We start from the raw sequence: 58,119 nt of genomic DNA, 5'->3' as shown, positions 1-58,119 counted from the left end.
ACCAAACCTCAGCACCACCATGCAAACTACCATCCTTAAGCCAAAGACCCACCCTCATGAGCAGAATATCCTTCTGAATAACATGTCAATAAATTTCATCAATAAGCTAGTACCCACACAAATATTAATCCGAATTTACAGCCAAAAGTGCTACGTATCAAAGCTAAAACTTATAATATAATCAAGTTTAATTTTTTTGAGAACAGACTAGTTTTTAATACACAATTTAAAGGCACTCTAAAACAAAATTGTTTAATTATGCAAAAATATATATATATATATATATAATTGAACTCATCCCCAAATTAAAACTTGGGCATAAACCAAAAAGGAGAGCTTAATTTAGAATAATTTTCATGACTTTTATAAACGGTTTCAAACGCCTGATTTGTTATGTCGAAAAGTACATTGTCGAATAATATTAGCGTGCTAGATTATGGAGCCGTTGGCGATGGCCTAAAAGACGATAGTCTCGTAACTTCTTTATTCCAATCTTCTATTCATTTTGACATTTACATTATAAATCCGGAATCAAATTTATTTGAAAATATACGATTATATTATTTTTGGTTGATTTCTAATTTTCACTTTATTTTTTAATATTATTTCCTCAATTTTACGTAAGTTCTCCATAATTATAACACTTTTTTTATAACACTTGACTAATGAAATTGGTCTAACATGATCTTGAGTATCGTTGTACTTTTTTTATTTTTACTTTGATCACATGAATAATAAAAAAGTAAAAATGAAAAATAGGTAATAATCAAGATACATGAGTTATTAATAAGGTGTATGTTCGAATTTTGAAGGCATTTTCAAAAGCATGGGAAGCTGTATGTGCTATTACAGGGGAAACTCCAACCCTTACAATACCGGATGGACCATTCTTATTAACTCCAGTTTCTTTCCAAGGTCCTTGCAATGCAAGCAGCATTCATGTTCAGGTCTTATTATATGTTGTTCATATTAAATCACTCTAAGTTCATACATGTTATAGCTAATTAAGTACTTATCATCCTTAATTAATGACAGATCCAAGGAAAACTCGTGGCACCCGAAAATCCTAAAACTTGGAAGAATTGTACAGATAACACTTGGATAAGATTTTCAGGCATTGACAACCTCATTTTAGATGGATCAGGAGAGATCAATGGCAAAGGCGCGAATTGGTGGCACAGTGCTAACCTTTCCTTTGGTGATAATAATTTTGACACCAATTCTACTGTATGTTCAATATGACTAGTACTACTATTTAATGTCATAGTTCATGTACAATTCGTTAATCCCATACGTACATTCACTAACTAAAATTATCACTATACAGAGCAATGCGTGTACACGTCCCAAGGTAATTCGATTTAATAAAATGTACTACAGAGTAGTATATATATATAAGTTTATATGTGTGTATGCACGCGCGCATTTAGCCTAGCTTTGATTTTTAAAGTCTTTATGTTAACAAAATTTACAGGCTCTACAATTGTTAAGTTGCAATGGTCTTCAATTAAAAGACCTATCACATGTAGACAGTCCCAATGGACATATATCAATTGTTAGTTGCAACAATGCAACTATCTCAAATCTTCATATAGTAGCTCCGGAAAACAGCCCCAACACAGATGGAATCGATATTAGTTCCTCGACTCAAGTTCAGATAAGCGATTCCATTATCGAAACAGGTGTGTTTAGTCTTTATAAGTCATGATTTTCATGTATTACAAACTCATTATCGATTTTAATGTTACTAACACGTCGAATTCATTTGAATCATATGAGTAGGTGATGATTGTATAGCAATCGGATCAGGAACATCACAGCTTAACATAACAGGAATAACTTGTGGACCAGGCCACGGTATAAGGTTCGTTGTCAATCTTAGTACATTTTTAATTTGCTCGAATTCTAAGTCTGGATTATATATATATATATATATATATATATATATATATATATATATATATATATAAGCTAAGAGGCACACGTACATATATTGCCGTGTCTTTTTGTACATGTAGTGTTGGAAGCTTGGGAAGAGATGGAGAAACGGCTCAAGTAGAACAAATTCATGTAAGAAATTGCACTTTTAATGGAAGCACAAACGACGCTAGGATCAAAACATGGCAGGTTAATTAACAGGACAATCTACACAAGAAAATTCGATTAATTCATTTCCAATTGAATGCCACTTTCTTAAGATGTTCTTATACTGTAACTAATGCAGTTTTATTTTAATTTTTTGTTACATAGGGTGGATCAGGTTATGCAAGAAACATCACTTTTGAAGATATTCCTCTGATAAACGTAGAAAATCCAATTATTATTGACCAATATTACTGCAATCCTGGTCAAACTTGTGCAGCTCAGGTAAATATAGTTTAAGTTGATAAAAAAAAACTCGAGGTTGATCGAATAAGCCTCTTATATATACACCTAAGAAAGTTGTACAATTGAGTAACTTCTTTGTTGTCTTTCTTCATGTCTTATGCTCATAACACCGCGACATGACCATACTAAAGAAGTCAGCGGTGGCGATTGAAGGCATTACCTATAAAGGCTTCCAAGGAACATCAGCAAGCGCGGCAGCAACTAGTCTAAATTGTAGCAGCACGGTTGCTTGTACCGGCATCACCATGGAGTCCATCAATATTACTGCTTCGAATCCTTCGGATAAGGCCTTTGGCGTTTGCATAAACGCTGAAGGGACAGAAGATCTAGTTGTACCTCAAGTACCTTGTTTTGTTGTCTAGATCAATTAATTGTACCCCATGAAAATTTTCAATTAAACACTGTTTTCAATTGTAACAATCACACTGTTTTCAAATTTTTGTGACTAACAATTTTATGATTATTTTTAACAAAAACTAGTAAAACTATATTATATACTTAAATTGATACATTAAATACTCTATGAATTATTATACAAATGCTTAGAAGTTAGAATAACAAAATTATCTATGAAATTGAGGCTTATAACATAGAGATTTACAACTATACGGATGTTTGGAACAATAAATTTAATTTTAATGTTTAATTTTGTAAAAAAACAAGTAAAAAGTAGGGTTTATACCTTTTTTCACTCCAAAATATGAACTGAAACACTTATAATTTCAATTTTCGGAGATCTTTTGGTAATTATAAGATTATTCCAAGGATTGAGCAATTTCGTTTGTAGTATCGGACATTTTTGTTGATAATTAATATTCTCGATATCGATTATACTGTATATACTTTCCACGGTTCCACCTATTTATTTAAAATTTTGTATACGTTAAATTAAAGTTTCTTATGAATTTAAATGGAAAACTTAATTTGGTGTAAATTTTTTTCTTGAGCACGTATGCTAATGTAAAACTTTGACTCAAAATATCTTTAATAGTATAAATTATAACAATTGAATATTATTAAATTTTCTTTGAGACGATTATAACAAGTGAATTAGATAAATTTTGCAAAGAGTCAAAACATTTCATTTACTTAAAAAAAATGCTAAGGGGTCTCGAACCCATGACTTCTCATCCCAACACAATTCACCTGACAGCTCCTCACCACTAAAGCAACGCTGAAGGCAATAGTACTCAATACGGATTATATTCTTTATATAAACACCAAAAAACAAATAAAAGCTTCTTCTGTTTATAGTACTTAAACCATCGCTAATTTAGTCTTCATTACTTCGTATATTGATCATTGAATCATACGAGTTTCCTCTGTTCTACAACTTCTATAAATAAAAGCTTTCATTACATCAGCACATCTCCTTCACTTCGCATCAAAAACACATCTCCTTCACTTCGCATCAAAAACACATCTCCTTCACTTCGCATCAAAAACACATCTCCTTCACTTGCATTGACTTCTTCCAACAAAAAAAATGGAGCACATTCTCATTTCTTTTGTGAACTCAACTTTCAGTTACGAAAGAAGCAGAAGTGACAAGAACCACTTTTGCTTTACATGCCGATAACGGAAACAGAGGCTAAAGGATTCCACGAAGATCACAAGGTACTGAGGGTCCATCAAATCAGAAAGAACTGGGGGTTTACGTACAAAACAATTGAGATGAGAAATTTAGATGATGTATTCGATGATGCCGGTATACAAGTACATGAGTACGGCAATTCTTTCAGTGTCTGTTATATCAGACCGAGGTCCCTGCATTCCTCCATCAATCATGGCGAATGTCATAAATGTGGTAATTACATCAACCCGGATTATTTTTACTGTTCTATGATGTGTAAGCTTAAAGCATTAATTGATAATGGCGGAATTGATGCTGCGGCGAAGGAGACGAAGATGGTTTTGGCGGAGAAGACGTACAAGAACCCCTCGGTGGTAGCGGCGGAGATGGAGGCCAAGAAAGTGACAGCGACAGCGGAGATGCCGAAGGCCAACAAAGTGGTACAGAGGAGAAGGCGGTGACGAGCTTAAACTAGCTGGTTGAATTTCTGGGTTTTAAGTCAGCATAAACATCATCTTTTTTCTTCGAAGTTCTGTTTTTACCCTGTTTTTCATGGTAAAATTTTGTTGACATTTGCAGTTAGTATTGAAATTTAATTGACTAGTGTTCTGAGCTAGTTTGTGTTGTTAGAGTTAAGAGACAGCGTTGATTTAGTCCAGTATATATTTGATCATCTTTGTTTAGGAGTGTTAAATTTCAGTATATATTAAGACTGATGTAGTAGTTAAATGTTGGATTCACAATTAATGAAATAATATAGATTTTATATCTTATTTTAGATTTCTTCATGTTACTGCAGTACTACATCAATCAATTTCTTCCAATTTTCTTGCGTAGTTTGTGTTTTTTTCTGAATCGATTCATTAAGCATTTTATTGTACGTGATAGTGTTAGTGTTGAATTATAATTTACGTTTATGAATAATGTTGATGATTTTGCCCAAAAGTTATTGAGTAATTTGGGTAATTCATCAATTGGAAAATCTGGGTTTGATCATTTGAATACCCTGTTTTATGTTTCGGCAACAAGTATCATATATATTAAGATGGAATAGACTCAAACAAGTAATAAGAAATCACTACATTTTTGAAACAAAGATAGATAAAAGTTAGATTTGGAGGAGCATGAACGAGATCTTTTTTCTTGACAAGTTCTGTTTTTATCCCTGTTTTTCATGGTAAAATTTTATTGACATTTGCAGTTAGTATTGAAATTTAATTGACTTGTGTTCTTAACTAGTTTGTGTTGTTAGAGTTAAGAGACAGCGTTGATTTAGTCCAGTGAGGATAGATTAATTCCTTCTTATGAATAAATGTAGGTTGTTTTGGTGTAAGACTCATTTAGTTGTGTGTTTTTCTGACTCACAATTATTAGTTTCTTGTAAATCAGAGATTCTTATATAGTAGTGCAATCATTTCTTATTATTGAATTCAATTTCTTTGTGTAATTTTGTCTAAGTTGTTCGATTAACTACCATTTCTATAAAATAGTCACATTAGTGTATGTTACAGTATAGATGTACTTGTATAATGAAAGTTTATTCAGTAATCTTGATTAATTTCTTGAGCAAATCTATAGGTTATATATATTATTATAGGTTATATTATATTATTATAGTTTATATATATTGTATGAATGCTTTGCGTGAAGCAAAATTTGATATTGCTAAACTGCTATATGATTCAATTGATTCATAGTCGGTGCATATCATTATACGAAGTGAACAAATTAAACGAAATCGATCAATCGTCTTTCTCTGTTCTTGATTGGAAAATGATTACTTTCTTTCATTGGGAAATCGAAATCTCATGACTTGTAGTATTTGAGAAATATCATGTTTGATGAATAATCAGATGAATTTTGATGAAAGAATTAGATGAAAACATGTACACAAGTTCAAGACAATCAAAACATAGTATATATATAAACAATGTAAAAGTCAAAACATGTTAACTAAGCTCGAAAAAATAAATAAATAAATAAATAAAATAGAGGTGTATTACATGCGTTCACCTGATAATCGTGGACCCTTATTGGTAAAGCTTAGACTGGTGATGCATATCTGGAAGATTCGTTGAAGTGCTATTTAAATTTTATCTTTTCGGTGGTCATTATAGATAATATTTAAATGTTAATTATCTTTTATTTTCATAGATTTCGTTATGAGATTAGTTAATCTTTTGTTTTTACAATATTTCAAAGTTAATTTTGTCTATACAAATTAAAGAGCTTTAGGTTGTAAGAGAGAATTAAATCTTGTTACAATTTGATCTTGCTTAGATTTAATTTTTTTTTTTTTTTCAAATATTAATAGGAATAATGGCACATATGTTACCTCTCATATTGGTCTGATTTTTTCATTAATTTAATATAATCCGATCTTTAACACTTACTCATGTTATCTTGTCATTTTGATCGATGACCTATTAAGACCTAATGGTAACCCAAAGAACAAGTTAAATGCACACATGACTACTCTTGGCCACCACTATCCCTAACCCCCAGGCCACCATCAACCTTGAGCACCAAACCTCAGCACCACCATGCAAACTACCATCCTTATTAACCCAAAGACCCACCCTTATGAGCAGAATATATATCCTTCTGAATAACATGTCAATAAATTTCAGCAATAAGCTAGTACCCACACAAATATTGTGAGAAACTACCTAATAAAAAATATGTTGTAAGAAATTAAACTACCTTATAAAAGCTAAAATGTTGTAAGATACTACCTTTGACCGAAATTCTAATGCTGACCTAATATTTTTGGGATTATTGGAGGACATTCCAGGTTGGTGAGTTTAGTTTCGTGTTTTGGGATGATAGTTGTTGGGATTAATTGGAAAAATCAGAGTAATTTAAACATAAAATGCAGCCAACACAAGAGCTTTAAAACTTATAATACAATCAAGTTTAGTTTTTGATACACAATATAAAGGCACTCTAAAACAAAATTGTTTAATTATGCAAAAAAAAAAAAAAAAAAAAAAAAAAAAAAAAAAAAAAAAAGATAATTGAACTCGTCCCCAAATTAAAACTTGGGCATAAACCAGAAAGAAGAGCTCAATTTAGAATAATTTGCTTGACTTCTATAAACGGTTTCAAACGCCTGATTTGTTATGTCGAAAAGTCCATTGTCAGCTTTGTCACCTCCAAAGGTATAAGGGATTCCATTCCGAAATAGCCACTCATCATTGCTGAAATAAATACAGTTCCTTCTGCAGTTATGAATACGCGATGCACGAATCGACATCGAAGTATTACTCCCTAGGATCATTGCAACATCACCCAAGTCATTGACTTGCACCCAAATTTTGGTCTCAAAGTTGAACTTGTATACCTTAAAATTAATCGTCTGATACTCCCAAGTAGGATCGTCGTAAAGCTCCATTTTGTATCTGAATACCATAACAAGTTCACCAAATGATTCCAACAAGTATACTTGATCTAACGCTTTGCCTTTAACCGACAATGGTGTTATGTAATTAGACAAAAATGAGGGTTGAGGTATATACTCCGTCAAAGTAACAGGCTGTGAACTTAAGAATGTAGTTATTTCACAATATCCAACTGTTCCATACTCGTTTATGAATAGCAATTTTGAACCCCAACGCGTAACATCTGTCACATTCCCTTCAAAAGTATCGGGTAAATAAACCCAAGTCCATTCTTGGTCACCAGGCGTTGCATAATTTGAGCCGCGAAAAAAGACACCAGGTGTTGTTATCACAATGTATTTTTCATCAGCTTCTATTACGATGGCCTTTTCTAAGATAAGTGTTTGAAACCACTTAGGGTCATCTTCATCAACACATACGTTGGGCATGGTTGATAAATGAGGTAGGCAAATACGAGACTTAGTTATCGGGTTCAACATGTACATCTCTAGGTTATGATCGAGTACGACAATCCAACCACACGACGAACCCCAACATCTAGCACCATAAGTTTGAGGGAGATGTAATTGGTAACACCTTTGTTTATTAGGACAGTATATTATCCTAGGGTAATTAGGGCTATTTTGTGCGTTTTCGGGTACCATCAACCATGGCATTGTCCTAGTCCAATTATTTTTGGCCGTAGAATACGCATACTGCCATGATTGACATACAGCCGAGAAAAAGACCAAGTCTTGGGCAGAATCTAGTTTCAACACTATTTCTCTAAGGACATCAATGGGTAAATCACTCCAATTACCCATTGTCGGATTAATCTCAACCTCTCAATCTTCTCCTTATTCACACAACGTGTATTTATATATACAAAGTATTAAATCCTAATTCTAGTTGTACTCTAATTACCTAAGATATAAAAGGAAATACATATAAAGATAAATTTAGGCTTTTTTTTTTTTTTTTTTTTTTTTTTAAATAAAAAGCATTCAATCCTATTTCTAATAGTACTCTATTACCTAAGATAATTAGGAAACTTATTTTACAAAAAAAAGTTTTTTTTTTTTTTTCTTCTTCTTAAGGGAAAGTATAACATATAACATACTATTCATGATATATGTTACAATTTGCAAATCAAGTATAAAACTTACATTAGGATTTAGGAATTCACTTCATGGGGAGGACTAAAAACAAGAAATAAGAAAAAGGTGTTTTTACTTTTCTGTTGTTGGTTTTCAAAATTATTATGGTTTTAATAAGCTTAAATAATTTTTGATTCATTATTTGACATATATAATATACTATTAAAAAACAAAAAACAGAAAACCACAGTGATCCCAAACGAACCCTACGTGTTCAGTATTAATTTTTAAAGGATAACGTGATCCGTTTTGAAGGATATATTTAAATAAAATTAAAAAAAAAAAAAAAAAGTTTTTTTGGTTGTTTATTTGGAATCATGAGTGCGAAACAAACACGTGCAAGAATAATAGTAGTGAATATATATGTGACTGAATTCCACAAGGAAATTTTTTAGTACAAGCAATTTGCTGCTATGCAATCCCAAATCGCTTAAACTCAACCCAAGATATGTGATTGCCTAAAACCTGGTTACAAGATTGCAATTTGGATGCGAAGATCATCCTACACGAGTTAAAGTGTACGAAATTGTGTTACGGTAGAGGACTAACTTACTAATCATCTGTTATGCATATATATGTAGTGATAAAAACAACTAATAAGATATTTCATTCGTAGATTAATAGATTTCATCATCTTTTAGTGATTTCATGAAGCTCAATTTTTTCAACGTATTATGCGTGATATTCTCTATCTCTTAGCCTTTCTATTTTGTTCTTTCTTTCCTCTATATATTATTAAATCATATTGCTTGATTAGAGTTTTTAAGTTTCTTGAGCGATCTTGCTAATTTTGCCCAAAAGATTATTTAAATTTCTTGACTAATTTTGGTAGGATTAAAATTGGAGAAAGTGGTTTGATTATTTGATAACAATATCCCGTTAGTTTACAAGCGAGCTAAGGAATTTATGTTCAAGAAACTATTAAAATAACATAATATAATGTTCAAGTAACTTCTACTAGTCTACTAAGATGGAATGGAGAAGATAGTAGTATAGTACATACTTAATTGTCAAAATGTGCCTTTTCGATTAAAACTACAAAAACTTTTGTATACATCCGGTTTACACTAATATTAGTGTACATCGAGCAATATAAGGGTAACTTTTAGCTAATTTTAGGGTAACTTTTTGTTTTTTTTGGTAACTTTAAACATAATATAATATAATATATATATAAAGGGGAGTTTTTTCCCGAGTTTTTAGAGAGCCACGTAGGATCTAATTTTCTCAGCGCGCCATGTAGGATTATAAATCTTAGTACTAGCCAATTAAATAAGAGATTATTAATTTATTTTAGAATTAAATAATTTAAATGTCATGTAAGCAAAATTGGCGAATGAGATTTTTAAGTTTAAATTAATTAAATATTATATATTATCTTTTAATATTAGGAATTTTATATAAATACAAAACAAATTTTAGGCTCATAAAAACAAAAAAAAAACATTATTTAAAAAAAATCAAACAAACCGTGCATCGCACGGGCTTCATCTAGTTTTTATATAAATCTACAAGAAAAGTTGTATAAAGGTAACTTAATTACATTCAATCATTGATAATTGATTTTTGAATTGGGTTACTTTAACGCAGGGTAACTTTTAATCACTTTAGGTTATCTTTATAATGGATGTACAATAATTATTGTTCGCCCGATTTTTTTAAAAGTTTGTGTTAACACTATGAGAGACTCGAACAAGTTACTACATTTTGGAGAGAAATTTAGATATTACGTAAACAAAGTATGGATGTTCCGTGCTCGATCATCAATTGCAATATCGTTTGATAAGTTTTTTTAAATGAGTATGGGGAATTAGTCCAAAGAATTTAAAAAAAAAAAAAAAAAAAAAAAAAAAAAAAAAAAAAGATGAGTTTTGCTTTGGTCAAGCCGCATACTTTAAGGAGAGTGGAGACCCTGCTTTTCTGTAGAACTAGGTAGTGAAAGATGAGTTTTTGTTGTTTTGAATTGCCATGAGAATTTGAGGAGCATAACTTTGGTGGAAAGAGAATAGGGATACGATTCGTGAGACAATTGACTTTCGTTGGGAGAATTTGAAAACCAAGTTGGAGAGAAGAAAATTTTGAGGAGCCCATGGATTCATAAATATGGAAATATAAATCAGGCCTTTTGGGTTAATTAATGTATTAACAATCATTATGGATTTAGTGAATCGAGTATTTCCATGAGTACAGTAATTCGATAAATATATGGCTTTATTAATGATATCTTACTATACTTGAAGAGTGAGGAGAATTATAATAGACAGTTAAGGATTCTGTGACATTTTAGGGACGACTTGTAATATACTCAGTTTTCGAAGTGTGAATTTTTATTAATGAGAGTAAGTTTCATTTTGGGACAAAAAAATTCAAGTAGTGAGTAAGTGGTCTACACCTAACAATGTGACCGATATAAGGAGTTTATTGGGATTAGATGTTTAAAGAGGGTTGTGAAGGACTTTTGAAGATTGTTGTATATACCTTGATGAAAGAGAGTTAGTTTGAATGGGATGAGAAGTGTAAACAAGCCTTTTAACTCTTAAAGAACATTTAATCGTTGCACTTGTTTTAGTCTTGTCTAATGGGAGTGGTGGACTTGAAGTTTTTACTTAATGGATGTGTCTTGCAACAAAATGGAAAAATGATAATGCTTCTTGCCAAGACAAATCTTATGAGACCAATTACCCTACCATGATCTTGAGATTGCGTATATATTGTTTACATTGGAGATTCATTCGAAATACAGTGTCACCTGTAAGATTTTTACAGATCTTAATAGCCTTCGGTTGTTAGCTAAGGAGAGCTAAAGGGATTATTGAGTGCCTATGAATTGAACTATTCAAATTTGAGGAAATTATAGAATAGCAAGTTATGGATAAATTATTGCAGAAAGAAGAAATGAAAAAGAAATGCCTAATGATGTTATTGAGGTGAGTTACGGGGGCGTAACTCTTTTCTTTAAGAGGGGTAGAATGCGATGTAATTTCGCGCTTTTTACCTCAATTATGCTATTTATTGCTTGAGTTTGCATTATTTGATTATTAATATGCACTATTGTTGTATTTACATGCAATTAAAGTATGTAAACTTTGGCCAAGTACGAGTCTATTAAGCATAAAGTTCAGTTTGTTGAGTGTGCATGTTGAGAATCAATCAATTTGCAGCAATATAAAACACAAAAGTTTGAATGGTTTTGTAAAATTTATGGCTTTTGGGTTAAGTTTCGAGGGCGAAACTTCTTTTAAGAGGGGTAGATTGTAATCCCCCGTATTTTTAAATATTTTATAAATGAAAATTTATTTTATTTATAATATTTATTTGTTATTTTTCATAATTTAATTTCAAAAGTTTCAAATTATTAATCTGGGTCGAAAATTATTTGAACAAATTATTTTATGCACCTTTATTCTACAATTTATGTCCAATCACACAAGACTAACCCATTTGTTTACTTAATCGACCCATTATTTTTATGAGGCCCAATCTTTCTTTTTACCCTACAATAATTCTCTCCTATAAATACCCCATGAATCTCCAAAAATTTCCCACACAAAAAGGTTAGTCTTATTTTCATCCTCCTTTGTTTCATTATTTTGCTTAATGTTAATTTAATTGTTTTGGGTTTTGATTTTAGTATAAAGATTATATTTTTAGTATCAAATAATATTTTAATGGTATAAAGATTATAAATTTCAGATTATATTTATGTTATAAATTTCATATTTTATGAATTATAAACCTAGGGTTTCAATTTATTGAAAATCATGATTTTAGGGTTTTTATGAACAATTGATTTAGGGCTTTTATAGTAATGATGTTTTGAAATTTTGGTGATTATAACTACTGATTAGTTTAACTTAATTCCAGATTATTTTGAACACATAGATTCGTGTTTTAATTTTTAGATTTTCGTTCGTTAATATTAATCCCGTTTTAATCCCGATCAGGTTATGAAATCATCCGATTTTGATGAAAAAGTAGTGTTTTAAGGGCCAAATTCAGCCTCTAAATATGATTTTCGGGCATTTTTTGATTTTAACGAAGTTTTTTTTTATACTTAAAATATTATCCTTGAGTTTGATTAATAAAATTAATTATGTTTAAAGTTAATTAAGCATAAATATATGTTTTTATTGAAGTTTTAAGTGTTGGAAATAGTTTCTAAGTACTACTTTTGATGTTTTATAAAGAGGGTTTAATCACCCATTAAAAAGGGAGATTTTTAGGGGTTTTTATATAATTTTCAGATTTTTATTAAACTTTGAACTTGCTGTAATTTCATGTATAAAAGTGTATTTTAAGGTTTTTATGAAGAAAATTTAAAGAACTATATATAAGCCTTTAATTTTAACTAAAGGGAAGGTTTTAAAGTGTTGTTTGATTTGGATTTTGAAGGTTTTAAAGTAAGTTAGTATTGCTGTAAATTTGATTGATTGGGTATTGATTGAGATGTTATTATTTGGCTTAGGAGAGGAGTTTATTGAAGGTGATTTCTAGTTAGTAAAGTGGCATACCAATTCGTTTGCTCAAGGTACGTACAAGTTACGAAACCTTTCTTTTAGGTGCATGTTTAAGGACGACGGATCGAGAACTTAGTATCATGTATAGGGATGACTGAGTTAAATTGTTTGGTTATACATTGTGAATTTCGTATGACGTGCACTATTTTATATTGCAAGTATTATTTGTGCTCTAATTATGCAAGGTGCGCTTAGAGGCAAAGGTATATGATTGGTGTAATGATTAATTTATTACTCATTCATGATTATGCAAGCAGGATGAGTAAAGGAAGAATTTAAGTCTTCTAAGACGAGGTTAAGGTTTTGGGGTGCCTTATGCACTCAAGGTGTTTATACACCGAGGTAGTAAAGGAATAAATAATAAATGTTGCTTGCCACTAATAAATCAAGAATTGAAATTGAAAAGTTGTTTTACTTGATTGCATTGATATTGGATTGATTGTATTATTATGCATATGAGTCATCACCAAGTCTAAACCTGTAAATCACGTAAAGTGCAAGATGGATGAGCAATAAAACTCTAGATTGGTGCACTTCTGGAGTAATGACAATCAGGGGTTAAGGTACATGGGGTATTAGCCGTGTACTTTTCTCGAGGCCGTCTGATCTACGAGTCTCTTATTTCAAATATTTTTCAAAACTAGGAGTTAGGTGAGATCTCTTACTAACTACGGTCACGGAGTCGCGCCCGTGGTCGTTGGATGTTTATTGATGTTTCCGAAAGGAGGCATGGGGTTTTTCTTTTATTGATGTTCCAAATGGAGCATGGGTTGGACAACCTTGTCTATTGCGTAATCCAATGAATAAAAATAATGATTTACCTATTATTAATTAATGGAGTCTTAGTAATATAAATAGTTGAGTCGTGTGTTGAGTCTATAATTTAATGATGCATGATGATTGATTATTAGTAGCATGTTATGGATTTCTTAATTTATTTCGCAGCTTGTATGTACTCAGCTTTGTTGATTGCGTGCTTTGTGTGTCTTTCTTTGGTCATGGCCTTCGCCTTTCAATGACCCTGTGACGATCCAATTTTTACACTTGTAATATTGGGGAGCAGAATTACCACAGGTTCTTACACATGCAGCATTCATCAGGGGTGTGGGATCTTGAGTAGAGAGTTGGTTGTTTGCATTTTATTTCTTTTGCAAGTTTGAATTTATTTTAATTCGATTTTATTCGACACTATTTCTTTTGGGTTTGAATTTATTTGAACACTGAATTTAATCACTTACTACTTTTATTGGGTTTTGAATAAGGTCCGTAATGGTTCCAAGTTGTATGACTTAATTTGGTTTCATTCGTTGGTTTTGAAACTTATTTATAACTGATTTAGTTTTTCCGCTGCTATTTTCTGATAAAGCCTTAACGTTTGAACACGTGGCGGTAGCACGCCAGTAATTCTCTTGAATATTGTTCAGGGTCCTCACAGTTTTAAAGAGAGATTTATTGGGGTGTTACATCCAATTTCATCGGAGTCATCAGAGTGTGAATTTCCTTCTCGAATGGGATCATGTGCGAGTGTCGAGCTTGAAGTTGCACCCTTACCACTTCTCTTTGGATACTGAAGATCTTCATACGGTTTGCTAGAGCTCCCATATCTACAGAGATGAAGAAGTTACTGGTTTTCGACGACTCGGGAATCCAGGTTCATCACTTTGGTTACAAATATGACGTGTGTTACATTCATCGAAAACAAGGTAAAAAGTCAGTAATGTACGATGAGTGTTTGAATTGTAAAATTCACATTGACAAGAATGTATTGTACTGTTCAATGTCTTGCAAACGGGAATGTATGAAGAAGGGAAGTCGTGGACTGGAGGCGAAAAACAAGAGGAAGAAGATAGAACTCGGTGAAAGTTCTGGTCTATCCGTGATGGAAAAGGCCAAGAAGAATGTTGGAGCATCGAAGGCTAAGATAGTCGTGGACTTGGGGGCGATGAAGAAGAATAAGGCGATACAACTCGGTGGAGGTTCTGGTCAATCTGTGATGAACAAGGCCAAGAAGATTGTTGGAGAATCCAAGGGCAAGAAAGCCATGGACTCGGGAGCGATGAACAAGAGGAAGGAGATACAACTCGGTGGAGGTTCTGATCAATCAGTGATGAAAAGGGCCAAGAAGAATACTGGAGAATTGAAGGCCAAGAACATGGCAGCGGAGGAGAAGGAGAAGGGCAAGAAAGTCGTGGACTCGGGGGCAAAGAACAAGAGGAAGGAGATAGAGCTCGGTTCTGATCAGTCAGTGATGAACAAGGCCAAGAAGATTGTTGTAGAATCGAAGGGCAAGAAAGCCGTGGACTCGGGGGCGATGATCAAGAGGAAGGAGATACAACTCGGTGGAGGTTCTGGTCAATCAGTTGTGAACAAGACCAAGAATATTGTTGGAGAATCGAAAAGCAAGAAAGTGGGGGCCATGAACAAGAGGAAGGAGATACAACTCGGTGGAGTTTCTAGTCAATTAGTGATGAACAAGGCCAAGAAGATTGTTGGAGAATCTAAGGGCAAGAAAGTCGTGGACTCGGGAGCGATGAACAAGAGGAAGGAGTTACAACTCGGTGGAGTTTCTAGTCAATCAGTGATGAACAAAGCCAAGAAGATTGTCGGAGAATCCAAGGGCAAGAAAGTCGTGGACTCGGGGGTGATGAACAAGAGGAAGGAGATACAACTCGGTGGAGGTTCTGATCAATCAGTGATGAAAAAGGCCAAGAAGAATGCTGGAGAATTGAAGGCCAAGAACATGGCAGCGGAGGAGAAGGAGAAGGGCAAGAAAGTCGAGGACTCGGGGCAAAGAACAAGAGGAAGGAGATAGAGCTCGGTTCTGATCAGTCAGTGATGAACAAGGACAAGAAGAATGATGGAGAATCAAAGGCTAAGAAAGTCGTGGACTTGGGGGCGAAGGACAAGAGGAAGGAGATACAACTTGATGGAGGTTCTGAACATTCAATGATAAAAAAGGCCAAGAAAATGGCGGTCAAGAAGACGACAAGGCTGAACTAGCTCTGTCCTTTGTTGAGGTAGTTAGTTAGTATGACAGTTGAAATTTTACAATTGAGTTAGTTGATTAGTGTGACAATTACAGTCCAATTAGTATATTTGATCATCTTTGTTACAAGTTTAGGAGTGTTAAATTTCAGTATATATTAAGACTGATGTAGTAGTTAAATGTTGGATTCACAATAAATGAAATAATATAGATTTTATCATCTTATTTTAGATTTCTTCATGTTCAATTATGGCTTTATTGTTACTGCAGTACTGCATCAATCAATTTCTTCCAATTTTCTTGCGTAGTCTGTGTATTTTTCTAAATCGATTCATTAAGCATTTTATTGTACGTAATAATGTTAGTGTTGAATTATAATTTACGTTTATGAAAAATCTTGATGATTTTGCCCAAAAGTTATTGAGTAATTTGGGTAATTCATCAATTGGAAAATCTGGATTTGGTCATTTGAATACCCTGTTTTATGTTTCGGCAACAAGTATAATATATATTAAGATGGAATAGAGACTCAAACAAGTAATAAGAAGTCACTACATTTTTGAAACAAAGCTAGATAAAAGTTAGATTTGGAGGAGCAGGAACGAGATCTTTTTTCTTGACAAGTTATGTTTTTCTGGGTACAAACATCTACAGTTAAGTATTGTTGTTGAGTAGTTCAATTAGTTAGTTAGGCAGTTGAGTCGGTTAGTATTGTTGTTGAGTTAGTTAGTGTGACGTGTTAATTTAGTTAACTTGTTCCCCTTCATTCATGTTAGATGTGGCCCAAAATTTCATATGGACCAAGTTTTAAAGAAGCCCAATACAATTCTTCTTACTTCTAGAGTATGTCAAATATTCTACAATTATGTTGATTATTCTAGAAAAATGGTCAACTCTCTAGAAGCAATATTATCATGCAAGCAAATCTAGAGAATTCTTCATACATCTTGAGGCATCCATTTCCACCAACCTAACCAACTATAAATAGTTGGAGTTTGGCTCATATTGAAGCATCCAACCAATATACATTCAACCTCCATACAAATTTACCCACTCACAAAATTACTCATCCATTTACACTAGTCTCCCTAGTTAATCTTCTCCTTGTAATTTATTCCACTATTTTCTTTTCTTTTATTTTGAGAGTTTTAATTGTAAGAGATGTATCTCAATACCCTATTATTGGGGTAACTTTGTACTCTCATTTTATTATAGTGGAATTTTTTGGTGCTCGTCGTCGTGGGTTTTTTATCTCTATTTAGAGGGTTTTTCCCACGTTAAATATCGTGTCTCCTTTTATTGCTTATCTTACATTTTACCTTTAATTTCTCGTTCTATTTTACATTTCCGCTGCATGCTCATACCCTAACAATTCAAAACTACTTCCATTAGAGAATTTTGTATAAGTAGATCGGATTCAAAGAAATAATACCAAAAACAATCTCTGAAGGAGTAGCCCAATTAGGCAAATCTCAACTCAAGCCAAATCTTTTTAGCAGTTTATCACAAAGAGTACAGGAAATACATGGGCAAAAGAATTACAATATTTACCAAAAACTTTGCCCAAGGAAGAGAAAAAAAAAAGACTAAAAGAGTAAAAATAACTAAACCTAGAAATCACCAATTTGATAAAATAATTGATGTAGCCGCAGATCAGAGCTCATGAGTTCAATTTCCTTTGATATACTCCTAATAATTGACCGTAATTAGGGAAGACAACTGTTGCTCAAACAGAATCAGTCCTACTGTCATTGACAAACCCTAGCTGCTTGTCCAGCTTTTCTAGGTTCATGTTATCAAATGTATTTCTTATTGGAATTCAAGCGACTGCATATTTAAATGAGCGACAGCAACCACAGCCAGCACTCAGCAGTAAAAGAATAGTCGTCCGTTATAATAAGCAATGGCCCTAAAGGCTACTTGCCAATCAGCTTAAAGTAGGCATACAAACCAGATCCCAGAAAACCCAGAACCTGTCCAATAACATTTAGCTGCAAGCATAATGCACAACGTCATTACCAATTTATTCAAGACAATATTCTCATATAAAGATCTTAAACCGAAACAGAAATTCTATTTTACTCACCAAATCAAAAGGTAATCCACCAAATATTATCCAACCAAGTCCAATGGTGAAAAGATCCTATAAAATAACAGTATTGAAATCAGATACTAGTACTTTTTAAATACATTACATAATTTGAAGCAACAAAGGTGATTAATTATAAAGCAACAAAGGTGATTGATTATAAGACAGTAGAAAAAGAATAGAGTTAAGGCCCTTGTTCTCTGTATGCATGTTTAATTCACATATTTTTATTATCATTCCCTTTTATCTACCTCTTTACCTCACCACCAAGAGGATGAGCTCACCTCCTGCAGCTGCAACACCCCAACCCACCCAATCACCACAGAAAATTAATTTACAGATAAAGAGAGTTTGTGCAAGGCTATTTCATAGTCACTATCGTCTTGTCAGTAATTGTGGGACTTGATTCAAGTGTGCATGGATCCATCAACTTAGTCTAGTTTTCTATTATGTTTAAATAAACTGGAGGAACCCGGCGAAATATCAAAAGCAACAAAAGGCAACTGTATATACCTTCAGGTTACCACAAATTGTCTGTGTTAGTGCTGAATTGAGAGTGGTGTTGAGAAATATACTGTAGTTGAGGAAGAACGCCAGCACACAAGAAAAGGACAAAACAACCTACAAGAAGAGGAAGTGAGATAGGGGGACATAAGATTCATTACAAGAAGTCAATGATCAGGAAAGCATTTTAGATATTCTTGCCATGCAGGATGATAAAAACATGCATATAATACAAAGCGAAGCCTTTAGCAGAATGAAACATGCTAGGCTTCAACAAGAATCAAGAGATTATGATGTACCAGGAAACCAGGAGAGAACAAGTAAGGGAAGTTGAAGGTAATATCCAGATCACCTCTCACATAAGTCCAAAATAGCAGTATTGGTCCACAAAGAATACCTGAAATTCACTCAAAAAAAAAGGTTCAAGAGCATAGAACTGATACACCGTGTAGCAAGGCTGTGAGTTGTAAGTACATTATTTTATACAAGATCTGCAATCTCACCATTACACCACATAAGTCCAAAACTATTGAGGCCACTGGATTTTCCTGAGAAAAAAAAAGGTTATATAAGCATCAACAGACCATAATATATTAGATTACTCAGGGAAAATGAAATAAAAATAATGATGTATCACCAATTCGAGCAATAGTTGCAAGGTATATAGCCGTAGTAATATTGGCCAGAAATACAACGGCATAGCCATAAGCATCAAATGACAGATCTCGAGCACCAGCAATGAATGCACCAAGAACAATCAACCCTACACTGAACCAGCAAGACAAAAAAATAATAGTGACTACAAAGCACTTCAAAGAAAGAGATGGAAACCATAAATCCATTATCTCCATAGAACTCTAGATACTACAATCCCACACTCCATACAGCTTCTTTAATAACCAAATATTCTAAAAAAGTTTTTTTCAGTATAGCTGAAGGAAAATAGACAATAAAATCTAATCTGCTGTAAGGAGTCCTTTATGAACAAACACCGATGTGATGTGAATTGTGTAACTTGAAAAAGACTCCCAGAATTTGATCTAAATTCAAAAGCAGATACAATAAGAGATTATACAATAAGAGTTTGTCATATCTTTTCCAATTTTACCTGTTTATGAGATCACAGACATAATCATCTCCTTGTGATGATCAATCAAGCAATATATAATATAAAGGTTCATGTATTCCAGATGAACACCTATAAATAATATGTATCCACACCACTGGTGGGCAGTAGCAAAAATAAAATAAAAAATTTACCTTCCAACAATAGAGGAAGTATACTTTTGTCGGACCAGAACATACTCCATAACCATTGTAAAGACCACAGTAGTCCTCCTCAGAGTAGTATACATAGGAACATTTACACCACGCACAGACTCCATGGTAACTAACTTCAAAGGAAATGGAAAAAAACAAAAAGAAAACAGAAATTGTTATAATTAGAAGCAAAAGGAAAGGGAAAAAAAAAAAAAAAAAAAAAAAAGCATTCCAAAACACACAGTTATCATCAAAGCATACCATGTACATCAAATAGGTAAATGCAAGAGGTAGAGTGTGCAGCAGTGTTTTCAAAGGAACAAGAGTTACAGGGTTATCAAGAGCAGTCGATTCTGCAACAGTGAAAGAAATGAGCTTCAAGCGTTTCATCACATAGAGAAATGTAGATGAAGATACCATCTGCAGGCATAGACAAATCACATTATCAAATTGTGTTCTCAGGTATGTGTTTTTTCAAAAAATAAAAAATAAATCCTCATAGATCTGTATGTATGAAGAAACATTCCATCATAGAACAGCTTGACTAACAGATAATTTGCAATCAGGAAAAACTTCCTAAGGATCCACCATTACCATCCAGAATAAGCAAAATACATACAAGACATTGACTGCAATGTAATTATTATCAGTTTTGACTAAGCATAGGTGGGCTGTCTTTTAACCAAGACTTGATGTATCCATCCATAATTGAATAACTAAATCAGTATTAGGATAAGCAAATATATTTGATACACCACATAAGAATAAAAGAAGACCGATAATAAAGTAGCCAACCTAGCCACTATAGATGCTTTCTACTCTGTACGTATTAAAAAATAAATAAATACCATAATTTTTCAGGCCCCCTGACTTGCTTCAAATCAGGTAACACTAAGGCACTAACCCAACCCTCCCAACCCACCAAAGCGCCAACACACACTCCAGAAAAACACAATTGAAAACAGAGAGTCAAGAGTATGTTGAAATTGGGGGTCATTGACGTGCAAAAAAGGAGCCTTCAGCACTCTCCCTTACAGTGTATAATCCTAGCCATAACTAATAAGCCGGTAAAATATAAAAGAAAGCTTACTAAGATCCTCATCACACAAAGAGTTGATTACTAACAAAAAAAAAAAAAAAAAAAAAAAAAAGGAGATATTCATTAAATGATAAAAATATCAAGGAATTACTCTTTTCAAATGTCTCTCCATCTAGCTTTTTTAACTAAAAATATAGCATGGAATTACTCATTTCAAATGTGTCTCTTCCTTCAAAAATATCAAGAAGCCTCTCATATTATAAGGCAAAAGGTCATATCAAATTGTCAATATTATGTTGCATAAAGCAGTAACTTCACAACTCCCATCACAATTTATAAGAAAATAAATAAATATGAATATACCAACAATTTTAGCAGCAGCTTACCTGAAAAAGGGTGATAACATTTGCACTTGGGAAGCTATATGAAGACAATGCAGCCTTATTGAACAATATCAAGAGCACTGCAAAAAGGAAATACCAGCTCAATTTCTTTCTATTTCATAACATTAGCCCACATATAAACAACCTCCTTGCAATTGTTCCCAAACACCCCCTCCCCCCTAGACCTGCCTCAGTTAATAATCGCAGGAGCAGGTTTTCATAAAGAGAAAAGAGCAGAACCAAGAAGAGAAAATTTTAGTACTATAATGAAAAAATTCCTCTATATTATTCATGCATGTATATATCATAAATGCATTAAAAATAGATAATACGTCTTCGAAGTTTTCTTCTTCATTAGGGGCTAAATGATTAATACTTTCAAAAATGGTTATATTTTTCCTAAGGCAATGCACACAACTTTCACATATGAGGCAACATTCAGCCATGTGGTCCTTCCCCAACCAGCCAACCTATGAATGAGGCATCCGGTTTAGTGAATGCTTACTTCCGAAAATGCTTCATCAAAAGCTTTCCTAAACTTCTAAGCTATTTAAACTGGTGACATTTATTAAAATGGAAGGGATTTATAATTCAATACCCTTAGCCATAACAAAGACCCAATAAGTTTAGCTCAAATGTTTGAATCAATGTATTTCGTCTCTCAAACAACCACGCCAAAACTCCATCTTTGATCAAACTCCGTTACATCCATCGCCGGTTTATTAGGGAGAGAATTTAGGCAGAAATGATCATCTACAAAAACTAACTCTAGAATATAGAGCTTCCAGAATTCCAGGCTAATATCAAATCTGTAACTATTCCTGAGCATCCCAGAATTGCTTGCCGTAAGCCTACAACAGCCAATATCCTAATTTTCTTAAAGTTCCAATTTCAAAACCTAGTATAGATTTAGCACAATCAATCAAAGTCGAATTCGATTAACAATCAATTGAATACAAAATCCAACCTAAAACAATAACTAATCTAAATCATCACAATCACACAAAAAATCCTCAAAAAAATTCAATCCAAATCAATTCATCAGCAAAATTCAATTCAATTCAATTCATCATTTGGAATTACAATCACATCCGTAGAAATCAGCAACAATCAGAAGAAATCACAAAGTAAAATACCCGCACAAGCCATGTAAGAAATGGCAGCATAAGCTCCACGTTTAGTCATGGCGGAACCTCGAAAGAGTTTATCCTCGCTTCTGGGAAGATCAGAAACCGGTAACAAATTGTTCTTCTCTGAATTCGAACCCATCTCAATCTCTCTCATCGATTTCTCTGTTTCTCTCTAATTTCTGGAAAAATTGATGATTGAAGAAAAATTGTTGATTGTAGTCTGGGTTGAGAAGAAGAGTCCGAAAGTTTCAAACGGACGAAGACGCCAATGGTCAAGTTCTTTCTTGGCGTCTGTTTAAATCGGATCCAACCAAATATCGTTTGATTTATCGCGGGGTTTGGACAATTCTTCTTGTATTAGGAATCGTAGATTGCAAATTTGTCTACAATGTACTCCGTATAATAAAGCACGGATATAAAATTCAATTGTTGTACTCGTAGTGGAATTTGGATATCTGAGTCGGATGTGAAGATATGCATATGGACATACCTAATTTAGCATAGTTTTATTTTGACATTGTGCTTTTATACTAATGAAATTATATATGTCATCGTGCATTCGTGTTTTTATACTATTGAGTACCATGTAGTTAAGAGTTTCATATGTCGATCAATTCAATATAGTTTGGATTAGTTTCATTTCGACGTATGTCAAATAAGTTAATTAGCTTAATTTATTTTGGGATGTTTAGGTTTATTGCAAGTATATAATGCAAGTGAATTAAATTTGGGCTTGGATGGAACCATTGTTAATTTTATGATTGTTTCAAATTCGATACACTGATACAGTACAATACTCATTTTTAATACTCGGAATTTGCAAGAAAATCAAGATAAGAAGGAACTAAATCGAGCTGGCCTAATTTATTGATTACAATCATACAATATGCTAAAATAATAAGATATACATGTGATAATGCTTAGCCATGGAAAGCATATAATGAGACCTTGAATTAAAAAAGAATTAGGATAAAATGATGGGATAAAAATATACCTAGCTAGAAAGATGTTTTATAAGGTGTGTATTATAATTCTACAACATGTCGTAAATTGTTGCACCAAAATTTTGAAGGTAATTCTATAGTTGCATTGATACTTGATGATAGCAAAACAATATGAGTACATGAGAAATATATTGCAACCCTATAAAATAAATAAAAAAAAAAAAAAAAAAGTAAAGCTTTCTAGAAGAAAGAATAATATGTTGAGCACCAACTTAAAAAGTGAAGGAAGAAAAGAAGTGCAAAAAAAAACAAAAAGAAAATTCCACTACAATTGAAATTTGTAAGAATAAAGGTAGAAGACCTAAACAAGACTGCTTAAGCCTTAAAGCTATAATAATGCTTTATGCATGCTTTTGTGCCAAAAAAAAAAGCAACCTTTCTTAATACTAAGTGATACTCACGGTTCATTTTAACACATGAAGAATGATCAAGTAAGTATTCAAACTTTAAATAAAATAAGGACATGTTTTCATTGACTGTAATGAACTGAACTGAACTTATTAGAGTTGAATTGAATTGAAATGAATATTGTATGAAAGAAGGAAATTAAGAGCTAAACTAAACTGAACTAATTAGAACTGAAATTAACTGAATTGAACTAATTAGACCTAAGTTAAAATTTGAGCATTCACAAAACCCGAAAAGAAAAATCGAGCTTTCACATATTACTCTTAGTAAGCTCATTGACCTTGCGTGTAACATCTAATATAAGTAGACATTATAGTGTAATGCATTTGTTATAATTAACACACATTCAGGCCAACACAATTACACAAGTACAGAACCTTTTTATTATTGAAGTGTATCATGATTCATGACTTAGGTAGAGATTACGATCCCTTAATTAATGAAATTTGTTAATGAGGTAATCTCATGACAAAAATGCAAAGTAAAAAATGTATACAATATGATGATTCTGATCCCAACGACAAAAGCTTCAATCAGTGTTGATAAAGGCTGACAAATCCTGAATCAATGTAGTTGTTGCTGGATCTTCAGGTTTCAGTATATGGAATACATGGGTTTCCCCCTTGGCCTCGATCCATCGGGCCTGACCCGCCCATTTGCTTGCCTTGACCCGTTTGTAGTACCATATCCCACGGCCCCGAAGCTCATCCACCTCGGCTGTGTACACCAGCAACTTCTTACACCCGAGATGGGAAATGCTCGGGGCCCCGGGCCCAAATGGGTTAATGAACGCGTTATCAACTCCGTTTGTACAATTGTCACAAACATAAGACCATACTATATAATTGGTAGAGGAAGCAATGTTTTTGGGCTCAAGTGGAACCAGTTTTGACCCGAGAAAATAAGGCATGGCTAAGAAGAGACCGGTAAAGCGTGGGCCAAGGCTAAGCCCGGCCCGGACTGCTAAATTATGAGCTATAGTGCCCCCTGCACTGTCCCCTCCGACAAAGATATTTTGAAAATCTCCGTATTGGGCCAGCCATGTTTCATGACTAGGCCCAATACTAGACGACGCATGGGCTGCCACCCACATGAAGGCAGCCCATTCATCGTCAAAAGGGGCAGGTACCTTAAACTCCGGGTACAAGCGATAGTCTATGGCTATCGCAAGAACCCGGGCCTCAGCCGTGACCCTAGCCACGAAAACACTGTCACCAATGAAGAATGGGGAGCCAATGCAGAAGGCTCCCCCATGGAAGTATATAAGAATAGGGAGTTTTCGGGCCGGGTCAGGATGGGCTGGAAGAAAAACCCGAGCCCCGAGATCTCGGTTGGAAGAAGAGGGGAAGGTGATGTCTTTGGATTGCACATGAGAGTCATTAGGAGGGGGGACAATGGAGGGTGGGGAGGTAGTATTGTATCTCAAAACGGTGCCGTTGCGATAATCAATAATGTAAGGCTGAAGTATGATTGGAGATTGAGTAGACTCAGATGTAGAAAGCAGTAGTTTTACAAAGAGGAAGAAGAGAGTGAAGAGATGATGGTATTGTGTAAGTAAGGCCATTGTTGTGTAGGAGTGTTTTGAGTGTATTTGTGAGTGGAGAAAGATTTTTATATGTTGGAGATAAGGTAGGAAGAAATGGGCACTAAATTGTTTTTGAAATGGGGAAGATATGAGCACTTGGAAGTAACTATCAATGTTGACACCTTAACTATATTAAACATTTAATTTTTAGGCTACTCGATTTGTACTCAAACTATACTACTTTTATAGCTTTCACTTATATAGCTTGAGTTTCCTAATTACATATCTTGTAAAAATTGTCGATATTAAAAGTTGACCGGATAATTACATACTTCGTATATTTGATATTTTCAAACCCCCTAACCCCCTTTGTTCACCGGTATGTTAAGACTTATAAACCTACTCGTACCAACTAATGAGTGATTTGTGAAATAACCTTTATTTCAAGACCTATAAGAGCTGTTCCTTTGTACTCAGCAGTCAGTAAGTAACAATATTATTGAGGAAAAAATACCAAGCTAAACAATTGAATAATTTAAAGGATTTGGTGCCCAAATGACCACTTAAATCCGAATACAAGTTACAAACTATCCAGGTCCAAGCCCAAATTTTAAAATATTAAAAGAAGTTAGTTAAAAGCTGGTAACATGGGTCAAAAGCCCACCCAAGTCAAAGGCCAAAAGGTCCACATTTTATTATGTACCAAAAGCGTATTGATATCATAAATTAACATGCCTAAAAAAAAATCATAAATTAACAAGGTAGGGGCAATTTGACTCATTTGATCATTCTACTCTCTTTCAAAAAAAATGCTTCATGTCTAAAACTACAAAACACTTCGAAACAATAAAGGGGAAAACCTGAAAAGTGGGGAACAAGAACAATAGAGAAGAGCCAAGAAACAAAGAGGAAAGGCCACTAGAAAATAATTAAGGTTGAACACCAAAAACAAGACCGTCTAAAACCTTTGAATAGCAGCCTTTAATTATGCATTATTGTGCCAACAAGAAGCAACCTTTTAACCAACTAATCAAGTTAGAGTAACACTCTCGATATCTCACTTTATCACGCATTTACATTACTCCCTCCGTTTCTATATTATACGGCCATAAAATAATACTCGTACTCTCTACTTCGTATGCAAAATGTTCTAATCTATATTTTTCCAAATTCCCAATAAGTTAACAAACATCAGTTACACAAGACAACACTAAATATAGCTTTCAATTTGAGGTTATCTAAAACCAACCAGGTAACCAACAATAACTCTTTGAAGTGTTTCGCACCTATAATACTATACGAACTTTGTCGACAAGATGTTATCAATGCAATATGGCTGTTTATATAAAAAAGTTTTCCGTACATAATTTGATCACCAAGACAAAAACCTTAATTAGAATTAACAAATGCTGATAAATCCCGAATCAGTTTAGTTGTTGCTGGATCATCTGGTTTCGATATATGGAAAATATGAGATTGTCCCTTGGCCTCAATCCATCGGGCTTGACCCGGCCACCGGCTAGTCCTAACCCGTTTGTAGTACCATATCGCACGGCCCCGAAGCTCGTCCACCTCCGCTGTGTAAACCAACAATTTCTTACAGCCGAGGTGGGCAATGCTCGGGGCCCCGCGCCCAAATGGGTTAATGAACTTGTTATTAACCCCGCCTTTGCAATGATTGCATACATAAGGCCATACTTTATAATTCGGCGAAAAAGGGAACCACTTGGGCTCGAGCGGAACCCGCTTTGACCCGAGGAAGTAAGGCATGGCCAAGAACAGGCCCGCAAGGTGCGGCCCGTGGCCCATTCCGACCCGAACCGCTAAATTGTGAGCTATTGTAGCACCTGAGCTATCCCCTCCCGCGAAGATCCTTCCGAGATCCCCGTACTGGGCCACCCACGGGTCATGCCCGGGCCCGGCACGAGACGCATGGGCTGCGACCCACTCGAGGGCAGCCCATGCGTCTTCCAAAGGCGCGGGAACCGTGAAGTCCGGGTACAAGCGATAATCAACAGCAATCGCAATTACCCGGGCCTCGGCCGCGACCTTCGCCACGTAATGACTATCACCCCAACCAAAGGCGGAGCCAATGCAGAATGCTCCCCCATGGAAGTAAAGAAGAACAGGGATCTTCCGGGACGGGTCAGGTCGGGCCGGAAGAAAAACCCGAGCCCGAAGATTGTGATACGAAGGTGAAGGAATGACGATATCTTTGGATTGAACTTGAGAATCAATAGGAGGAGGAACAAAAGATGCCGGGCCGTTGTAGTACTTTGTAACGGTGCCGTTTCGATAATCGATAATATAAGGTTGGATCACAATTGGGGATTTAGAAGTGTTTTTGGCAAAAATATGTGAAATTTGAGCAAGAATTAGTACTGAGAAAAAGGAGAAAGAAAGAAGAAGATGGTTTTTAGCCATCTTTTTCAAGTGTGTATTTGAGGGTGAAAGGAGTTAGATTTGGAGAGATGAAGTACGAAGAAAAAATGTGGATTTATTTGCTTAATTTAAGGGAGGAAGAAATGGGCACTTGGCAAAGATTGAAAAAATGGATGTATTTTAAGTTAGGAGTGTACGGGTACCCACATCTCATGTTAATAGATGTCACATCTTTTATAAGGGACAAACATAATCACGGTGGAATTGTCGGGGTTGATGCACCCTCCATTAATTGAGCTTAATTGTAATAACGTGAAATTATTTGTGTTGTTATGTTACTCTGTATTAACTAATGTGCTACTTCCTCCGTTCTTTTTTACTTGACCCGTTTTGACTTTTACACTATTCACCACTTCTTCTTTGACCGTGTTTTGTGAATAATAATTAAAGAAAAACATATTCATGTAACATATTTTTAAATTCGTCTCAACAAGTACTATCATAATATATAACTTTTATAATTTTTATTTATCGAGAATTAAAGTTATTGATCGTTAAAGTTTTACATTGGCAAACGTGATAAAAGAAACAGGTCAAGTAAAAAAGAATAGAGGAAGTATTTGTAATTTAAGCGAGATCGGATAATGCTCGGGGTTATTGCACATTTTTCCGGTTAATGAAATGCAAAAATAATAGTGAGTATTAAAAATTAAATTGCGATGAGTAACGATTTAAACTTTTTCCTTTCCATCGCGTTTTCATTTTTCGAACCAAACGTCCCCTTAGTGTAATTAAAGGTGACTCTTAACAATCACCCGTAATTATAAGTTTAGAAAAGAGGAACTTGTTTTTTTTTTAAAAAAAAATTTTAAAAAAAACAAAAGAGTTAATTAACGAAAAGATTGAACTTTAAAAAATGATCACTGTGGGAGGTGGTATTATGGAGCAATAGTCAAATACTCAAATGTATACAATGAGATAGGGCTGAGCAAAACTACCCGAAAAACCGATTCATAACCGTTCCGAAAATTAGGGTATCCGATCCGATAACCTTAACGGTGCTGGTACCCGTTCCGATAATTTGTTATCGGGTATGATTATGGGTATCATTTTAAAATTAATGGTTACCCAATCTGATAAACATTTTTTTTTTGTTTTTTTTTCCCTACTTAACTCTATTAATATAAATCTAAACTTTTACTTTACTTCATAATCACTTTATAATATCAATGATTAGTAGTGTTATTAATAATTTGGTCAAGATCATATGGTATTGTTGTAAATTATATCATAATAACTACATAATTAAGTTTAATTATCATTATTGGATATTTTATTGGGTACCCGATAACCGATCCAAAATTCCAAGTACCCGAACTTATCAATTCCGAGTATGGGTATCACTTTTAGTGATTTTAGTTATTGGGTATCCGAACCGTTACTACTAACGGTACGGATACCCGTCCCATGCTCACCCCTACAATAAGATACAAGAAGGGTGCAATTACTGTAAAGAGAGGTCACTCTAAACAGTTATTTCTGAATTAAAAAATAAACAAACCACCCATAATTATAAGTTTTTAGAGAAAAGGTAATTGACTTTGTCCAAAAAAAAGAAAAAGAAAAGAGGTAATTGGTGAAAAGATTGGACTTTAAAAAAACGATCACGGTGGGACTCGAACCCACAATCTCCCGCTCCGGAGGCGAGCGCCTTATCCATTAGGCCACGCGATCTTCTTCTGTTAATAAGTTCTGATTTAATCAATAATAATAAGTCTATTTTAAATTTTTTATTCACAGTAGGATACTAGGATTCCCTTGCCAATCTTTCTTTACAAAGTACTCCGTACTTGCGTAATCAAGAATTCAAATTCCATATGTGTATATATCACATCAATAATTAGAAGATTTTTTTGAAACCATATAATAACTCCAATCTATAAAATTTATTAGAGATATGGTTTTTCTACCATCTATCACACTCAATATATTCTACATCTAATCAGAATCGTGGTGATTTCATGCCTTTTCTATAGAGAAGTTAGTGTATGTTAAAAATACCTAATTTTTCTCAAATCATATTAATTAGTAATTACCATCTATGCAGATATCACATTAATAATTAGACGAATATCTCAAATCATATTATCTTCCACCTATTATTCACTTTAATTTTGGATTGTTTGGTCACTCATAAAAATATATACTTTTTGAACTCACTACCTTTTGAATTCATATACTTTCTCCGTTCATTTTTTTTATTGCATTATGAGGGATTTCACACTTTCCAATGCGGCAATGCATTACTTTAACTATTAATTTTACTTTTGTAAAAAGTATAAAAATCTGATATTTGAAAAGTAAATTTCGAGACGTATCTAATTAAATCCCACATGACTATGTTTTTCCTAATGGATAAATCACAAATGATGGTCAAGGAAGATTAAGTGAATAGTATAAACGTCCTTATGGTGCAATAAAAGAAAAACGGAGGAAATATTTTATGTTCCACTCACTTACTGGTTTCTTTTATGTTGTAATGAACTTGTGATTTTTGTCCATTTGGCAATTTTCTTTCTTTCTTTCTTTCTTTTTTTCTTTTTTTTTTATTTTTTTTTTATCAATTTGTAAATTTGTTAGTTTAATATCTAGTTCAATAATGTGTATTTTTAACAACACAAAGCATGTTATATATAATGTGTATTTTTAACAACACAAAGCATATATATAATTTATGTTTAAGTTTATATAGATAATTTGTGTCGTGCTGGCATGCTAACCCATGGGTTGACGATCGTATCGTCTGTGCCCGTGCCAATTTTCAAAACTTGTGTTCACGGAACGGGCCACAAGTGGGCCGTGCCGAGCCTGTGTCGCCCGCGCGACCCATGCCCACCTTACTCCACCTAGAACTATGCACTAGCAATCGACCTTACCATGAAGAATTTGAGGAGTAATTGGTTGTCAAATGCTAATTTTAAAACAGGGTTCACTTTAATAATTGCTTAGGTTTTTTTAGAGGAATAATTGCTTAATCCTTAATAGATACGTAGTATGTAAGTTTTTTTTTTTTTTTTTTTTTATGGAAACGGTTCTTAACAGTCAATAGATAGTCTGTTTTGTTTGAATGTACGAAGTATCATCTTAATATAGTAAAATGTTAACCATGATTTATGTTATTAACTTTGAAATATACTAACTAAGCAATAAACCCATGCAAACTCATATATTTAATTCATATGTCTCATATGTAGTTTTATTATATGGAGTATTAGCTTTTTATAATATAAATAACATAAAATTAAAAATATAATTGATAACATACAATGAAAAAGCTGTAAAAGTAACCAAATGAGGCGACTTATAAGGAACATTTCCCTCCAAAAAAAAAAAGGCGACTAATAAGGAACAGGAGGAATATAACAAACTTTAGAATACTAGATCTCGGTATTATTATAACGAAATTAGATCTTAAGTACTCCATATCATTTCACTCAAATTTAAAGACGTCAATCAACTAAACTAACTCCGTTAAAAAAGAAAAAAAAACCCTAAAGTATTAACTATGAGGAAGCTAAACACCCAATAAACAAGTCCAAATTTATTAATAAACTTCTAATAGAATTTCAAACCTTAATCAATACGAGTAACCTTTATTTATTATTTTTTTTCAAAATAACCTTTAATTTCATATTGTAATCCAAAAAAGCAGGCGAAAACTCTAGAAAAAGAAAACCAAAAAAAAAAAAAAAAAAAAAAAAAAAGCGCGTAAAAGACAGACACACTCCAACTCTCTCCGACACAGTTTAATTATAGATCTCAATTATAAATCAACGGCTATTATTCAACCTCCCCACCAATTTTCCATCTCATCATCTTAACTTAACATACACCGTCTTCTATCTCTCTCCTTTTTCTGTAATAATCTTTCTTTTTTTCTCTCTCTACTTTCTCTCTCCTCATTTCTCTGAGCTTTCAGAACTCAGAAAATCCAAACTAAAGTAAACCCAGATTTTCTCGTTTAAAAATAAACAAAACCCATTAATTAAAATTAAAAATCATGGAGAATTGAATAAATTTAGGTTTTCCCCTCATTTATCGCAGCTGAAATAAATCGGGTTTTGTGAGAAAAAAGGGGAAGAGAAAATATAGGGTGATTTTGGAGAGAGAAAATTAGAAAGAGAGGATCGAGTTTGGATCCGGTTCAAGGTTATTCCAAGAGTCCATTTTTGTCTCTGTTAGTCAACGGATCCGACGTCGTTTCTTCAGATCGGTGATTATTTCGTCGGTATGTTTTCAATTTTTCATTTTTGTTTTTTTTTTGGGTTGGATTTTTCTCTGTTTTTTTTATTTAGTTTTTACTTCATTTAATATGAATTGATGATTAATTAGATTCGAAGAAACTAATTGGAATTTATTGGGTTTTTTTTCTATAAGTTGATTGAATCTAATATAATGACATTTAATGTGATTAATCTTACTCTTGATGAATTTGATGATTATGTTATGTGTGACAAGTTAATTGTATATAATTAGAGGGGTAAAGTTTTTAAATTTTGTTGTGTAATTATGATTAATGAAATGGGGGTGATTAATTTTGTGTTATGAGTTCATTTATTTGGAAAATTCAATGATTTGGTTGTTGTTAGGTTATTATAATTTGATCTGAAGAAAAGGGTCATTTGGCTGAGGAGAGATAGAAATGGCTCTTAGGAAGGCAGTAGGGCAGCTGAAGGACCAAACGAGTATTGGTCTGGCGAAGGTGTCCAGTGATATGGCGCCTGAGCTCGAGGTTGCCATTGTTAAGGCGACGAGTCACGAAAATGATCCGGCTGATGAGAAGTATGTTAGGAGGATATTGACTTTTACTTCTTATAATCGAATGTATGTGAATGCCTGTATAACATCTATCTCGAGGAGGCTAGGGAAGACCAAGGATTGGGTTGTGGCATTGAAGGCGTTAATGTTGGTTCATAGGCTGATGAATGATGGAGATCCTGTTTTCCAACAGGAGATCTTGTATGCAACTCGAAGGGGGACTAGGTTGTTGAATATGTCGGATTTTAGGGATGAGGCTCACTCGAATTCGTGGGATCATTCGGCTTTTGTGAGGACTTTTGCTTTGTATTTGGATCAGAGGTTGGAATTGGTGTTGTTTGAGAGGAAGCAAGGTGGTAAGGAGATCAATGGTGGGGGTAGTGGTCATGGTGGTGAGATTGTTAGGTATGAGCCAAGGGATGATAAATTCAGGTCCCCACCGAGTCGATATGATTATGATTATGGAGAATTCAAAGATGAACCTAGGATGAGGAGGACTAGGTCATTTGGGGATGTTGGTGAAGCAAATGGCCGAGAGGAAGACAAGGCTGTCACTCCATTGAGGGAATGGAAGCCTGAGAGGATTTTTGCAAAAATGAGTCACTTGCAGAGGCTTTTGGATCGTTTCTTAGCATGTCGGCCTACTGGAATGGCAAAGAATAGCAGGATGATACTCGTTGCCTTATACCCTGTTGTGAGGGAAAGCTTCAAGCTGTATGCTGATATCTGTGAGGTTCTCGCTGTTTTGCTTGACAAATTCTTCGATATGGAGAATGCAGATTGTGTGAAGGCTTTTGAAGCTTATGCTAGTGCTGCAAAGCAGATTGATGAGCTTGTGGCTTTTTACAACTGGTGCAAGGACACTGGTGTTGCAAGGTCGTCAGAGTTCCCAGAAGTGCAAAAAATCACTGATAAACTCCTTGAAACCTTAGAGGAGTTTGTGAGGGACAGAACTAAGAGGCCAAAGAGTCCCGAGAGAAAACCAGAGCCTGAACCAGAACCCAAAGAGGAGGAACCAGTGCCTGATATGAATGAAATTAAAGCATTACCTGCACCAGAGGAGCCCGCACCACCACCTCCACCAGCACCAGAACCTGAACCAAAGCCGCAGGTGACTGGGGACTTGGTTGATCTAAGAGAAGAGGGAGAAAGTGCAGATTCTCAGGGTAATAAGTTTGCATTAGCTTTGTTTGCCGGAGCCGCTGAAAATGGGAATGGATCATGGCAAGCATTCGATAATAAAGAGGGGATAACCTCTGCGTGGCAAACTCCAGCTGCTGAACCAGGGAAGGCAGATTGGGAGCTGGCTTTGGTGGAAACAGCCAGCCATCTCACTCACCAAAAAGCAGCTATGGGCGGTGGATTAGATCCCCTACTTTTGAATGGTATGTATGATTCAGGAGTTGTGAGGCAACATGTGACAGCTACCCAAATGAGTGGAAGTGCTAGTAGTGTTGCAGCGCCTGGAAAATCCGCAACACCAGTTTTGGCTCTCCCTGCTCCAGATGGTTCAGTTCAAACGGTTGGTGGAGACCCGTTTGCTGCTTCTTTGAGTGTTGCACCCCCTGCATATGTACAAATGGCTGACATGGAGAAGAAACAGCACTTGCTTGTGCAAGAGCAGGTTGTGTGGCAACAATATGCCAACAGTGGTATGCACGGTCAAGCTACTTTGGCTAAAATAGGAGGACCTGCCTATTATACTCCTGGATCAAACTCAATGATGCCCGCTGTTAATCCAATGATGCCGTATGGTCAATATGGAATGCCGCCACCCAATGGCTATTACTACAACCCCATCTGATTTTTGTGCCCATATATGTGTAGCTGACCTTTTTCTTTTCCTTTTGTTTGTTTTTTAATTTTTTTTTTTTTTGTGATCCCGATGTTCATTGTATCACTTGTTTGTGATTATATGTTCACTTCTCCATGGATAAGAGTCGGATGGAAACAAGAGAGTAATGGAGCAGAATGATTCATGATTTGGTAAAGTTTATTCCGGGAGGGGCATTGTCTTGTAGTATTGCACCTCTGATTTGTACTATTAATTTTATTTCTTGAACGTATAATACGTGTGAACAACACTATATTCATCGAGTCTTAGAGTGATAAAATTTTTCCTCATTTCATCTTGTATCCTCCTTGTTGAGCAATGTAAAAACTTATGTCATAACTTACATTACATGTTGATCAATTGTAATGTACTAAGCATAGCGGATGGTAAATTTGTTCAAGCAGAATGTCTCAATTCCTGAAAGATGAAAAGAAAGGAACTCCTACAACCTATAGGGGAAAACCGTGAGCGGGAGTAGTGAACCCGTGCAACGGCCTAGTTTGTGTGATTTATGGAGCCAACAGCCAACTGTAAATGGTATGATTGTAGTTGTAATGTTGCTGCGATGCAAATGAAAGCGTCGGTTGAAGGGGGACTCGCAGGAGTTGAGCTGTTTACCTAATTCAATTCTTTGGTTGAAAGAGTAGGTACCACCTTTATTGCAAAAGGACATAGGACTATGACAAAGTGACATAGAGTATATCAATATGTTTCTTTGGTAAACGACTAAACGATATTGACCAAAATAATGGTCCTGATTTCCTCATAGTTACAAACCCACTTGTTCAGCTTCTAGATTTTATAAAGAAAAAATGAAAGTTGAATAAAGATGGAACATAAGAAAAGAGGCACGATTCGCACGAACCATCCAATACTTCCAAGAGTTCTAACGTAGTCTTGTTGTGGGTGCTTGAAATGTTATGTCAACAATTCAACTTAGTTTGAATTTTGAAAGGTTGTAACTTGTAACGGTTGTAACTTGTAAGTCTTGTAAAGTTATAATCACTCTTATCATTCTTTATACAACATGAACAAATGTTTAACATGATAGGATTTGATTAATGATATATGCTAAACCGGTAGAATTATGTGACATATACGAATAATATAGATTTGCCTAGAGAAGATCTATGTAAATCTCAATTATGAATATTATGATCCTATTCTATTCTATTTATTTTATTTTTACTTATTTTAAAAAATAATCAAATTTTATTTATTAAGATAAATTTAGAAAAAAATAGGTTTATCCCTGATTAAATTCAAATTAGATTAGCTCATAATTTTTTTATTTTAATTAAATTCATATCATTAAAAATCAAGTGAACAAAATACACTTATCCCTGATTCAGTCATTCTCTAAAAGGTTAAAAGTTTGACTTCGATTAAGGGGCTGTTCACATTGACTGAACTCAGCTGAACTGAACTGAACTGAATATTTTATAAGAGAAGGAAATAAGGAGCTGAACTGAATGGAATTGAACTGAACTGAGCTGAGCTGAGCTGAACTAAATAGAACCGAATTTCAACGTAAGAGAACAGACCCAACTTCGAATTTTAGGAGTCAATTTTCTACTCAGTAAAGCTAATTCGAGTTAAAACATGTGAGAGTTTCGGGCTACATCAAATTAAAACCTCAATTAGGCTAAATTACCCTTGTATTCCAGTATTCCACCACTATACTTTCATTAACCCCTTTTCTTCATCAACAAAACCCTAGAAAACAAAACTCAATCACAAGCTCCCAAAGCCACAACAATGGCGGACGAAGATCCAGACTCTCTCACCCAGTTAATCATAAACCCTAATTGGAGAAAACCCATCAATGGCCGCTTACCTCCAGACTCTCTCACCCAAATCTGGGCTCGTCTTCCCGTAAAATCCCTCTACAAGTTCCGATCCGTTTGCAAACTCTGGAATTCCCTCATTTCTTCGGACCCTCTTCTCTCCGATCTCCGCCACCAATTCCACCACTCAATCCCGCCGCCACCGCCGCCGAATCTCATCCTCTTCCTCCGCCACCTCCCGGATGAACCGGTCAAAGTTCCCGATCGCCCAGTTCATCTCTCAATCCGACCCTTTGAAGAACTCTTCCGGGTTGACCGTGACCCGAATACCCATTCCATCAAAAACGGGTTTACCCCTTATGTTGATTTCTCGCTCCAATTTCTTCCATCAAAGGGTCCAATTGTTTGCTTTGTTTCTGATCGGTATTTTTACCTCTGTAACCCCAGTACTCAGGAATTCCTTCGTCTTCCTCCGGGGCAAAATGGTAATTCCATCACCTCAAATGGTGGATTTGGGTTTCTGGGTGATGAGAATCGGTATGTTCTTGTTGGGTTAACCGGTGAAAAGTGTGAATTTTTTGAGTTTGGACCGGGATTAGCCGGTTCCGGTTGTTGGCGACAAATCAAACAGAGTTGTCCTGTTCAGGTGAAGCGGTTTGGGTTAATGGTTAACCGGGAGTTTTACTGGACCGTTGATAATGGACCGGGTTTTGTGGTGTGTTTGGATGTTAAAGAGGAAGAATTTAGGGTAATTCAACCACCTCAAGGAAATGTAAATGAGGTTATATTATATGATTTGTTATATTTGGTTGAATTTAAAGGGTGTTTATGTGCTGTTGATAATTTTTCAATTGCTTCAAGAATGCAAATTTGGGTGTTGAATCAAATTGAAGGTGAATTTATTTGGAATAGAAAGTTTAACATTTTTATATCTGGGATGGCTAGAGATGTGGTGTATCCATTTTGTGATTACGAGGGTGAAAATGGGGGGGATATGGTGTTGTGTAATGAAACAAGAAGCAGGCTTTATAGTTATAATTTGAAGAACCGGAGTATTAAGCAGGTTTACCGGCCTAAACATCGAACTAATGACCGCCTCGCTTTGTATACTCCTGGCCTTTTCCCTCTTTCCATTGCTAGTTGAGATTTTTGGTTATGAATATTATGTCAGGAATTTAGGATTCATGTTGTTTAGGGAACTTGATGTTTTTGTTCACAGCATTATGTTTTGAGCATTGAGCCTTTGTTTCTCTGTACATTGAATTCGAGAAATGTTTAATTGAATAATTGTTACTCCAATGATATTATGGTATTGATTTTGAGTTTGGCTTGTTTCAGCAATGAGTGATCATTACTGAAACAAAGTGTGTATTTGTTTCTGTCTCTGGATAGAACAACAACCCTCTCAATGTGGACTTGTGTGATCAGTTCATTTTGGACAGGACATATGCTGTATGCTTTTGTGAATGGATTTTCTAGCTGGGCTGGTATGCATGAAGCTGTGCTCATCTGTTCCTTCCGATTTGCTTACAGCAACCGCACGTATAGCCTTTGACATTGCAAGTTCGTGTGGCTCCGATGCCAATGGCTATGCTGTGACTGTTGAGCCATTAATTTCATGTCAATTGCTGGACTACATTCTTTATTGACATCTTTCAATTTGAGATTAGAAAGAAGTTCCTGTGAAAGTTTTGCCAAAACGAGCCTTCTCTTGGCAGAGATATTGCTGACTATTTCAGGTGTGAATTGCACTAGTAACTCTTGTTCTTATAGCTTTTCTTGAAAAGCATTACAAGATCTTTGCTCTGTTTCGTGCTAACATCCTTTTTTATAAACGCGCTGTGTGAGTAGACATCTACCCTGATGGCCTGAGGTGCAGCTCGAAGCTGGACATGGCTCATAACATAATTGATAAAAGATTGGCGTGAAGTTATGAACCAATCTATATTTTTTGTATTTATTTTTATATTGTAATGGTTCTATTTCATTTGTGGAAGTAGATGATTTGCATTGGTGATGAATCACTTCACATAGAACACTTTTTTTTTTGCTTCTTGAAATTGTATGTGTTATCTTATTCTTTTATATTATCTTGTTTGTTAAGGCATAAGAATTCTGAAAGTGATGTATGGAGAAGTTGTATTTTGCTAGAGTGATCATAATGTCGACATTTTTACCAAATATGATGTGGCTTAAGCAACTGATCTTCCACTATACCAACTCCAAGAATCATTAGTGAGGCAGAAGAATATGTCTAGCAAGAGCAATCCTGCCTTTACAACTTGCTCGGAACACCCGGGCTTAGTTTCATCATGGGCTGAAGCAATTGCTAGGTGTGAGCATCTCTTAACAGAAATCCTCGTCCGACTGCCTGCAAAGTCCCTGATGAAGTTCAAATCTGTCTCAAAACACTGGAACTTCCTCATATCAGCCCCATACTTCTCTCTCCTGCACATGCTTCACAATTTGAAGGATTCTATGCCCGTCTCTGGCATTTTCCTACGCAGGAGATGTGTTCCATCGCCTTATGCTTACCGGTTCCTTCCTGTTACTGATTCAGATATTAGTCTCCCATCATTTTCTGAGACATCAAGCTCAACATTTGAAATCCCTGCATTAGCTGGCCTGGTTGTATCAATCTTGCAGTCTTGCAACGGGCTACTGCTCTACTACAGCATCAGTCCGAGTAATTCCCAGGTTCTGAATCTCCATGTTTGCAATCCCATAACTAGCCAATTGAGAACGATTCCAAACATTCAGTACTCCTTTTTATCAGCCTCTCTGGCTTTTAATCCACGCAGCTCAAGCTATGGGTACAAGATAGTTTCTGTACACACATCGGTATCACCTGATCATTATGTACTCAAAGTATATTCATCTGAGACTGGGTGCTGGAAAGATGTGGATGGTAGCATCAGGGTTCTAAACGATATGGCTCTCAGGAACGGAGTGTATTGGAGAGGCTCTATCCATTGGGTTTGTAGCAGCGGGGAGTCATTGTACTTGGAGGTTGATGAAGAGCGGGTTGCAAAAATGCCATCTGTTTTCTCCAGGCCAGAAAGAGGGAACGTGAAGTGTTTCGAATGCAAGGGGAAGCTGTGGTGTCTATGGCATGAATACAGTGACATAACTTTGGAAGTTCATATGTTGGACAATTATGAGGCTGGTTGGCTCCTCAAGTTCACTTTAAATCTTGGAGTTGTAAGGAAAGCAAGTTGCTTATCGGGTGCTTATCATCCTGAATTTACAATTCTTTCTCTTATAGTTAGCAGAAAACGTAATGGAGGAGAGAAATGCATGATGGTGGTTATTCATGTCCCTGGTAAAATCTTGGGCTATGACCTGGAGGAGGGAACTACCATGGAGATGTGCAAGATCCCACTGATTGAAGGCGAGGCATCCGGGGAACGCAAATTTTATAGTGGTGATGCTTATTTATATAGTTACAGTTTGGCATGTGTGTGAAGTGTGATGCATAAATTTGATCAATATTCTTTGCTGACAGCAATTGTTTGATGTTTTGTTCTAGAAATATACCTTTGTTGTTTAAATGTCTTAATTGTTACTTCTTGCTCTCTCAATGAACTTTTGCAAAAGATGACACATTATAAAGTAACAAATTATTGCAGATTGTTTCAACTCTTTCGAGTAGTCTCAGTAATACAACCTTTTTGATTAACTGCATGCGAAATCAAATCTGTCTCATCTAGTTTTTGACCTTGTTGGATATTCCTTCAAAATCGATCCTTGAATTTGTAATAATTAAAGCAAATCCAATGAATTATCCCATTTGAGATATGAATATTATGCCTAATTTCAGATTTACTTGCCTTAATGCCAATTCAAATTACACTATTGACGTTATGTAATATGGACAGAAGACATGATATTTACATCTGAAAATTAGTGATGCAGTATTAGTGAATGAGAATTTGGTGGGTTGCAAACTGTATTGCTATGTCTCCAAACTCTGTAGTATGAAATAGGTACTTCATAACAGCAATAAACATTGATAAGATGCCGATTACAAGAAAGCTCCTGAACCTCAACCAATCAGGACAGCTGATATCACAAATTACACCAATGCTAGCCCCTAATATAGGTCAGAATGGTCGATCACAGTTTCACACATCTTTTTCTTTCTAAAGATACAAATTAGTAAATTCTCCTTGAACACACGTCAAGATTGTCTGAAGATCCATTGTTTCCATGATATACAGTATGGCAATGTAAGAAATACGCAAAGCAGGATCCCTCCTCCAGTATTCAGAACTCGGTTGGGGGCTTCAACCTAACAAGTCTTTTGATTCTTTCTTTGTCAGTATTCTCCAGAACTCCCTAGATATGAAAGGGATTTGTGAATAAGTTTATCAAAAATGTCTCCTGAATATCAATTCAGAAGCATAAAAGTGATCAATACGATGGCAAAAAAGTAATGAAGTCCTTACCGTCCAAACAATTTCATCAAGACATAAGCAGATCCTTCCATATTTGTCCAGGAACATGCGTTCAGTTGGTGGTTTTCCGCAGACATCCTTCAACGTCGAGGTAATTATGAATATAACTTCTGACACTAGAAAAATACAATCACCAACATAAGTGCTGGGCACACTCAACCAAAATACAAGGATGACAATTGACACATATTGTCACCGATCAAACAATTATCTGGTAAACATTTATCAAGCAAAAGTCAAGTTCACTTTATTATAGTACTTCGTATATAACAGATGCATTTTTTTTTTTTTAAATTCTTTTTATAATCATAGAGTAAATATAAATAATATTTATTCCCTTTTGCAACATGTTACCAGGATTTCCCGTCAAAAAAAGAAAAGGCAATGGCAAGTTAGCAATTCAAACTGCACCATACAATGATCATTGTAGCCTAATTCTGAGACGTATACTTACAAGCAAGTTCATCATACTCATCCTTGCCAACAAGATAGATGTGAATACCTCCAAGCACAGTATAAACAATATACACCGACCTGCATGAAAATAAAAGCACAAAAAGAGAAAAGTGGAATCAATTATACGGAGTAAAATACACCACAACAATACACCCACTATCCGAGTATTGATCCGACTTTGATAATACAATTCAAGTGAGTTCCTAGGTTACAGGAAGGAATCAATGCAATGAACCCACTCCCACCATCTCTCATCTCCCGTGACTCTTACCTACCACAGAAGTCAGTGAGGCAGCAGGGACTTGCAGCAGGGGCTGTGCACCAACAACAACAACTTACCTTGGCAGCAGCAGCAAAAGGAGCAGAGGATTGAGCAGGGGACAAAACACCTTTAATTGTTTGTTTGTTATTGCACCAAAATAGGAAGAGGACAAGGGTAGTGCTTGTAGTAATTAAGGCATTTGCCACTTATGCATTGTAGTAGTAGTATAAATAGTAGTAGTCTAGAGTAGAGAAGTTAGGCAGAAAGTATTAAGTTAGAGAGTTCTTGGAGAGTGATGGCCTAAAGCCATTGACGCTTGTACGAAAGCTTCGAGCTTTATTTATCTACATTAACCTTCCGTCCATTTAATTTATCAACACCACGCTAGTTCGTTGCAATCAAGTATTCAGTTGCGTCGTTTAGACCTGCAACTAAGATGCTGAAATGATGTGTCTTCTCCAGTGTTGTTAAATCCATATCATAACTTATTTTTAAATGAAGAACGTTTTTGTTCAGGTGAGTCAGAAATACAGGTCATATAACAGCAGGAATTTTACATTTCTACAAATGGTGTTGAAAAGGTCATTGATACTTCCAACATAGAACTTAACTACTATGTAATAAGTAACTCGCTAAATTTTGCAAAAGGCAAAAAAAACTTCAAATCATGATCTTCAGTACCCTCTACAGGTAGATTCACTTTAACTCCAAACTATTGTTGTGTTAGGATATGAGGATTTGAAGCGAAAGGAAGGGAGGGAAAGTAATGGATTAATATACATTTTATTTGAGTATAAGATGGGGGAAGAGGAAACGGGTAAATGGAAGGATCCAATATAATTTCTTTTATAATAAACTAAATCCTTTCAAAGTAAAAAAGATTGGAGGGAAAACACAATCCTATTTATTCTTTCCTTCCCCTTCCATCTCTTTCTATCCCACTGTTTCTTTCCAAATTCACCATATAATAAGTGTTTAAATTTTAGAAAGACATGTAGGTAATAAAAAATTCACCCATACAAATTCTAGCACAATAATATAACGCATGCTTTTAACTATTAACAATATCATGAAATGTTATACAAAGTACTTTAACTTTTGAAAATCTCTTCAAACCAGTTTTCATACAAATCGTACAATTCATGCCTATGTTATTTGGACCCTCCTTGTAATCAGAACATATCTTCTCACCATTGGAATTGAGGAACTTAAGTTCAAGTCATTAGAAACCAAAAGTTTTTATCCAACCGCATCTAGTCCTAGTTTATTGCTCTAGTATAGAGACTGTGTTAAAAGAATATTCTAATGATGTATAGATAATTTATCACATTTTCTAACTTAACTTCTAATATTCCTGACAAACATTCCATCTACAGCATTCTACTTCTGAACTATTGATGTTACATTAATAAAAAAGAAACCTCCTATTCACACATGGCCTCACAGCTCACACACAAGATTTTCCAGTAACAAGTTCCTTGTTCAGAATGAACAACAACAATCAAGATATGATAGCAGTATACAGCAATTTATGGGAAATTCTGAAGACATCTGTATTAGCAGTAAAATTAGGGTATCCTTAAGCCTTTAAGACTCAGTAAAAAGGGCGTAGCGCAACATAATGAAATCTTGCAAATTTGAAATGATAGGAAATCAAATGCATGTAGCAAGGGATGCACAAGCCTAGCCAGTCAGACAGGATATCCATCATCATTGACAATTTGAGCAGCCAGGAATTAATTCTTCAAAGGGAAAATAGAATTCCAAATTCGAGCAAGTTATTGCCATATTATCCACAGAACATTATTGATGTCACAGATACATGGAGTAGAATTTTCCAGACTTTTTTCACTCTTAATTGTGTATAAGACCAACACTCATAATAAGATGCGGGGCAATGGAGAAACGAACGACCATTTGACATGTAAAACATGTTTATAAGATTTGAATACCAAAGATTATTAAAGAGAAGCCTCATATTTATTTATAACTTGCACCAATAGGATGCAACGGCATTGCAAACGCCTAAACGATATTGAATTGCAGTACACAGCCACAATTTAAAATGTAAGCAGAAATGTATGCTAAATTTTATGTTATCACAACAGAAGTGCTACATACTTGTGTGAAGCAACAAAGAGTTCTTCATTCTTAGCATCCTTGAGATTCTCTGCACCCAACTTAACTAAGAAAGTTCGCCAATGCAACCGCTCCTCAGCAGGAACTCCATTGAACCTGAAATACAACGGGGGAGTGGCAAGCTAAATGAACAACAACGAATCACCTAAATATTCAGTCGCGGTATCAGTGAAAGCATCAAAGCAGCATAAACTGAGGTTAAGTGGTATTTACACAAGATTGCAGATCCTGCTAATTGAACTGACATTCTAACAGTTATCACAGATGACTTAGAAATCAAAAAATCTAAACCCAGATCCCATAAAAGTAGCAAAAATCATCTTTTGCACATAAAGCAACAATTGAGACTTGATAACTTCAATCTTAAAAAAACATAAACCCCAAATTTATTCTCTTTAACATTAATCAAGCACAATTCTCATCAAAATCCCTAAATCAGCTCAAATTTAGTGAAAACCCACCTTACACATCAAACTATATACTAGTACAAATTTGCAGGAAATAAAACACACACACAAATTTGGAAAATTAAAAGGATAGTACTGTGATTCAAGAGCAGATCAAAGAAAATCAAATACTGGGTATCCAGAAAAAATTGGTAATTGGGAATAAACAGTACTTGAATTCAGCAAAACTGGGTAATTGAGATCGATAATCAAGATAAAAGGGAAGCAAGAAGCAGAAATCCGAAATGGGTGATTTGCAGATTAACAAAGAAGTAAAAAATTGAATACCTTTCAACGAGAATGTTGCCCTCGGAGTTGGAAAGTAGTACTGCCAGCAACATCTCTTCCTTTGCTCTGTTTTGGAAGAGAGAAAAATGAAAATGAAATTGAAAGATAGAGAATTCTAATTTCTAAAGTGGTCAACTGAAAATGGGGTTTTGTTTGGGAAGAATTGAAGGATGTTCAAACAAAGGGCCTTAGAAAAAACCTCCTTGCGGATTGAAAATTTTATGGTAATCACTATTCTTTATTTTTAAGGGTCGATTTCACACAACAATTACAAAACAACGGATTTTTTTTTCCAATATTCATTGATGGAGTACTTATAAGTAGGGCTGTCATTTTGGGTAAACGGGTCGGGTAAGAGTGGGTCGGGTCAACTCGGGTCGGGTCAATTGAGATTAATTTCATAACCTATGCGGGTCGGGTTTGGGTTGGGTCATGCTTGAGTCGGGTCACGTCGGGTCATACTTCTTATCGGGTTTGAGTCAGGTTTAGGTCGGGTTAATAACAGTTTGGGTTACATTTGGGTCGAGTGAACAATAGGTCGGGTTTAATTCGGGTTTTCACGAGTTAAAACGGGTTAGGGTAATTCTCGGGTTCGAGACAGGTTTGGTTCAAGTCAATAATTTGCGGGTTAGAATCAGGTCGGGTCATTCTTGGGTTTGAGTCGGGTTCGGTTCAAGTCAATAATTTGCAAATTATAATCAGGTCGGGTCATTTTCAAGTCGGGTCATTCTCAAGATCAAGTCGGGTTCGGTTCAAGTCTAATTTAATCAGATTGGGTCATTTCCAAGTCGAGTTTTTCTCGGATTCAAGTCGGGTTATGTTCAAGTCAATAATTTGCAGATTACAATCAGGTCTTGTTATTTCCAAGTCAGGTCATATTCGGGTTCAATTAACTATAAATAGATAATTATCATTTTTATCAAGCTAATTATTTCCTTTCACTATAATATATATGACAATATACTAGGGAACTATAGTCTATAATTTAGGAAGATAATTAACTCCTTTGACCATACAACAAATATATACTATATTTAACTCTTAAATTTGAGGATCGATGATGCTCCTTTCTTTTGCTGGCCTGGACCGACTTGGTCTCCCTAGGCAAAATGCCTTGATCAAAATGCCTTAATAAGGAGGTCTAAATGCATTTAAGATGATTTGAAATCGGGTCAGGAACAATTTGGGTTGAATTTAGGTCAGATTAATAACAAGTCGTATTAATTTCGAGTCGGGTTAGTAACAGATCATGTTGAATTTTTGGGTCGTGTAAGTAATAGGTCTGATAAAATTCGGGTTGGGTCAATAATAAGTCGGGTTGAATTTGGGTCAAGTCAATAACAAGTCGGGTTGATTTTTGGTCGGGTTAGTAACAGGTTAAGTTAGGAACGGGTCGGGTTGAATACAGATCAGGTTAGTAACAAGTTGGGTTAAATTCGGGTTTTGACAGGTTAAAATAGGTTTTGGTCAATTTCGGTTCAAGTCGGGTTCGGTGCAAGATTATTAAATTGGCCGTTGTAAACCGGTAAATCGGTGCAAGTTGTAAACCGGTAAATTGGCCGTTTAAAAGCAAATTGGATGGTTCCCCACACCCAATTGGACTTCCGGAGGGTATTAGGGACCATGGTAAACAATTCGGCAATTTTTTTTTTCCGAAAGAAAAAAAGTAAAAAAATTAAAGGCTAATATCCACGCTTTTTGAGAAATTTTGGAGCTTTCGGGGCCCGGTGTCAGAAAGTCTTGAAAATCTATGGGATACATATCGGGGTCATATAATGCCGTTTGGAACCATAAATGATCATTATTTGTTGTCATAAATGTTCGTGGTAGGCTTGAATTAATGAAATCAATGCAAGTTGTAAACCGGTAAATTGGTCGCTTAAAGGATATTTGGATGGTTCCGCCCACCCAATTGGACTCCTGGAGGGTATTAGGGACCATGGTTTACATTTCGGCAATTTTTATTTCCACGCGAAAAAATAGTCAAAAAATTCCAAAATTGAAGGCTAATATCCACGTTTTTTGAAAAAATTTGGAGGTTTCAGTGCCCAGTGTAGAAAAGTCTTGATATTTAAGGGGATATATGTCTGGGTCATATAATGCCATTTGGAACAATACATGATCATAATATTTGTTGTCATAAATGTTCGTAGTATGCTTGAGTTAATGAAATCCGTGCAAGTTGTAAACCGGTAAATTGGCCGTTTAAAGGCAAATTGGATGGTTCCACCAACCTAATTGGACTACCGGAGGGGTATTAGAGACCATGGTAAACATTTTGGCAATTTTTATTTCTGGACGAAAAAAATTCCAAAATTGAAGACTAATATCCACGCTTTTTTAGAAATTTTGGAGGTTTCAAGTCCTGGTGTCGAAAAGTCTTGAAATTCTAGGGGATACATCTCGGGGTCATATAATGCTGTTTGGAACCATATTTGATCATTATTTGTTGTCATACATGTTCGTTTTAGGTTTGATCTAATGAAGTCGGTGCAAATTATAAACCGGTAAATAGGCCGTTTAAAGGCAAATTGGATGGTTTCACCCACCCAATTGGACTCCCAAAGGATATTTGGGACCATAGTAAACATTTCGAAAATTATTATTTTCGGGCGAAAAAAGTCTAAAAATTCCAAAAATAAAGGTTAATATTCACGCTTTTTGAGAAAATTTGGAGGTTTTGGGGTCCGGAATCGAAAAACCTTGAGATTCAAGGGAATACATCTCGGGGTCATATAATTTCGTTTGGAACCATATATGATCATTATTTGTTATCATAAATGTTCGTGGTAGGCTTGATTTAATGAAATCGGTGCAAGTTGTGAACCTGTAAATTGGCCGTTTAAAGGCAAATTGGATGGTTCCATCCACCCAATTGGACTACCGGAGGGTATTAGGAACCATGTTAAACATTTCAGCATTTTTATTTTTGAGCCGAAAAAAAGGCAAAAAATTCAAAAATTGAAGACTAATATCCACCTTTTTGAGAAATATTAGAGGATTCAGGGCCCGGTGTCGAAAAGTCTTTAAATTCTAATCTCGGGGTCATATAATGCTGTTTGGAACCATATTTGATCATTATTTGTTGTCATACATGTTCGTTTTAGGCTTGATCTAATGAAGTCGGTGCAAATTATAAACCGGGAAATAGGCCGTTTAAAGGCAAATTGGATGGTTTCACCCACCCAATTGGACTCCCAAAGGATATTAGGGACCATAGTAAACATTTCGGAAATTATTATTTTCGGGCGAAAAAAGTCTAAAAATTCAAAAATTGAAGGCTAATATTCACGCTTTTTGAGAAATATTAGAGGATTTAGGGCCCGGTGTCGAAAAATCTTTAAATTCTAAGGGATACATCTCGGGTTTATATAATGTCGTTTGGAGCCATATTTGATTATTATTTGTTGTCATAAATGTTCGTTTTAGGCTTGATTTAATGAAATCGGTGCAAGTTATAAACCGGTAAATAAGTCGTTTTAAGGTAAATTGGATGGTTTCACCCACCCAATTGAACTCCCGAAGGGTATTAGGGACCATGGTAAACATTTCGGCAATTATTATTTTCGAGCGAAAAAGTCTAAGAATTCCAAAAATAAAGGCTAATATTCACGTTTTTTGAGAAATTTTGGAGGTTTCGGGGTCCGGTGTCGCAAAGTCTTGAGATTTAAAGGAATACATCTGGGGGTCATATAATGCCGTTTGGAACCATATATGATATTTATTTGTTGTTATAAGTGTTCGTGGTAGGCTTGAATTAATGAAATCGGTGCAAATTGTAAACCGATAAATTGGTCGTTTAAAGGCAAATTGGATGGTTCCATCCACCCAATTGGACTCCCGGAAGTATTAGGGATCATGGTAAACATTTCGGAAATTTTAATTTCTGGGAAAAAAAAAAGTAAAACAAATTCCAAAATTGAACGCTAATATCCACGTTTTTTGAAAATTTTGGAGGTTTCGGGGCACAATGTAGAAAAGTTTTGATATTCTAGGGGATAAATGTCGGGGTCATATAATGTCGTTTGGAACCATATATGATCATTATATGTTGTCATAAATGCTCGTAATGCTTGAGTTAATGAAATCCGTGCAAGTTGTAAGCCGGTAAATTGGTCGTTTAAAAGCAAATTGGGTGGTTGTTTGCTTACATATGAGAAGTATATCATGGTGTTCCATCTTTCGTGGAAGATTCAATTGTTCATGGATGACATGATTGACATCCGTATGTACTTTGGCTCTTATATAAGGGTGAGTTTATCCCCAGACTCGGACCCAGACTTCAGACTCTGCCACATCAGCTTTCCACTAACTTTAAAATACTTTTATATTATTCAGATTCATACAAGACTTTCTCCAAATTTACACATTACCCCAAGGCTCACTCCAAACTCATTTAATTCTTTTCAAAATAATTTTATTTTTTGTAAAATATCTTTTTTTTTATTTTTTTAAAAATTATTGTAAACTTTTGGTTGGTGAGGTGGCTAATTTTCATTGGCCTTGCAAAGTCTTGACATGGGTTTGGATTTTCCAAACTCCATGTAAGACTCACATGAGTCTTAGATGAGATTTTTGCAAGAATCTTGAGTAAGACTCATGTTGAGACTTTGCTCAAGACTTGCAATAAACTTACCCTAAATGTAGAAATTATCATGCAAGGTGACTTAGACAGAAATTGTCATAGTTACATGATCTTACTACAACAGGTGCATGTGCATTAGACATACTCAAAAGTCAAAATCAAAAGAGAGATCGATCATATATATAATTCATATACAAGTACATAAGAAAGAGGGCATATTTATTTAGTACGAGTACTAGTAATTTTGGGTTATAATTGATTTATATGTATGGTTTTACCATTCATGGTCATGGAAGATTCAATAATTGCTCATGGATGACATCCGTAATTTAACTGTTAATTATATAAACGTAGAAATCAACAACATGCAAGTTAACTTAGGTACAAGCTAGCTTGCATTTTCTTACAACAATAGATGCATTAGACATGCTCAAAATCAAAAGAGAAATCGAACATTTTTATTTAATACTATTTATTATAGGTTGTTGAATTGATGATTCATATACTACAACCCAGGCTACTTAGGCACCAAACACACCATTTTCAAACTGCGCATATGGCCACCTTGCGCACAACGCATCTGATGTTGCGTTCTGCTCGCAGCTCAGTTGCGACTTCTTCCTCTCACACTGGACCGATGCCATTTTTTCTACCTTCAATATGATTTACGTATTATTGCATGCATTTATATGTATATAACCCAAGTTAGCGAGAATATTTCACATGTGAGTTATTAAGACTAATTAATTCTCTTACATACTAGTATTTAAATGAAGAACAATTATAACATACATAAAAAATAAACTAGTAAAGTTTGATAAAATTAGATAAAGTTCGTCGTAAACAACAAATAAAGTTAACACAAATGTTGTTATTGTCAGATTTGTCCAACATTTTTTTTTTTTTTTTTTTTTTTTTTTTTTTTTTTGACAAGAGCAAAGGAACTTTGTCCAACATATATATAGGGTTAAAAATAGTTGAAACTGTAATTTATGAAGAAAAAGAATTTTTGATGTTAGGAATATCACCGAAGGGTAAAAGCTTCCGTTTCATAACAATAAGAAAAAACTATCAAATGTGAAAAATGGAAATACAAAGAGAAGAAAATAAGAAAATTACCTCGGCTATGTAATTATGCAAAGATCGATCACTATAGAGTTGAAGACTGTGTATTAGCTAGTGTGTTGCACGAGTTCTAGACTAAATACACATACTGCTATTTATAGACTTGAATACTTGATGGATGGAAGGGGTAATTATTATAATCATATGACCAAACATAATATAACGAGTGTCAAATTTTGATTGCTGCTCTCGGCCTATAACATACATCCCTTGATTCTTATATAATTCAAGATATGATAGTACAGACACCAATTTCATATGTGGTTGGGCACATGGTGTACTGTGACCATCTATCATAGCTAGGGGTTATTTCGTTAGTGTGATAGGAGGCTATTTGATCAGTGTTAAAGGAGTTACTTTGTTCATGTTATAGGGGTTACTTGGAGGTTATTTGACCAATGTTATAAGGGTTACTTTATATTTTTATAAGTGGTCACACGGTGCGGCACACAAGACGAGTTGATGATAGTATATCACATATCTTAGCTTATTGTGGAGAATATCTTTAATACAAAGTAAATAATTTAAGTTACTCCGTATGCATCTCTTTAGTATTTTAGTGGCCATATTATAATCAATCAAAGATGACTTTAAGACCTAATAACCTCTACTCTCTTAAGTTATAATAGAGTAATATAAATATTTACTTTGTACTTTTTTTAAAAATAAATTTAATTAGGTATAGATAGAAACTCCGGAATACACAACAATATATAATGTAGAATTAAGCTAAAAGTAAGGATCATAATCTCATTACGCTCATTAGATCATGTCTAACATGATCCCACTATTATTATGACTCCAATAACACAAACTAATTACTTAGAAGAGCATATTTCTATACATCCAGAGTGAACCAACCACTAACAATTTAAAGTAATATTCCAACACAAACTCGCTCCAATATACTATTCCGTATAGTATAGTATAATATAATATAATATAATATAATATAATATAGCCATGTAGGGCATTGACACCTAATACGTGAACGTGCTAATAATTTAATCAAGAATCAAAAAAGAAAATGGAAGCAAAGAATTGGTATCGAGTTCTTGCCTCCATTGGACTAATGGTACTTTATTATTGGAGCATCCGTAAATTTTCTAATGGAACCAAGTTTTTCATCCTCAAGTTTTTATTGAAGAGGATACTCCATAAATTCGAGCTAGTTGTCAATAATAATTTTAATATTATTCACAAATAGATTAGAGTTATGAGAGAATGTAAGGATTTGCTTGCAAAATATTTCGTAAATAAAATGTCTAGCTACATGCTTTTCATTGGAGAGCAAAAAATTGAACAACTTGACTATAGCCCAAACAAACTACATATGTATAACTAATTTAATGTTTTGCAAACTACAAGATGTTATGGCTCAAATCACCGTTGGAATACTTTGTACCTAAAAATTATTGTAGCTTTAAAACTGATATGGCAAAGCTTATCATTATAGATGCTCTTAAACAATGCATATTTGAATGATTTTAATTTTACACTATTTAAATGTTAATATTTAACATGAACATCGATAAATTTACCACATTCAAAGATATTATATTGGTACGTCTTTGTAGCAATGCGCATCACATATGTTGAGCAAGTCTTATTTATTAAGAAGAGAAAAAAAAAAAATCAAAGAGAAAGATAATAAGACATAAGAAAACTAGAAAAGAGGGCCTTTTTATTTAGTACTAGTAATTATAAGTTAGTTGTACGTGGAAATGAACCATGCGTATAAGCTAGCTAGCTTGCATGTCCTTACGTACCCGTACAACTGGTTGGTTAGTTCATATTGATCCCGTTATTATATTTGCATTGTTGATATTAGAAGACTAATTATGTTGATATTACATACAATTTGAAAAAATGAACCGATCATATTATAATTATCATCATTAAAATAATATGATAGTTATATTTCAAACAACCTCCGTAAAAACATCACATTCAAAGATATTATTTTGGTGCATGGTAGTAGCAACATGCATTACACAATATGTTAAGCCATGAGCAAGTCTTTTTTACTTAAGAGGAAAACAAATCATAGAGAAAGATCATATATATATAAGAAAAGAGGGCATTTTTTTATTTAACACTAGTTAGTTGTACATGGAAATAAACATGCAGATATAAGCTAGCTAGCTTGCATGTCCTTAAATTACGTATACTCGTACAACAGTTAGGTTCGTTCATAATGCCCTTAGCTTAAAGAAAAACAACCACAAATTATAAAAGAACTAACCAGACCAGAAGATTATATATCAATCTAATGGATCGGACTTAGTACATTATTATTGTTATTATTATTATTATTGTTGTTGTCGTTGATGATCATCGTATGGAGTTTGTTTAACCAGTGTAGGCGACGGCAACTGCAGATCCAGCTGAGTGACCAACAATGGTAGCATACATTGAGGTTCCAGTCCCCGAGTCATTAGCATAAGCGATAAAACCGGATTCATTCAATTTAGCTTCAATCTGATTCCAGTTGATGTTGTTGAACTTGCTTATAGGGCCACAGTCCGCATAAGCCTAATCCCAATTTAATTTATTGCAAGGAAGCATCAAACGAATTGAAAGAATATGAGATCCAGTTAGAGGACCGGCCATACAATCATGTACTATTATGTATATACTACCTCTGTTAAATGTTATGTGTAACTTTGGGGTATTATTTGTGAGATATAAAATATTACAAAGTTACACATAACATTTAACATTTAACAGAGGTACGTAGTATAAGCAAGATTAAAAATAAAGATTGAAATGTACATACTGACCTTCCTTCCATCAGTGTCAGACCAAGCAAGAAGCCAGCCACATTCAAGACCAGCGCTGTTCTTGCCAACATAAACCACCGCGGCCTTAACACCCCCGAACAAGGCTGCTTGAGCAAAGGAACCCAAGCTTTCAAGAGGATCTGAGTAGTCTGAAACGGTATACCCCTTCCATTGCTTGGAGTTAAACACGGTCAAGGATCCCTTAGAAGTCTGATTTGTCAAGGCACCGGCTACTGCAGATAGTCGTGCTGCATCAGCGTCAGCCTTGTTTAGGCATTCCTTTTCAGCAACGATTGCACGGGACTTTTTCGCGATATCCTCCGAAACAAGTGATTTCTCAGCGCATTTGATCAACTCGTCTAAAGTTGCTTTCTGCTCGCAGCTCAATTGCACTGCTACTTTCTCCTTCCTCTCACACTGAATTGATGCCATTTTTTTGTACCTTCAATTTACGTCGTACCAGTTAAGCATTATTGCAAAATAATGAGTATATTTTTAGCAAAATAAGTTAATTTCGATCCAATATTAATTAATAAATAAAGATTAGCGCAAACAAATGATTCTAACAAATTTAAAATCATCAAAATGATTTTTTTTCAACTGATATAAATTAAGTTCAATAACAATAAGTACAAAAGGTCAATATAACATAATATATAAAACTAGTTGTTTGCGCTGTTAAATAACAATAATTGTTTTTCATGGAATCGTGTTAAGGTGTTAGTACTGTAAATTGTCAAATTCTCATCCAACATAGGGTCAAAACATTGCAATCAATAAATCTAATTTATATATGAAGAGAAAAATTCCCTAGTTTGTGAATATTATTGTACAAAATGGTGCCTATATTATGGGAAAGTTGGGGAGTATGGAATAAGTACAATGTCTCATGCATGTTTACGTAAGGAAAGCTAAAATGAGGAAAATGGAATATAAAGAGAGGAAAATATGGAAATTACCTTTGCTATGTATTGATCGATCACTATTCACTATAGAAGATTGTGTATTAGCTACTGTGATGCACGAGTTTTAAACTACATACACATATTGGTATTTATAGACTTGATGGATGGAAGGGAATATTAATGAAATCATCAAACCGAACGTATAAAAGACACGTGTCAGTTTTTTAGTGATGCTCTCAGCCTGTAAGTAGTTCATTATTCTTATCTATTTCAACTTTCAAGATATGTTCATATATGACCTATCTCAGCTTATAGTGGAGAATATCTTTACTATCTCCACGTGTATGGTAAGTGTCCATATTTTAATTTATGTAAGATACCCTCATACCCTTAAGACCCTACTATACTCCCTCTACAAGTCTACATGATTATTAAAGAAAATGTATATATTAATTTTCACATTATTTATTGCATATGTATGTTGTATAACCTTGAATAATTGAGTTAATTTTGAAATAATATGAAGTATTATTTTTGTTTGAAATAGTTATACTATTTTGACTTTTGTCACTATACACTTGTCTAACTTTGACCATAGTTTTATATCAATATATAAAAGCGAAAATTAATATGTAAAATGTTATTGGTTTGTCTCAATTTTTATTTTTATTTTTATTTTTTGACAAGAGTTTTGTCTCAATTTATATATACAATGTATCAGATTAATAATTAATTATTAGAAATATAAAGAAATCTATGGTCAAAGCCATATATTAACAAATGTATGTAAAAGTTATTATGGCGCTGTAATTATTTCAAAATGGTGAAAGTACACATAAAGCCAGAACGATACTAGTCAATTAGTCATACTACCAATTAATGGAGGAGGAGGTTTGGCTCGGTTGGCAAGTCTCTCGAATTCCAGGTGAGAGAACAGGGTTCAATTCTCATCAAACTCATCTTGGGAGGATTTACCTTATTCCCCCCCTCTCAAGATGAGTACCATTAGACGACCCAAAGATGAAAGATATTTGGGTCTTTAGTTTCAAAGCCCTTCGAACATTGTAACAACTAGTGCCTAAATTACATTAATTCCTTTAACCAAAAAATAAAAATGAAAAAAAAACCGTACAAAATAAAAAAGAAAAGAGTAATATGGAGTAAAATGATAATGTAATCCAATATGCCACTCCAAATTTCATAATGCAACTACTGTCTACTAGCATATGGAATTGGCATCTTATCCATTAACATGCTAATAATTTAAACAAGAATCCAATTCAAATTCCAAAATTGAATACAAAATTGTGAAAAAAGAAATTAGAAGCAAAAAAATGGTATCGAATTCTTGCCTCCTACTTTTTTATAAGGTGCTTCTATGAATGATTATTTTTTTTTTTTTTTTTTCCTGTAAATATATCTAATCGAACAAAGATTCTCAAGTTGTTTTTTATTTTTTCACTTTCAACATTGAAGAAGACGATACTACATATATACATCGTTTGAGTCTTTGATTAATTAGCTACATCCTCCTCCATTCATTAGGTAAATCATTATTAGTTGTAATATTTGAACTTTACACTAGCTATACATTCACGTTTTTCTATTTGATTACCTAGCTTTGTCTTTTTACATATGTGTTAAGAAAAAATATTACTCATGTGAGATTTTTGTTTATATCTTTTTAGTTATAATGTCTCATTTTTATATATACTTACCTGTCTTTGATTGGAGATATAAAGATTTTAATTAAAAAATATATATTTACAAGTGTGAAAATCAAAATGTTATCATAACTAAAAGTTTTCAATCGAGTATTAGTTACCCAATTAACCTTCTTCTAATTATATTGCAACATCGTCTCTTCTTTTGATCGCTATTGCCTGTTATCTATCCCTAATTGTTTGCCCCATTAACATTGCATTTCGAATTCGAATTTTAATTTTTCTACCAAAAACTATCACTAGCTGCTAATCTAAAAGAAATAATATGACATTGCATGTGTAATCTTACTAGATTTGTTTCAATGTCTATTTTCATAGTCGTATCATATTTTTATAATTTTTGCATCAGTAAATTTAGAGGTATTTGATCATGTCTTAAAATTCATCTTGCAATCTTGGATACCATTAAAATTCGAATGAAGCAAACAAATCAGGAGAAAAAGGGTAATATGCAATAAATTTGTGAGATGATACTTCAGTGATCAAGCAATTCGATCTTAGGCCCTTACCCTCCACCTTTGCCACTCTCAATGGCACGGCCTAAAGAGAAGTAATTAAGAAAAAATGAACTTATCTATATCTTTGTGTTATGCTCAAATAGGAGAAGTGTTTTTGCCCTACTAGAGCAGCATACTACTATACGGCTATACCTACCATCTTGATTCTTGAATGTATGAATAATTGAATAACTTGTACCTTTAGGAGAGGATTATACAAAACTAGTGCAAAAAATACGTACTAATAATTTTCATCATAGCTAAGTTTTCTGCCGGGGAATACTAGGCCACTTTTATGCCACTAAACCTAATATATTTTAATTTTCACAAACTCGTAAATTAATTAAAGAGTCAAAAGAGAGAACTAACATATGATTCATATGAGCATTAAAGAGACATTTTTTTATTATTAGTACAGACGTATATAGTACAAGCGTCTAGCATACAGCCATATATGCATTTTATTATAGACGTTACATATATAATATTCTTAGTACGTAGTTGCTAGCTACGTTACTTGCAATACATAAGTATAAATCTCATCCATCTTATAATCGATTTGTCTGCCCTAGCTATATGATCATACAGATGCTTGGTATACCTAGCTTAGGGCGGACCGCCTTATTCCATTTAACTGAAATCTGCATAAACTACGTTTGCATAGATTTCGGCCTTCACCGAAGTTCGAGTATAAGCGTCAATGTAGGAGCACGACGAGGTGGAAGCGTCGAGGTCCTTTTCAACCTTATCCCAGTCTATGTTTTGGAATTTCTCCAGAAGGCCACAATATCCATAAGCCTGCATAATAACAATTATAATGTATAAATCATTTTAAGGATAACTATTGTATATAACATTTTCATATTTAATTAGATATAAAAAAAAAATAAAAGTAGTCAACTTTGTTGTTAGATTGAGCAGGTATTACAAACTTACAATTCTTACAAAGGATTATAAGACAAAATCATTATCATTATCTATTACTAATTACGATAGTTATCAAGAGCTCGTTCTCATTTACAAAACAGAAGTGAACTGAACTGAATATTTTATGAATGAAGGAAATTAGGAACTAGACTGAATTGAACTGAAAATAAGCTGAAGAGAATAGACCCTAATTTAATCATCAGTGGCGTCATATATAAGTACGTACCTTTCTAGTATGACTTCCCTCATTGAAGGAATCAGACCAAGCCAAAAGATAACCATAGTGATTAAATGGATCATCACTAGTTTTGAGGGAATACACGACAGCAGCCTTGATTCCCTTCTCCTTTTGTTCAAATTGCGTAAAACCGGTTGATTCTTCTAATGTTGAATCATATTTATGATAGAATTTGCCAGACCATGTCTTCGCAGTGAAAAGGTGCATGGTTTTTTTGGTAGCATTGCTCTTGTTGTAAATCCAACCTCCAAAGAGCATCTCATCTTGGGGTTTCGCTTCTTCGGCTTGCTTCATTAGCTCATTCATGGCCGCTTCCTCCTTCCTCACCACACTCTGAGTTGAAGCCATTTCGATCCTAACAGATAGTACATAACGTAGTTTATTTACATGTGAGTTTTCCCACGTTAAATAAGCATATTAGGTTAAGAAAGTAAAATAACATGGGATGTAAATTAACCATGTAATATAGCAATATTTTCTTTTATTTAGACTCGTATCAAATTTAGCAATAACATATTTTGTGTTGTTTCTCTCTCTCATCTCTGTTTTTAACTTTTTATGATTTCGACAAGTTCATCTTTTGTAATTTTGTAGGGTTTTCCCTCATTTGCATCAATTCAAACAAAAAATTAAAATTTCAACAAGTAACACATGCATGCATTACATTATTTAAATACGATAATAATTGGGAAAGAAAAATGAAGAAAAAAAAAATTGAGGATTACCTATAATTACTTGAAGAAAATTGAAGTTAATGGAGACCTAACTTGATTTAATGAAATTTGCACGAATGCTAGACAAGCTACCAATTCATTCCCTATTTATATAGTGGATGTGGGCAATGATGCTCTTTTATGATGTGAAATTTCACAATTTTAAAAGAAAAAAAAAAGTCCACTTGGCCTATTATTGCTTATTTTGATTTATGCGATTCTATTCTATAAATATGCATGAAGTAAATGAAACAACAGTTTTAAACTTCATATGATTATAATAGCAGTGATAAAACTCGAATTATTGTTACAATAAAAGAACAAAAGAAATACTCGGCATTAGTTTTTTTTGTTAATTAATTGATGATCACGTGACAAATATTAGTATTTTTTTATATAAATAAAAGGTT

At 34.4% G+C, this 58,119-nt stretch overlaps 9 protein-coding genes, 1 non-coding gene and 2 pseudogenes across 10 annotated transcripts; 4 read left to right on the top strand and 8 right to left on the bottom strand.

Moving 5' to 3' along the window:
• Positions 1–393: 393 nt before the first annotated feature.
• Positions 394–2,750, top strand: LOC145555529 (putative polygalacturonase At3g15720). Its single transcript, XM_081617265.1, has 8 exons — positions 394–474; positions 813–947; positions 1,036–1,182; positions 1,475–1,682; positions 1,783–1,864; positions 2,019–2,127; positions 2,251–2,367; positions 2,520–2,750. The coding sequence occupies exons 1-8, from the start codon at positions 394–396 to the stop codon at positions 2,748–2,750; spliced, it is 1,110 nt and encodes a 369-aa protein (XP_081473391.1).
• Positions 2,751–6,995: 4,245 nt separating this feature from the next.
• LOC145555528 (putative F-box protein At4g17565) lies at positions 6,996–8,165 on the bottom strand. Its single transcript, XM_081617262.1, has one exon. It carries the CDS (start codon positions 8,163–8,165, stop codon positions 6,996–6,998), a length of 1,170 nt encoding a protein of 389 aa, XP_081473388.1.
• A 9,252-nt stretch (positions 8,166–17,417) lies between these two features.
• LOC145556800 (UDP-N-acetylglucosamine transporter UGNT1-like) lies at positions 17,418–22,726 on the bottom strand. Its single transcript, XM_081618448.1, has 10 exons — positions 22,413–22,726; positions 21,280–21,356; positions 20,116–20,274; positions 19,855–19,988; positions 19,232–19,362; positions 19,098–19,142; positions 18,894–18,991; positions 18,604–18,711; positions 18,088–18,144; positions 17,418–17,992 (listed from the first exon to the last, which is right to left on the bottom strand). The coding sequence occupies exons 1-10, from the start codon at positions 22,558–22,560 to the stop codon at positions 17,918–17,920; spliced, it is 1,032 nt and encodes a 343-aa protein (XP_081474574.1). The 5' UTR covers positions 22,561–22,726; the 3' UTR covers positions 17,418–17,917.
• A 1,427-nt stretch (positions 22,727–24,153) lies between these two features.
• Positions 24,154–25,457, bottom strand: LOC145556799 (2-hydroxyisoflavanone dehydratase pseudogene; annotated as a pseudogene).
• Positions 25,458–26,662: 1,205 nt separating this feature from the next.
• On the bottom strand, positions 26,663–27,867 carry LOC145556798 (2-hydroxyisoflavanone dehydratase pseudogene; annotated as a pseudogene).
• A 1,519-nt stretch (positions 27,868–29,386) lies between these two features.
• On the bottom strand, positions 29,387–29,459 carry TRNAR-CCG (transfer RNA arginine (anticodon CCG)). The gene has a single exon. It is a non-coding gene; the product is annotated as a tRNA-Arg (tRNA).
• Positions 29,460–31,619: 2,160 nt separating this feature from the next.
• On the top strand, positions 31,620–34,679 carry LOC145642468 (putative clathrin assembly protein At4g32285). Its single transcript, XM_081693661.1, has 2 exons — positions 31,620–32,013; positions 32,375–34,679. The coding sequence occupies exon 2, from the start codon at positions 32,428–32,430 to the stop codon at positions 34,345–34,347; it is 1,920 nt and encodes a 639-aa protein (XP_081549787.1). The 5' UTR covers positions 31,620–32,013; positions 32,375–32,427; the 3' UTR covers positions 34,348–34,679.
• Positions 34,680–36,036: 1,357 nt separating this feature from the next.
• LOC145556797 (F-box protein At5g18160-like) lies at positions 36,037–37,486 on the top strand. The gene has a single exon (XM_081618447.1). The coding sequence runs from the start codon at positions 36,136–36,138 to the stop codon at positions 37,306–37,308; it is 1,173 nt and encodes a 390-aa protein (XP_081474573.1). The 5' UTR covers positions 36,037–36,135; the 3' UTR covers positions 37,309–37,486.
• A 140-nt stretch (positions 37,487–37,626) lies between these two features.
• Positions 37,627–39,755, top strand: LOC145556796 (F-box protein At5g07610-like). The gene is made up of 2 exons (XM_081618446.1): positions 37,627–37,903; positions 38,016–39,755. The coding sequence occupies exon 2, from the start codon at positions 38,415–38,417 to the stop codon at positions 39,627–39,629; it is 1,215 nt and encodes a 404-aa protein (XP_081474572.1). The 5' UTR covers positions 37,627–37,903; positions 38,016–38,414; the 3' UTR covers positions 39,630–39,755.
• Positions 39,756–40,137: 382 nt separating this feature from the next.
• LOC145642467 (uncharacterized) lies at positions 40,138–44,431 on the bottom strand. Its single transcript, XM_081693660.1, has 5 exons — positions 44,213–44,431; positions 43,461–43,574; positions 41,076–41,155; positions 40,613–40,737; positions 40,138–40,502 (listed from the first exon to the last, which is right to left on the bottom strand). The coding sequence occupies exons 1-5, from the start codon at positions 44,263–44,265 to the stop codon at positions 40,431–40,433; spliced, it is 444 nt and encodes a 147-aa protein (XP_081549786.1). The 5' UTR covers positions 44,266–44,431; the 3' UTR covers positions 40,138–40,430.
• A 7,557-nt stretch (positions 44,432–51,988) lies between these two features.
• LOC145642466 (uncharacterized) lies at positions 51,989–53,732 on the bottom strand. The gene is made up of 3 exons (XM_081693659.1): positions 53,665–53,732; positions 52,706–53,147; positions 51,989–52,457 (listed from the first exon to the last, which is right to left on the bottom strand). Exons 2-3 carry the CDS (start codon positions 53,135–53,137, stop codon positions 52,275–52,277), a joined length of 615 nt encoding a protein of 204 aa, XP_081549785.1. The 5' UTR covers positions 53,138–53,147; positions 53,665–53,732; the 3' UTR covers positions 51,989–52,274.
• Positions 53,733–56,212: 2,480 nt separating this feature from the next.
• On the bottom strand, positions 56,213–57,855 carry LOC145556795 (uncharacterized). Its single transcript, XM_081618444.1, has 3 exons — positions 57,722–57,855; positions 56,985–57,351; positions 56,213–56,629 (listed from the first exon to the last, which is right to left on the bottom strand). Exons 2-3 carry the CDS (start codon positions 57,342–57,344, stop codon positions 56,462–56,464), a joined length of 528 nt encoding a protein of 175 aa, XP_081474570.1. The 5' UTR covers positions 57,345–57,351; positions 57,722–57,855; the 3' UTR covers positions 56,213–56,461.
• Positions 57,856–58,119: the final 264 nt, after the last annotated feature.

Source organism: Chenopodium album, chromosome 8 (genome assembly GCF_948465745.1).
Source record: "Chenopodium album chromosome 8, dcCheAlbu1.1, whole genome shotgun sequence".
NCBI classification, from domain to species: Eukaryota; Viridiplantae; Streptophyta; class Magnoliopsida; order Caryophyllales; family Amaranthaceae; genus Chenopodium; species Chenopodium album.
Note: the sequence above shows the minus strand (reverse complement) of the source record. Positions and strands in the feature narration are given on the sequence as shown.

Excerpts from the sequence above, each read along its gene's own strand:
- LOC145555529 (XM_081617265.1), top strand. The coding sequence starts at position 394 with ATGTCGAAAAGTACATTGTCGAATAATATTAGCGTGCTAGATTATGGA. Across the intron at positions 948-1,035 it reads CAAGCAGCATTCATGTTCAG|ATCCAAGGAAAACTCGTGGC; the intron begins GTCTTATTATAT and ends AATTAATGACAG. Across the intron at positions 1,683-1,782 it reads CGATTCCATTATCGAAACAG|GTGATGATTGTATAGCAATC; the intron begins GTGTGTTTAGTC and ends TCATATGAGTAG.
- LOC145555528 (XM_081617262.1), bottom strand. The coding sequence starts at position 8,165 with ATGGGTAATTGGAGTGATTTACCCATTGATGTCCTTAGAGAAATAGTG.
- LOC145556800 (XM_081618448.1), bottom strand. The coding sequence starts at position 22,560 with ATGAGAGAGATTGAGATGGGTTCGAATTCAGAGAAGAACAATTTGTTA. Across the intron at positions 18,712-18,893 it reads TGTTCTCTCCTGGTTTCCTG|GTTGTTTTGTCCTTTTCTTG; the intron begins GTACATCATAAT and ends CTCTTCTTGTAG. Across the intron at positions 17,993-18,087 it reads GTGGATTACCTTTTGATTTG|CTAAATGTTATTGGACAGGT; the intron begins GTGAGTAAAATA and ends TTATGCTTGCAG.
- LOC145642468 (XM_081693661.1), top strand. The coding sequence starts at position 32,428 with ATGGCTCTTAGGAAGGCAGTAGGGCAGCTGAAGGACCAAACGAGTATT.
- LOC145556797 (XM_081618447.1), top strand. The coding sequence starts at position 36,136 with ATGGCGGACGAAGATCCAGACTCTCTCACCCAGTTAATCATAAACCCT.
- LOC145556796 (XM_081618446.1), top strand. The coding sequence starts at position 38,415 with ATGTCTAGCAAGAGCAATCCTGCCTTTACAACTTGCTCGGAACACCCG.
- LOC145642467 (XM_081693660.1), bottom strand. The coding sequence starts at position 44,265 with ATGTTGCTGGCAGTACTACTTTCCAACTCCGAGGGCAACATTCTCGTT. Across the intron at positions 40,738-41,075 it reads TGAGTATGATGAACTTGCTT|TGTCAGAAGTTATATTCATA; the intron begins GTAAGTATACGT and ends GTATTTTTCTAG. Across the intron at positions 40,503-40,612 it reads TTGATGAAATTGTTTGGACG|GGAGTTCTGGAGAATACTGA; the intron begins GTAAGGACTTCA and ends TTTCATATCTAG.
- LOC145642466 (XM_081693659.1), bottom strand. The coding sequence starts at position 53,137 with ATGGCATCAATTCAGTGTGAGAGGAAGGAGAAAGTAGCAGTGCAATTG. Across the intron at positions 52,458-52,705 it reads CTGACACTGATGGAAGGAAG|GCTTATGCGGACTGTGGCCC; the intron begins GTCAGTATGTAC and ends AATTGGGATTAG.
- LOC145556795 (XM_081618444.1), bottom strand. The coding sequence starts at position 57,344 with ATGGCTTCAACTCAGAGTGTGGTGAGGAAGGAGGAAGCGGCCATGAAT. Across the intron at positions 56,630-56,984 it reads AGGGAAGTCATACTAGAAAG|GCTTATGGATATTGTGGCCT; the intron begins GTACGTACTTAT and ends GTTATTATGCAG.